The following is a 72,089-nucleotide window of genomic DNA, read 5'->3' on the forward strand; positions in this document are numbered from 1 at the left end:
GTAGAAGAAAAGGTGAAATGAGGGAGAAGCAAGTTAGGAACAGATAGTTAGAGAAAGGCTGAGAGAAAACTAGTTTAGGAGTAAGTATAGAAAGGTAAATATTAGGGTAGTTAGAGAAGGGACATGGTTGAGAGGGGGGGGGAGCGGAGATGTAGGTAGCAGAAAAGAATAACAGGAAAGAAATCAGGTAAATTAACTAGGGCTGGTACACGGGCAGGGCCAATTGTTAAGTAAGTGTTTTTTGAGTATTGTTTTGAATTGGACAGGATTAGTTGAAGTTCTGATAGTCTGTGGGATGGTATTCAAAATTTTTGCTATATGGTAAGAGTAAAGAGAGTCCCCAGCAGTATTATTAGATGGTGACATTAGTAGTAAAGATTTACTAGAGGAAAGTAGCACACAATTATTGTTATAAGGTTGGAAGAAATTTTGGAGGGCAAGGATTTTTCAGGTTGCAGTAGGAGTCTGTGGGCCATGGTGAGCTGGTTGTAAGTTATCTGATGGGGAAGTTTTAACCAGTTAAGTTATTTCAATGCAAAACAGTGGTAGGTTCTGTTTGGGGAATTAGCAGAAAATTTAGCCACTTTATTATAGCATGTTTACATTTTACCAAATATTGTTTTCTTTAGAATGGTAAACAGGGGGAGGCATATAAGACAGAAGGGAGCAGATGGGTTCCGGCAATTTCCTTTGTAGTGTTGTTTAGAAATGGTTTGCTTCTGTATAAAGTTCCTAATTTTATATGTAGTTTTTTACAGTTTGGGATACATGAATATCAAATTTCAAGTTGCGGTCAATTATAACACCTAGGTAGGTATAATGGTATTATTGGAGGAAGTGATATGAAATTAAGGTGGGTGATCTATGGCTTTTGTGGATCAAGTTTGGTTTTGTTTGTGTTAAGAATAAGTTGCGAATTAGTGATTCAGGACTCCATGGCAGAGAAGGTCAGTTGAGTTATATCCTTAACTTGTTTTAGGGTTGGCGCTCCACAGACAAGAGTGGAATCATCAGCATACTGGACTTGAGAAGTGGGATGGGTAACAGTATAGAGTTTATTAGTGGAAATACTAAAGAGAAGGGGTTCTATAATTGAACCCTGGGGAACCCCCATAGTAATAGGCAGTAGTGGAGAGAGAGAGGTCTTTTTGCAAATTAACAGCTTCTTGTCAACCTGATAGCTTTGGAAACATTCAGCAGAGGAGTGGTTAAGTTTTAGGTCAGACAGCACAGTTAATAGTTTCTGATGAAAGATGGTAAGTACAGTTAATAGTTTCTGATGGGAGATAGTAAGCACAGTTAATAGTTTCTGATGGAAGATGTAAGTACAGTTAATAGTTTCTGATGGGAGATGGTAAGTACAGTTAATAGTTTCTGATGGGAGATGGTAAGTACAGTTAACAGTTTCTGATGGGAGATGGTAAGTACAGTTAACAGTTTCTGATGGGAGATGGTAAGTACAGTTAATAATTTTGGATTGGAGATGTAAGTACAGTTAATAGTTTCTGATGGGAGATGTAAGTACAGTTAATAGTTTCTCATGGGAGATGTAAGTACAATTAATACTTTCTGAAGGGAGATGGTAAGCACAGTTAATAGTTTCTGATGGGAGATGGTAAGTACAGCTGATAGTCTCTGATGGGAGATAAGTACAGTTAATAGTTTCTGATGGGAGATGTAAGTACAGTTAATAGTTTTGGATGGGGGATGGTAAGTACAGTTAATAGTTTCTGATGGGAGATGGTAAGTACAGTTAATAGTTTTGGATGGGAGATGGTAAGTACAGTTAATAGTTTCTGATGGAAGATGGGAAGATGGTAAGTACAGTTAATAGTTTCTGATGGAAGATGTAAGTACAGTTAATAGTTTCTGATGGGAGATGTAAGTACAGTTAATAGTTTGTGATGGGAGATGATAAGCACAGTTAATAGTTTCTGATTGGAGATGGTAAGCAAAGTTAATAGTTTCTGATGGGAGATGTAAGTACAGTTAATAGTTTCTGATGGGAGATGTAAGTAGAGTTAATAGTTTCTGATGGGAGATGGCAAGTAGAGTTAATAGTTTATGATGAGAGATGGTAAGCACAGTTAATAGTTTCTGATGGGAGATGGTAAGTACAGTTAATAGTTTCTGATGGGAGATGTAAGTACAGTTAATAGTTTCTGATGGGAGATGTAAGTTCAATTAATAATTTCTGATGGGAGATGGTAAGCACAGTTAATAGTTTATGATGAGAGATGGTAAGTACAGTTAATAGTTTCTGATGGGAGATGGTAAGTACAGTTAATAGTTTCTGATGGGAGATGTAAGTACAGTTAATAGTTTATGATAGGAGATGGCAAGTACAATTAATAGTTTCTGATGGGAGATGGTAAGTACAGTTAATAGTTTCTGATGGGAGATGGTAAGTACAGTTAATAGTTTCTGATGGGAGATGTAAGTATAGTTAATAGTTTCTCATGGGAGATGTAGGTACAATTAATAGTTTCTGATGGGAGATGGTAAGCACAGTTAATAGATTCTGATGGGAGATGAAAAGTACAAATAATAGTTTCTGATAGGAGATGGTAGGCACAGTTAATAGTTTCTGATGGGAGATGTAAGTACAGTTGATAGTCTCTGATGGGAGATGATAAGTACAGTTAATAGTTTCTGATGGGAGATGTAAGTAGAGTTAATAGTTTTGGATGGGAGATGGTAAGCACAGTTAATAGTTTCTGATGGGAGATGGTAAGTACAGTTAATAGTTTCTGATGGGAGATGTAAGTACAGTTAATAGTTTATGATGGGAGATGGCAAGTACAATTAATAGTTTCTGATGGGAGATGGTAAGCACAGTTAATATTTTCTGATGGGAGATGGTAAGTACAGTTAATAGTTTCTGATGGGAGATGTAAGTACAGTTAATAGTTTCTCATGGGAGATGTAAGTACAGTTAATAGTTTCTGATAGGAGATGGTAAGCACAGTTAATAGTTTCTGATGGGAGATGTAAGTACAGTTAATAGTTTCTGATGGGAGATGTAAGTACAGTTAATAGTTTCTGATGGGAGATGTTAAGTACAGTTAATAGTTTCTGACGGGAGATGTAAGTACAGTTAATAGTTTCTGATGGGAGATGGCAAGTACAGTTAATAGTTTATGATGGGAGATGGTAAGTACAGTTAATAGTTTCTGATGGGAGATGGTAAGTACAGTTGATAGTCTCTGATGGGAGATGATAAGTACAGTTAATAGTTTCTGATGGGAGATGTAAGTACAGTTAATAGTTTGGATGGGAGATGGTAAGCACAGTTAATAGTTTCTGATGGGAGATGTAAGTACAGGTTATAGTTTCTGAAGGGAGATGTAAGTACAGTTAATGGTTTCTGATGGAAGATGTAAGTACAGTTGATAGTTTCTGATGGGAAATGGTAAGTATAGTTAATAGTTTCTGATGGGAGATGGTAAGCACAGTTAATAATTTCTGATAGGAGATGGTAAGTACAGTTAATAGTTTCTGATGGGAAATGGTAATGGGAGATGGTAAGTACAGTTGATAGTTTCTGATGGGAGATGGTAAGTACAGTTGATAGTTTCTGATGGAAGATGTAAGTACAGTTAATAGTTTCTGATGGGAGATGGTAAGCACAGTTAATAGTTTATGATGGGAGATGGTAAGTACAGTTAATAGTTTCTGATGGGAGATGGTAAGTACAGTTAATAGTTTCTGATAGGAGATGGTAAGCACAGTTAACAGTTTCTGATGGGAGATGGTAAGTACAGTTAATAGTTTCTGAAGGGAGATGTAAGTACAGTTAATAGTTTCTGAAGGGAGATGTAAGTACAGTTAATAGTTTCTGATGGAAGATGCAAGTACAGTTAATAGTTTATGATGGGAGATGGTAAGTACAGTTGATAGTTTCTGATGGGAGACGGTAAGTGCAGTTAATAGTTTTTGATGGGAGATGGTAAGTACAGTTAACAGTTTCTGATGGAAGGTGGTAAGTACAGTTAATAGTTTTGGATGGGAGATGTAAGTACAGTTAATAGTTTTTGATGGGAGATGGTAAGTACACTTAATAGTTTCTGATGGGAGATGGTAAGTACAGTTAATAGTTTCTGATAGGAGATGGTAAGCACAGTTATTAGTTTCTGATGGGAGATGGTAAGTGCAGTTAATAGATTCTGATGGGAGATGGTAAGTACAGTTAATAGTTTCTGATGGAAGATGGTAAGTACAGTTAATAGTTTCTGATGGGAGATGGTAAGTACAGTTAATAGTTTCTGATGGGAGATGGTAAATACAGTTAATAGTTTATGACGGGAGATGTAAGTACAGTTAATAATTTCTGATGGGAGATAGTTCATAGGTTCATAGATTAGTACTAAGCTAACTGCCCTTGCAAGCCATTTTAAGCCTAGCCAATTATCCCTTGTGAGATTCAAACCCCGCACCTTGTGTTTGTAAGGCAAACACCTTAACCATTAGGCCACCCTCCCAACCCTATTTTAGATAGTAAGCACAGTTAATAGTTTCTGATGGGAGATGGTAAGTAAAGTTAATAGTTTCTGATGGGAGATGTAAGTACAGTTAATGGTTTCTGATGGGAGATGGTAAGTACAGTTAATAGTTTCTGATGGGAGATGTAGGTACAGTTAATAGTTTCTGATGGGAGATGGTAAGTACAGTTAATAGTTTCTGATGGAAGATGTAAGTACAGTTAATAGTTTCTGATGGGAGATGGAAGTACAGTTAATAGTTTCTGAAGGGAGATGGAAGTACAGTTAATAGTTTCTGATGGAAGATGTAAGCACTGTTAATAGTTTCTGATGGGAGATGTAAGTACAGTTAATAGTTTCTGATGGAAGATGTAAGCACAGTTAATAGTTTCTGATGGGAGATATAAGTACAGTTAATAGTTTCTGATGGGAGATGTAAGTACAGTTAATAGTTTCTGATGGGAGATGTAAGTACAGTTAATAGTTTCTGATGGGAGATGGTAAGTACAGTTGATAGTCTCTGATGGGAGATGATAAGTACAGTTAATAGTTTCTGATGGGAGATGTAAGTACAGTTAATAGTTTCTGATGGGAGATGGTAAGTACAGTTAATAGTTTCTGATGGGAGATGGTAAGTACAGTTAATAGTTTCTGATGGGAGATGGTAAGTACAGTTAATAGTTTCAGATGAAAGATGGTAAGTACAGTTAATAGTTTCTGAAGGGAGATATAAGTACAGTTAATAGTTTCCGATGGAAGATGTAAGTAGAGTTAATAGTTTTGGATGGGAGATGTAAGTGCAGTTAATAGTTTCTGATGGGAGATGTAAGTACAGTTAATAGTTTCTGATGGGAGATGTAAGTACAGTTAATAGTTTCTGATGGGAGATGTAAGTACAGTTAATAGTTTCTGATGGGAGATGGTAAGCATAGTTAATAGTTTCTGATGGGAGATGTAAGTACAGTTAATAGTTTCTGATGGGAGATGGTAAGCACAGTTAATAGTTTCTGATGGGAGATGGTAAGCACAGTTAGTAGTTTCTGATGGGAGATGGTAAGTACAGTTAATAGTTTCTGATAGGAGATGGTAAGCACAGTTAATAGTTTCTGATGGGAGATGTAAGTACAGTTAATAGTTTCTGATGGGAGATGGTAAGTACAGTTAATAGTTTCTGATGGGAGATGGTAAGTACAGTTAATAGTTTCTGATGGGAGATGGTAAGTACAGTTAATAGTTTCTGATGGGAGATGGTAAGTACAGTTAATAGTTTCTGATGGGAGATGGTAAGTACAGTTAATAGTTTCTGATGGGAGATGGTAAGTACAGTTAATAGTTTCTGATGGGAGATGGTAAGTACAGTTAATAGTTTCTGATGGGAGATGTAAGTACAGTTAATAGTTTCTGATGGGAGATGTAAGTACAGTTAATAGTTTCTGATGGGAGATGGTAAGTACAGTTAATAGTTTCTGATGGGAGATGGTAAGTACAGTTAATAGTTTTGGATGGGAGATGGTAAGTACAGTTAATAGTTTCTGATGGAAGATGGTAAGTACAGTTAACAGTTTCTGATGGAAGATGGTAAGTACAGTTAATAGTTTCTGAAGGGAGTTGTAAGTACAGTTAATAGTTTCTGATGGGAGATGGCAAGAACAGTTAATAGTTTATGATGGGAGATTGTAAGCACAGTTAATAGTTTCTGATGGGAGATGGTAAGTACAGTTAATAGTTTCTGATGGGAGATGTAAGTACAGTTAATAGTTTCTGATGGGAGATGTAAGTTCAATTAATAGTTTCTGATGGGAGATGGTAAGCACAGTTAATAGTTTCTGATGAGAGATGGTAAGTACAGTTAATAGTTTCTGATGGGAGATGGTAAGTACAGTTAATAGTTTCTGATGGGAGATGTAAGTACAATTAATAGTTTCTGATGGGAGATGGTAAGCACAGTTAATAGTTTCTGATGGGAGATGGCAAGTACAAATAATAGTTTCTGATAGGAGATGGTAAGCACAGTTAATAGTTTCTAATGGGAGATGTAAGTACAGTTGATAGTTTCTGATGGGAGATGTAAGCACAGTTAATAGTTATTGATGGGAGATGGTAAGTACAGTTAATAGTTTCTGAAGGGAGTTGTAAGTACAGTTAATAGTTTCTGATGAGAGATGGCAAGTACAGTTAATAGTTTATGATGGGAGATGGTAAGTACAGTTAATAATTTCTGATGGGAGATGGTAAGTACAGTTAATAGTTTCTGATGGGAGATGTAAGTACAGTTAATAGTTTCTGATGGGAGATGGTAAGCACAGTTAATAGTTTCTGATGGGAGATGGTAAGTACAGTTAATAGTTTCTGATGGGAGATGGTAAGTACAGTTAATAGTTTCTGATGGGAGATGGTAAGTACAGTTAATAGTTTCTGATGGGAGATGTAAGTACAGTTAATAGTTTCTGATGGGAGATGTAAGTACAGTTAATAGTTTCTGATGGGAGATGGTAAGCACAGTTAATAGATTCTGATGGAAGATGGCAAGTACAAATAATAGTTTCTGATAGGAGATGGTAGGCACAGTTAATAGTTTCTGATGGGAGATGTAAGTACAGTTGATAGTCTCTGATGGGAGATGATAAGTACAGTTAATAGTTTCTGATGGGAGATGGTAAGTACAGTTAATAGTTTCTGATGGGATATGTAAGTACAGTTAATAATTTCTCATGGGAGATGTAAGTACAGTTAATAGTTTCTGATGGGAGATGGTAGGTACAGTTAATAATTTCTCGTGGGAGATGTAAGTACAGTTAATAGTTTCTGATGGGAGATGGTAAGTACAGTTAATAGTTTCTGATGGGAGATGTAAGTACAGTTAATAGTTTCTGATGGGAGATGGCAAGTACAGTTAATAGTTTATGATGGGAGATGGTAAGTACAGTTAATAGTTTCTAATGGGAGATGGTAAGTACAGTTAATAGTTTCTGATGGGAGATGTAAGTACAGTTAATAGTTTCTGATGGGAGATATAAGTTCAATTAATAGTCTCTGATGGGAGATGGTAAGTACAGTTAATAGTTTCTGATGGGAGATGGTAAGCACAGTTAATAGTTTCTGATGGGAGATGGTAAGTACAGTTAATAGTTTCTGATGGGAGATGGTAAGTACAGTTAATAGTTTCTGATGGGAGATGATAAGTACAGTTAATAGTTTCTGATGGGAGATGTAAGTACAGTTAATAGTTTCTGATGGGAGATGGTAAGTACAGTTAATAGTTTCTGATGGGAGATGTAAGTACAGTTAATAGTTTCTGATGGGAGATGTAAGTACAGTTAATAGTTTCTGATGGGAGATGTAAGTACAGTTAATAGTTTCTGATGGGAGATGGTAAGTACAGTTAATAGTTTCTGATGGGAGATGGTAAGCACAGTTAATAGTTTCTGATGGGAGATGGTAAGTACAGTTAATAGTTTCTGATGGGAGATGGTAATGGGGGAAGGTAAGTACAGTTGATAGTTTCTGATGGGAGATGGTAAGTACAGTTGATAGTTTCTGATGGAAGATGTAAGTACAGTTAATAGTTTCTGATGGGAGATGGTAAGCACAGTTAATAGTTTCTGATGGGAGATGGTAAGTACAGTTAATAGTTTCTGATGGGAGATGGTAAGTACAGTTAATAGTTTCTGATGGGAGATGGTAAGTACAGTTAATAGTTTCTGATGGGAGATGGTAAGTACAGTTAATAGTTTCTGATGGGAGATGGTAAGTACAGTTAATAGTTTCTGAAGGGAGATGTAAGTACAGTTAATAGTTTCTGAAGGGAGATGTAAGTACAGTTAATAGTTTCTGATGGAAGATACAAGTACAGTTAATAGTTTCTGATGGGAGATGGTAGGTACAGTTAATAATTTATGATGGGAGATGGTAAGTACAGTTGATAGTTTCTGATGGGAGACGGTAAGTGCAGTTAATAGTTTTTGATGGGAGATGGTAAGTACAGTTAACAGTTTCTGATGGAAGGTGGTAAGTACAGTTAATAGTTTTGGATGGGAGATGTAAGTACAGTTAATAGTTTTTGATGGGAGATGGTAAATACACTTAATAGTTTCTGATGGGAGATGGTAAGTACAGTTAATAGTTTCTGATAGGAGATGGTAAGCACAGTTATTAGTTTCTGATGGGAGATGGTAAGTACAGTTAATAGTTTCTGATGGGAGATGGTAAGTACAGTTAATAGTTTCTGATGGGAGATGGTAAGTACAGTTAATAGTTTCTGATGGGAGATGGTAAGTACAGTTAATAGTTTCTGATGGGAGATGGTAAGTACAGTTAATAGTTTCTGATGGGAGATGTAAGTACAGTTAATAGTTTCTGATGGGAGATGGTAAGTACAGTTAATAGTTTCTGATGGGAGATGGTAAGTACAGTTAATAGTTTCTGATGGGAGATGGTAAGTACAGTTAATAGTTTCTGTTAGGAGATGTCAAAGCACAGTTGTGTTTGTAAGGCAAACAGTTAATAGTTTCTGATGGGAGATGGTAAGCACAGTTAATAGTTTCTGATGGGAGATGGTAAGTACAGTTAATAGTTTCTGATGGGAGATGTAAGTACAGTTAATAGTTTCTGATGGGAGATGGTAAGTACAGTTAATAGTTTCTGATGGGAGATGTAAGTACAGTTAATAGTTTCTGATGGGAGATGGTAAGTACAGTTAATAGTTTCTGATGGAAGATGTAAGTACAGTTAATAGTTTCTGATGGGAGATGGTAAGTACAGTTAATAGTTTCTGATGGGAGATGGTAAGTACAGTTAATAGTTTCTGATGGGAGATGTAAGTACAGTTAATAGTTTCTGATGGGAGATGGTAAGTACAGTTAATAGTTTCTGATGGGAGATGGTAAGTACAGTTAATAGTTTCTGATGGGAGATGGTAAGTACAGTTAATAGTTTCTGATGGGAGATGGTAAGTACAGTTAATAGTTTCTGATGGGAGATGGTAAGTACAGTTAATAGTTTCTGATGGGAGATGTAAGTACAGTTAATAGTTTCTGATGGGAGATGGTAAGTACAGTTAATAGTTTCTGATGGGAGATGTAAGTACAGTTAATAGTTTCTGATGGGAGATGGTAAGTACAGTTAATAGTTTCTGATGGGAGATGTAAGTACAGTTAATAGTTTCTGATGGGAGATGGTAAGTACAGTTAATAGTTTCTGATGGGAGATGGTAAGTACAGTTAATAGTTTCTGATGGGAGATGGTAAGTACAGTTAATAGTTTCTGATGGGAGATGTAAGTACAGTTAATAGTTTCTGATGGAAGACGGTAAGTACACTTAATAGTTTCTGATGGGAGATGGTAAGTACAGTTAATAGTTTCTGATAGGAGATGGTAAGGACAGTTATTAGTTTCTGATGGAGATGGTAAGTACAGTTAATAGTTTCTGATGGGAGATGGTACGTACAGTTAATCGTTTCTAATGGGAGATGTAAGTACAGTTAATAGTTTCTGATGGGAGATGGTAAGTACAGTTAATAGTTTCTGATGGAAGATGTAAGTACAGTTAATAGTTTCTGATGGGAGATGGTAAGTACAGTTAATAGTTTCTGATGGGAGATGGTAAGTACAGTTAATAGTTTCTGATGGGAGATGTAAGCACAGTTAATAGTTTCTGATGGGAGATGGTAAGTACAGTTAATAGTTTCTGATGGGAGATGGTAAGTACAGTTAATAGTTTCTGATGGGAGATGGTAAGTACAGTTAATAGTTTCTGATGGGAGATGTAAGTACAGTTAATAGTTTCTGATGGGAGATGGTAAGTACAGTTAATAGTTTCTGATGGGAGATGGTAAGTACAGTTAATAGTTTCTGATGGGAGATGGTAAGTACAGTTAATAGTTTCTGATGGGAGATGTAAGTACAGTTAATAGTTTCTGATGGGAGATGTAAGTACAGTTAATAGTTTCTGATGGGAGATGGTAAGTACAGTTAATAGTTTCTGATGGGAGATGTAAGTACAGTTAATAGTTTCTGATGGGAGATGGTAAGTACAGTTAATAGTTTCTGATGGGAGATGGTAAGTACAGTTAATAGTTTCTGATGGGAGATGGTAAGTACAGTTAATAGTTTCTGATGGGAGATGGTAAGTACAGTTAATAGTTTCTGATGGGAGATGTAAGTACAGTTAATAGTTTCTGATGGGAGATGTAAGTACAGTTAATAGTTTCTGATGGGAGATGTAAGTACAGTTAATAGTTTCTGATGGGAGATGTATGTAAGTACAGTTAATAGTTTCTGATGGGAGATGTAAGTACAGTTAATAGTTTCTGATGGGAGATGTAAGTACAGTTAATAGTTTCTGATGGGAGATGGTAAGTACAGTTAATAGTTTCTGATGGGAGATGGTAAGTACAGTTAATAGTTTCTGATGGGAGATGGTAAGCACAGTTAATAGTTTCTGATGGGAGATGTAAGTACAGTTAATAGTTTCTGATGGGAGATGGTAAGCACAGTTAATAGTTTCTGATGGGAGATGGTAAGTACAGTTAATAGTTTCTGATGGGAGATGGTAAGTACAGTTAATAGTTTCTGATGGGAGATGGTAAGTACAGTTAATAGTTTCTGATGGGAGATGGTAAGTACAGTTAATAGTTTCTGATGGGAGATGGTAAGTACAGTTAATAGTTTCTGATGGGAGATGGTAAGTACAGTTAATAGTTTCTGATGGGAGATGTAAGTACAGTTAATAGTTTCTGATGGGAGATGGTAAGTACAGTTAATAGTTTCTGATGGGAGATGGTAAGTACAGTTAATAGTTTCTGATGGGAGATGGTAAGTACAGTTAATAGTTTCTGATGGGAGATGGTAAGTACAGTTAATAGTTTCTGATGGGAGATGGTAAGTACAGTTAATAGTTTCTGATGGGAGATGGTAAGTACAGTTAATAGTTTCTGATGGGAGATGGTAAGTACAGTTAATAGTTTCTGATGGGAGATGTAAGTACAGTTAATAGTTTCTGATGGGAGATGGTAAGTACAGTTAATAGTTTCTGATGGGAGATGTAAGTACAGTTAATAGTTTCTGATGGGAGATGGTAAGTACAGTTAATAGTTTCTGATGGGAGATGGTAAGTACAGTTAATAGTTTCTGATGGGAGATGTAAGTACAGTTAATAGTTTCTGATGGGAGATGTAAGTACAGTTAATAGTTTCTGATGGGAGATGGTAAGTACAGTTAATAGTTTCTGATGGGAGATGTAAGTACAGTTAATAGTTTCTGATGGGAGATGGTAAGTACAGTTAATAGTTTCTGATGGGAGATGTAAGTACAGTTAATAGTTTCTGATGGGAGATGGTAAGTACAGTTAATAGTTTCTGATGGGAGATGGTAAGTACAGTTAATAGTTTCTGATGGGAGATGGTAAGTACAGTTAATAGTTTCTGATGGGAGATGTAAGTACAGTTAATAGTTTCTGATGGGAGATGTAAGTACAGTTAATAGTTTCTGATGGGAGATGGTAAGTACAGTTAATAGTTTCTGATGGGAGATGGTAAGTACAGTTAATAGTTTCTGATGGGAGATGGTAAGTACAGTTAATAGTTTCTGATGGGAGATGGTAAGTACAGTTAATAGTTTCTGATGGGAGTTCGTAAGTACAGTTAATAGTTTCTGATGGAAGATGGTAAGTACAGTTAATAGTTTCTGAAGGGAGATGGTAAGTACAGTTAATAGTTTCTGATGGGAGATGGTAAGTACAGTTAATAGTTTCTGATGGGAGATGTAAGTACAGTTAATAGTTTCTGATGGGAGATGTAAGTACAGTTAATAGTTTCTGATGGGAGATGGTAAGTACAGTTAATAGTTTCTGATGGGAGATGGTAAGTACAGTTAATAGTTTCTGATGGGAGATGTAAGTACAGTTAATAGTTTCTGATGGGAGATGTAAGTACAGTTAATAGTTTCTGATGGGAGATGGTAAGTACAGTTAATAGTTTCTGATGGGAGATGTAAGTACAGTTAATAGTTTCTGATGGGAGATGTAAGTACAGTTAATAGTTTCTGATGGGAGATGGTAAGTACAGTTAATAGTTTCTGATGGGAGATGTAAGTACAGTTAATAGTTTCTGATGGGAGATGGTAAGTACAGTTAATAGTTTCTGATGGGAGATGGTAAGTACAGTTAATAGTTTCTGATGGGAGATGTAAGTACAGTTAATAGTTTCTGATGGGAGATGGTAAGTACAGTTAATAGTTTCTGATGGGAGATGGTAAGTACAGTTAATAGTTTCTGATGGGAGATGTAAGTACAGTTAATAGTTTCTGATGGGAGATGTAAGTACAGTTAATAGTTTCTGATGGGAGATGGTAAGTACAGTTAATAGTTTCTGATGGGAGATGGTAAGTACAGTTAATAGTTTCTGATGGGAGATGGTAAGTACAGTTAATAGTTTCTGATGGGAGATGGTAAGTACAGTTAATAGTTTCTGATGGGAGATGGTAAGTACAGTTAATAGTTTCTGATGGGAGATGGTAAGTACAGTTAATAGTTTCTGATGGGAGATGGTAAGTACAGTTAATAGTTTCTGATGGGAGATGGTAAGTACAGTTAATAGTTTCTGATGGGAGATGGTAAGTACAGTTAATAGTTTCTGATAGGAGATGGTAAGCACAGTTAATAGTTTCTGATGGGAGTTGGTAAGTACAGTTAACAGTTTCTGATGGAAGATGGTAAGTACAGTTAATAGTTTCTGATAGGAGATGTAAGTACAGTTTATAGTTTTGGATGGGTGATGTAAGTACAGTTAATAGTTTCTGATGGCAGACGGTAAGTACACAATAGTTTCTGATGGGAGATGGTAAGTACAGTTAATAGTTTCTGATGGGAGATGTAAGTACAGTTAATAGTTTCTGATGGGAGATAGTAAGCACAGTTAGTAGTTTATGATGGGAGATGGTAAGTACAGTTGATAGTTTCTGATGGGAGATGGGAAGTGCAGTTAATAGTTTCTGATGGGAGATGGTAAGTACAGTTAACAGTTTCTGATGGAAGATGGTAAGTACAGTTAATAGTTTTGGATGGGAGATGTAAGTACAGTTAATAGTTTCTGATGGCAGACGGTAAGTACACAATAGTTTCTGATGGGAGATGGTAAGTACAGTTAATAGTTTCTGATAGGAGATGGTAAGCACAGTTAATAGTTTCTGATGGAAGATGGTAAGTACAGTTAATAGTTTTGGATAGGAGATGTAAGTACAGTTAATAGTTTCTGATAGCAGACGGTAAGTACACAATAGTTTCTGATGGGAGATGGTAAGTACAGTTAATAGTTTCTGATAGGAGATGTTAAGCACAGTTAATAGTTTCTGATGGGAGATGGTAAGTATAGTTTATAGTTTCTGATGGGAGATGTAAGTACAGTTAATAGTTTCTGATGGGAGATGGTAAGTACAATTAATAGTTTCTGATGGGAGATGGTAAGTGCAGTTAATAGTTTCTGATGGGAGATGTAAGTACAGTTAATAGTTTCTGATGGGAGATGGTAAGTACAGTTAATAGTTTCTGATGGGAGATGGTAAGTACAGTTAATAGTTTCTGATGGGAGATGGCATCAAAATCTTTTGGCAGATCAAGGAAGATGTAAGAAACAAGTTTGCCTTCATTCCTGAATTGATTGATGGCATTAGTAAAACTGAGGAGGGAAGTAGTGGTGTTATGGCTGCTACAGAATCCTTGTTGTGTGCCGACTAGTAGACTATTATGTAACAGGTGATGCAGCAGTTGGGTGTGAATGCATTTTTCTAATATTTTGGCTGGGTAGATAAGATTGCAATTGGTCTATAACTGGAGAGTTCAGTTCAGTTACCTCCTTTGTGCAGTGGTATAATGTGTGAGATGTTCCAGATAACTGGTATGTGGGGTTCTGAGACAGAGTGGTTAATAAGAATGGACATAGATAGGCAATCGCATCAGCTGCGAGTTTTTTTGTTGGCTGCAATGCGTGTAGTTGTAAATTTATTGAGTAGTTTTTATGGTATTAGTTTGAAAAGGAAGGAGAAGGTATTCTTACCTGCATTAGGTGCCAAAGGAATTGTTAATGGTTTAGTGCTGTTACTTTTTAACAGTGATAGTATGGCTTCAGTAATGTATTTGTTAAATTGTGTTGCAGCACCATTTATATTATTTGTGGATGGTGGGGTTGGTGTAGGTGTTTCACCAGTTTGAAAGAGATTTTAATAGCTGACCAGAATTTTTTGAGGGATGTTTTTATGTTTTTGTTGAATGTTAGTATACTAGGCTTTTTTGTCTTGTTTAATATTCTTTTTGACTAAGTTTCTAAGTTGTTCATAGGTTTCATGGTTGGTTTGAGATCTCTTTATATGCCACTGGGCCCAGGCTTTGTCTCTGAGATTAAATAATTGTGTACTTTCTTTAGTTAGCCATGGGGATAATTTGTTTTGCTTCCTATAGTCCTACATGGTGCTAGTTTATTTAGGATGTTAAGAAAAGTGCTGTTGCACTAGTCAACAGCATCATCTAGGGGTAAAGATTTATGTGAATTCCAATTGCAAAGTTTCAGGGTTGAGATAAAGCTTTGAGTATAAAGTTTTTTTTTGTTGTGGACTTGCTGATAGTATTTTTGAGGGGATTAAGCTGTTACCTAAGAAATTAGTTAGGCAGGTGAAAACTGATGCTGTCAGGGAGGCAGCCTGTTTTATGAGCATGTAAAGGTTTATTAGTTAATATCCAGTCTAGAATAGTCTGCCTTTTAGAGGTTTTGTCTACTCTAGCTGCAGTTGGTATGATTTGAGTGAAGCCATGTAGGTTGATGAAGTTAGCTGGGTTTTCTGAGGTGCAAGTAAACCAATCAGTATTGAAGTCACCCATTAATGACAGTTTCATGAGGGAAAGTTAAGGTTTTTCATTGGAGAATGCCTTCAATTGTTGTGGAACTATTTGCCGGAGGAATATATGTACTTATAATGATTAGATGTTTTTTTTCTGTTGATTTTCATTTGCTAAAAGATATCTCAGCATTTTTGAACTGTGGGATGTTTTGTTCTTGATGTTCTAGTACGAGATTGTTTTGAAAAATAATGACTATTCTACCTCCATGTTTGTTTTTATGTCTAGCCTCTGTATGTTGTAGCCTGAGGGAATAAGATCATTATCTTTTATTTCAGGCTTCATCCATGTTTCAGTTAGCAGTGCAATGTCAGGTGAGTAGTGTGAGAGACTGGAGTGTAATTTGTGAATTTTGTTAGCTACACTTCTGAGGTTCATGTTGAATAGAAATAGGTTAGATCCCTTCTTGTCTACATTAAAGTCAGTCTGGGGCTGTACTGTGCTGTAGGATGGAAGGTTTCTACAGACTGGTTTTACGGCCAGGTTTAGGGTGAATATTACCGCTGAGCTGAAGTCGAGAAGCTATATATACATATATATATATATATGAGTAGGTTTAGGAATTTTGTTGAGTTTATTATATTTAATAGTGATGCGAGTTGTAGTTTGAAGAGAACAGTACCGTTATGGTGTTATCACAAAGCTGAGTTTTGGTTGCGGAGAAAAAGGGAATGGAGATGTATGAGAGGAGAAAGTAATGAAATGCAGACTATGATAAGAGGTTATATGTGCAACCAGTGAGAGAACTATATGTGAGAGTATATAAAAGACACAGACTTTTTATTATTGGGATGCTGGGAAGTTAGCATTATATTTGGAGTTTTAAGTTAATGCTAATACTTTACCATTGGTCGTATAAATGAGCTTGCAAGTGATGTGCTTTTGTAAACAGTTGTAATAGAATGAACCTAATGTTAATGGTCTCTATTACTTATGTATGGTTTATTGTACTGCAGACTATGTACTTCTATATGTAAATGACTGTGGCAGGGTCTCACACTACCCTTCAAGTGTGTTTCATTGAACTGCTAGCATTATAAATATAATTTCAGAGTGGTATTGAGTTCAGTGTATATGTTTTGCATGTATGGTTTGTAATAACTTGTACTCTGTACACACACATATCACAGAAACTTGTCAATGATCCACGTATAAACACTAGACTTCCATGCAGTGATTTGAATATAAACAGAGAGGAATGCATGAGTAGCCCTCGAGTGACTGACATCTGTCACTCTTCAATACACCTTAATGAGGCATACATAGATTTCATTCCCAAAACAACAATTACTGTGAATTATGTAATGTATGACTTATTGATGCAGTTTGTTGTGATTTGTGATCAACACATTTGTGTTGTCTGTCTATCTGACCTCATTGCCCGTTTCCTAAAATATATGTGAACTACAACCACGTGCTGTCTGACACTTAAGACTTCTCCAGTAGTTTCACAGGTAAGTACTAAGGTTATCTGCCCTTGCAGGACATTTTAAGCCTAGCCAGTTTGTCTTTCTGTGCTCAAAATAACCTATCCAACATGGTTATAGATTGCTCTTACCCATTCCATGGTCAATAATTATATATTATCCCTAATGAGAATAACTGGGATCATACCATTGGTAATTTGAGGGGACCCACACATGGGTTAAAGCATTTAGGAGTAACGTCTTTTCATTAGTAGTACAGGGGACAGTCTTGGGATAAATTTTCTGTTTCTCATTCATAGATCCAGGTTGTGTTTGAATATGGACAATGCTGAACTTTGTTTTGTGTGGATATTGTACATGTTCCAGAGCAGCAGTATCCTCTGCAAGATAGACCTGTCCATCCAAACCATTATGGTGATGTTACAGGAGTGGTTTATCTCCCTAGGCAGAGTATATCTGATGCCATTTAACTTGCTGATATGTAGTAAATCCATTAGTAATGGGTTAGAGGATGCCGTGTATGCCACAGGTCATCTCTTAGCAGTCTATAGGATACAGAGTATAGTGACAGGGCTTTGACTCAATCCATGTAAGACATTGTTTAGACCTTGGATCCTTTCAGTAAGTTATCTCCTTGGGCATTCCAGTGGCATTATATGCAATGACTGGCCTAATGAGGGTCATGTAAAGTAAAACGATGACCTCCCTAGATCTAGACACAATCCCTTTGTTTATAAGTAGTGCAACATAGAAAGGCTTTCTTACAACCATGGACACATGTCATTCTTTTTAACTTTGTAAAAGTCTTTCACCCTACTGGTATAAAAGCCTTACATTTTTGTGAGACTGTGCTAATTGATTCTGTTCCCTGTGCCTGCCTAGGACACCTGTGACTACAAGACATAGATTACTTTTAAAACCATCTAGAATTACAAAGCTGATATAAGCATTTTTTTGCACTTGCTCTAATTATAAAAGAGCTATTTAACACTTCTGTGCTGCATTTATTGATTTGCTTGAATTTGTCACTGTTTTCCATCCTGCACTTGTTAAAGAGATGCCATCTGTTTGTTACTGTACTGCTCTCATGTTGTTTTAATAGTATTCTGATATTTCCTAACCTCCTCTAATACAGCAAAAGCTGTTCTGAGTTTGCCAAAATATTTGTAAGTTTTACAGTTTTTCTCTGTTTGTAGATGTTCTCCTATGGGTTTGCATACTTTTTTGTATTTGTGAACATTTCTCAGGGATTGTGAACTTGATTATAAGGATTCCTGATACTGAAGGAGTTCTGCCTTTTGTTGTAAAGTATTAGTTACTGCACTTGAGCTAAAGACCAGTTTGTTCTATATTTAGAGATTATTTTTTGCATTCTGGTGAAAGAAAAAGTTTGAGTCAAGCCATCTAAGTTGTGAACTGCTGGCAGAAGACTTATTGTGTGTTTATCTGATTGGCCTGAGGGCTTAACTGTGTAAAAGTCTTTCATCCCACTGGTATAAATGACTTGTATTTGTGCAATGCACAAATGTGGTTACCAGTGTCTTGTATATAAGCAAACCTTTTTAGTTTAAACTTCTCTATAGGAAACGGTTTCCATAGTCTCCCACTGTTCACACCTGCTTGAAGAGCTGCCAGTATGTGCAGAGGGCAGCACCACTACAGGGCATCTAATAGTATACTACTAAACACTCTCACTTAGACATTTAAGTGACTCTCCACTATTCATTCCCCTCTACTAAGGATCTTATATAACGGTAGGCACTTCCATGTCATCTAGTTTCTGGTCTGGTAGATATCGGCATAAATCAAAGTATATCAGACATTACATTTGAAAAAGATGTAATCATTGCTAGGTGCAATCATTTTGTGATTTACAATTATAGCAGCCTAGAAGTTACTAATGAATATTTTTCCTTATTTGAAAAGGGATTTACCTTTGTTATTTCAGCTGTTCACAATTTAACAAATACTCTTATTGAACTTAAGTCATTTAATTGCAGGATGGTTCTGTTAAGAACTTTAATAAGGGACATGTATTGAGAAAAAAAAAAAAGAGTTGAGCTATGCCCATGATGAATCCTACAGTGCAGGTTTTCTCTAATGTTTCTGAACAAGAATTCTATAAACATGTTGCCTTGGGGAGTATGAAAACAAGTAATTATAATTTGAATAACTGTGAATACCATTTATTGCTGCACTTGAAAAAAAAAAACTATTCTATTAGAATCATGAAACCCAATAAAGGAGGGGGAGTAGTCCTTTTTGAAAATTTGAGTTATACCAGTGAAATGATAAATATACTTTATGACAGTGGTACGTATACAGTTTACTATCAAAATTTCAGTCGGCAATCACTCAAACATGGATGGTCAAAAGGCTGTTTTCCAGTTTATGTAATGCCGAACCAAATATATTTGACTCCACAACAGTGAATGCTAGTGTGCATTCGCTGTTGTGAGGTTGATGTTCTGCTTGGAGATTGCACAACAGTGGGAATTCAGAAATGTACCTTTTCCCTCACTGCTGTGAGATCTTGGAGTTCGTATATATAGTTAGCAGGGGGTAAGGGGGTTCAGGGGGGCTTGCTAACCTGCAAAACATTAGCTGGAAGTCACTGAAAGGAAAAGTAAGTTGGGTAAGGATGATAATGTCGAATAGCGACATGTCAACATTACCGCTTTCATTATTTTGCACAGACAATGTTTCTGTTTTCACTTCTTTTTTTCGAGTAAGTTATTACTTGACCAACTGAGTTTTGGAATTTTTGATAGTAAACCAGTTATACTGTGGCCTCAAGGAATGAGCAATGAAAATAAAGACCTGAGTTATAAATCCTGATCCAACAAAACAAAAAAACAATATAGTAAAAAAGTAATCAGGAACTAAGAGCCGTATAAAAGTCTTTTAATACTGCTAGTAATAACACTTTCATGTACAAAACGCTTCTTGAGGCAATAAACCACAAATAATTCACTGCTTAAATACACCTTATAAGTCATGTGACCACAAACAATTAAACAATTAAAAGCCGTTATACAATTCAAATAATATATGCCTTCACTCAGAATACTTTTCAAAAATAAATCTGTCTTACTCTATTGTTTAAAAATGTAAGTACTAGCTTAATACTAACAACTTCATTTAAACCTGGTGGATAGTGTGACTTAAAATGCACAATCCGTTTATTCTCTTCATTTTCAGTATGTATCCATACGTCTCCACCATGAAATTGGGAAGAAACAACACTCAAAATCATAAACTTAAACGTGACTGTTACCTGTATTCTGTACATGCCTAAACAAAGCATTATTTTCTACCCCTCTTCTTATTTCTGATAAGTGACTACATATTCTGTCTTTAAGACACTGGTTTGTTTTTTCCTACATAATATGCTGAACACTTCAAGTACTTTGCTAAGTAAACCAAATTCCTAATGTCAGAAGTGCCATACACCCTAAGGACAAAACAATAGTTATGTAAAGGATGAATAATAGACTTATCAGTATATATACATTTACAAACACTACATCTACCAGACTGATGAGTACCTACTTTGATGGTGTGTGGTATAGAGGGTTTTATCTCCTCTTTATAACAAAACTTGTTTTTTAAATTACAAGATCTCTTATAACCAGAAGTACGGCCATACTCATACAAATTCTTAAGTCCACATACATGCGATAATACTGACCAGTGTTTTCTAACAATATGTTTAATCTTTGCTGTAATACGATCATAAGTGAACATAGCATGACAACTAAAATCACTCCTATTAACCCTTCATTCTCTATTATTCCTATTTAACATATTCAGGCTGTGTTCAAAATTTACTTCTCTAGAAAATATAGGTTGCAGTACAGATTCCCTACTCTGCAATGCCAACTCTCTCTCTCTTTAATAACGGTATTATACTTATAACTCCTATTAGAAAAATCATGAACTGTAGTATCCATCTGTTCACTCACATTAACATCTTCTGTATTCAATAACAATATCCTACCCATTTGATTCCTAACTATATTGTTAAAGATAAATGATGGATGCATACTTTGTCTTAACAAATATGTACATTTTTAACACCCTTAGCATATAACTTGGCCCGTATTCCACCTTTAACATCTTTTATAAGTGTTACATCTAAAAATCTGTCTATAATTAATATACTTCTTAAAAGTTAAGAAGCTATTAGTAGTCTGTAAATAGGTAATAAAATCATTTAGATCAACTAAAGAACCTTCCAATCACAACAATAAATCATCAAGAAAATGCATTGTTTAAATATTTATTATGAGTACTAGACAAAATATATTTATTCTCCCAAAAATTCATAACAATATTTGCACAGGTGTTGGCCATGGGAATACCCATGGCCACACCTTTAACTTGTTTAAAATACTGCTCTTGAAAAAGAAAAAACATTGTTAGATAATACAATCTCTAGCAAAATAACAGACCAGGTGTATATTAAAATATATTAAACTTGGTTGAGATAAAATGTACTCTCTAACCATATTAATACCTTTTTCATTTGGTATTGATGTAAAGAGAGAGAGCGTCAACATCCAAAGTAAGAAAATAACAACTAATAATTTCATTTGAAGCTTTCCAAATAGACAGTTGTTCCAAAAATCCCTTGTGTCCTTAACTATTGTAGTACATGTATGTAAAACAAGCTTCAGCTCTTTTTCTAAAAACTTAGATATTGGCTCAGTAACCCAACCCCTAGCAGAAACTATAAGTTGTAGGGGTGGGTTACTGAGGGATTTATGGATTTTGGGAATGCCATATATAAAAGGAACAGTCACATAATTATTAATCAAAAAATTGAAAATATTTTCAGAAAGCATACCACTAGGTAAAATACTTTGTAAAGTAGAGTTAACATTAGCAGCAATTTGCATAACAGTATTCCTCGTAATCGTCATATAATCATTGGTGCATAACATATTAGACATAGTATTAATATAATATGAAGTATTTAATACAATAACTCTTCCTCCCTTATCAGCTGGTTTTATTACAATGCTTTGATTAGATGCTGTAGAACATATAGCCTGATACTCATCCTTATTTAAATTAGAAAATCAACCACTTTGTTTATGTGTATATAATTCATAAAATATCGTTCTCAACAAGTTTCCCAAAAACAGTCACAAAGTTATTACTAATAGGAACATAAATACTACTTTTTTAGTGTATCTGATAGCTTTAGCTCAGTTAAAATGTGATATATCAAGAGTGGAAGCAGGAATAAATGACAAACCTTTATTTAGCACAGAAAATTCTGCCTCCGAAAGTATATAGTCAGATAAAATAAAAACAATACCATTGTTCATATTATCCATCTTTAACACTTTACCTGACTGTGTGTAAAAAGTCGGAGTGATAGAACATCTTTGTTCTGATTGCTCTTGTTGCTGTAAGTCCATTTCCTCATTGGTGGTAAAGGTAGTGGGTTTTTTGAAGCTGAGGAAAATCCAATGGATCCAAGGCAGATACCAGATCGGCATCTACCATAGCTTGTAATGGAAACTGTGCATTGGAATTAGCAGGAGCAGCTGACTCAGCCACAGTCTTCTGAGATTGAATGGTTTCCATTATACAAAAAATGGATCAGAATCTTGAGGATGATTTGCTCCAACACCATTTTGATATTGATAGCTATACTTAAAAAAAAAAAAAAATCCTAATCCCTCTATACCAACTACATTTGGGATACCTAAATACACAAGAATATAACTCAGCCTCCTTTGAGCCCTATAGTCTAAGCAGGCAGTTTCAAAACATATCCCTTTGCTGTGAAGATTGATGGGCTGTTAAGCATATTCAGGAGTTAAACACACACATGGTCAGGGAGTTATGGTACTTTTTGGTCAAATTAAAGCCTGCTCTATGGGACAAGGATTTAATTTTTGTTACTATAGATGTTATAAATAATTTTATTGTATACTCCAGGACACGGCTTTGTAATTATTTCATGAGGCCTTATTAAATTTTGATGTATTAATCTCCAGAGATGTATGATTGGTAACTGAATTTATGGAGATAGTCTTGGGTAAAAACTTTATATGGTTTGAAGGGGAGATTTTTAAGCTGAACAAAGGTGTAGCAATTGGGGCTGCCTGTGTCCTCATCTTTGCCAATTTAGTTATTCTCTCCTTGGAAAACAAATTTGTTTTTTTCATCTCCTGTTTTTCAATACATAAAACTATATTTGACATTTTTGGATGATATCGTCATCCTATGGACAGGGGACAATGTTTTAATTTCTGGATTTATTCAATTCATCAATCAAACTACTTCATTTCTGAAGTTCCCCTATCAGACTGATAATAGATACATTATCTTGACGCTACCATCATTACAGCTGTGAGTGTTTTTTCCTCTAATATATACACAAATCCCACTTTTTCAAATAGCTACTTGCACTTTAAAAGTTCCCATCCCTTTTCACAAAAGAGAAGTTTGGGCAAAGGGCAGTTTGTTAATTTGGCCCATATGATATCTGAAAAGCCAATATTTGATGCTGAAAGGATCAAACTTCAGAATATGTTTTTGGAGAGGGAATATCCTTGCTGTTTGGTACGTGCAATTAGTGATGAAATTTAAAAAGGATGGGGTGTAAAATATGTCCACCTTCTTGGACTGGGTTTGAGTAAGTTTAAACACCATCAGGAAGAAGACCCAAATCCTGATGATGGATCAGAAGATGTTGTTAATGTAACTGATGCATGTTCTCCTAGCCCTAATACAGTAGGTACATTTTGAGAAATGCTCTTACAGTAGAACTTTTACTGTACAGTTTGATGAAGGTTCGGGTGTCATAAAAAGGATATTGAACAATCATTAGTGCATTCTGACAAGTGATGATAACTTGAAAAATATTGTGGGGAGTAGACCAAATTGTATTTTTAGAGAGCCAATAATATAAAAAATATAGTTGAGAATATTTGTGGCCCCAGTTTCGATGTGGCAACACATCAAAGCATAAAAACAATGCAGCTCCCGTAGTCAATGTAAGTACATTTTAGAAAGTGGGGCCATTGTTTTGGGCAATATTTTAAAAACTAGGATATATCTACATGGAGGTAATTGTTCTAGCAAAGGTTTGATTTTTTTAACATTATGGTCCACATGTTCCTCTTTTTATGTGGGAAAGATGGAATGACAATTAAGAAAATGTATATATGAACACTATTATGAAATATCTAGGTGTTAATAAATAATAATATAAATAATGACTAATAATAATAATAATGATTAATAATATAAAAAATACTTTGTCTAGACATTCTGCCAGATGCACTGACTTTAAACATTTTCATTTGGTTATTTTAGAAAGAAATTTTAGTAATTCTGGGGGGTGGTGCTTGGAAAGAGAAAATGTATTTAAGAGAGCTGGTGTGGCAACTTAAACTGTATGCCAGCCACCCCTGATTTAAATGACTGTACTTCTATAACTCCCATTTTAAAGCAGAAAGCACAAAAGCTGCAGTGCTTGTTTATATGTTTTCTATACAAATTTATATATTTGTTAGAAATTAATAATTGTTATGGTATAATGAATTAAAGTAGGATGGTTTAGAAATTTATGTTCTTATTTATCAAGTTAAGAATGTGGGATTGCGTTATAAAAAAAGGTTGAGTTTTACTTGAGAATGTATTCTCATGAAGCCCCAAGTATTTACTGATGGACGAAAAGCTATTTCTTAACTTTTGTAGCTTAAATTATTAATAAAATCAGTGCCTCCATTTATTATTCCCATTGTGGAAAGAGGTCAGCCCATCTTGGTGGAGTATTTGTGGTTCGTTCGTAACGATTTCTGGGAATATGTCAAAAGTTGATGTAATGCTTAACTAATACGGAAACACCACTGCATTTTCTATCATCCTTGAATGTATGGTAGGCATGAACCCCTGCTATGGAAGGAATGCTATCTTTGCACTGAAACCATGTCTTAGTAACTACTAACATGCATGTGTTCAAATTGCAGGAGGTCCTATAGATCAAGCAATTTGTTGGTAAGACTTCTGGCATTGAGAAAAGCCACCTTGATATAGTCCAGCTTAGGACTGGAAATGCTGAAACTGATATCTGCTATTTTGAGATGTACACTGAAAATACTCTGCCTAAAAAGGGGGACAATGGGGGCTGCAAAGGCTTTAGCCAGTAGGTGGAAACCATAAAACAATTAGGCAAGTTGGACTGTCAATCATCTCTTCCCCTGCAGACATATTGGACAGTCCAGAATGACAGTAACTACAAAGCCAATTGTTAAAGCCATCATCTTTTCTTTGTATATACAGGCACCTCGCTGAAGATTCAAGTAGTTATTCAGTTAAAGAGATAGATGGACAAGTGTTCTTGTTCTAACATTAGAACAAGAACACTTGTCCATCTACCTGCTTAACTGAATAAACTACTTGAAACTTCAACAAGGTGTCTTTATTCCTTCCACAGGGAGGGCATCAGAGAGAGAGAGAGAGAAAGAGAGAGAGAAATTCTCCTAGATTTGCTAGCTAAAGTGATTTTATATGGAGTAATCATTTGTAATCTATTTCTTGTTTGTTGTGTCACCCTCTAGATCAGAGATGGGATACCAGACCTGACTCAAGCTTTCTGGATTATCTTTATTTTCTTTGAATATAGATATTGTTCTGTGCAAAGGAAAGATACCACTCAGGACCAGATTCTTGCCTTCACTGGGACACATGCTTGATGAGATCCAACATGTCTTTCTGCATGTCCCTCTGGGTTATGCACTTCAAGTTATTCACACCCATGGGGATGACAACTAGGTCATAATCATACCTGTCTAGTGAGAGGAGCTTTAGAAACCTTGTGCTGTCATAGATGCTGGTGCCATAAAAACAGATTACTGTAGCCCTGTCTTTGTTCAGTCTTATGAGTGTGAAGTTAGTGTGTCTCACCGTAAAGCCACCGATTACTAAGTCATCTCCGTTTTCCTTGTGGAATTTGACATAGTAAATAGTATGTGGTCTATCTTCTGGTGACACTTTGACACATGACATCATGGTACTGTTGTGGTGGTGATGTCATCTGAGATCTAGACCTCTTAATCCCAGGAGGCATTGGTAGCAAGTTGTTTACAGCCTCAACTCAGGTCAGTTTAGTGAGTGATTTACATAGGCTAGTCACATAGGCTCGTAGACATTCTGGCTCACCAGGAATGTCTACGAGCTACTGAGGGAAAGAAACACAGCTTTCCAAGCAAATGACAAAGAAAGGTTAAAGGTGGTCAGGTCAAATCTGAAAAAGGCATCAGAGAGGCAAAGAGGGAGTATGTGAGGAAAATTCAGATCTGCTTCTAAGACATGAGGGACACAAGAAGCCTATGGAAGGGGATACAGCAGCTCACGGACTATAATACAAAAACACCCCGATGTGATGACAGCCTGGAATTCCTGAATGAACTGAACTCCTTCTTTGGCAGATATGAAGAGAAGAATACTACCGTACCTTCCAAAACAAACACTGACAAAGAGGAGATAGTGTTCACCTTAAACTCTGAGGGGGTGGGACTTCAGCTTAAGAAGGTGAATCCTAGGAAAGTTGCTGGACCAGATAACATACCTGGCAAGGTGTTGAAGGAGTGTGTTGATCAGGTATGTCTGGTACTGACAGACAACTTCAACTCATCCCTTGCTATAGAGAAAGTTTCCTCACATTTCAAGGAAACAAGTATTGTCCCACTTCTGAAGAAACCCAACCCTACCTGCCTCAATGACTTCAGACCGGTTGCCTTAACCTCAATCATCATGAAGTGCTTTGAGAGGATTGTGAAGAAACATCTGTGAGTCTGCCTAAGTCCTTCTATCCTCTCCAGTTTGCATACCAGGCAAATTGATCGATTGCAAATACGATATAGGTCAGACTATACCTTGCACTAAAACACCTGGAAGGGAGGAGCAACTATGTAAGGCTGCTATAACATCGACTTCAGTTCTGCGTTCAACACTGTGATACCAATGCAACTGGTGGATAAGTTCATGAAACTCAGGATAAACAAGCACCTATGTAACTGGACTTTTGACTTTCTGATTGGTAGACTCCAATGGGCATATGCTGGAAACAACACTGACCCAGCTCTGTTAGAAATGCTACAGCTAAAGAAATCCCAATCTCTCCACACCACATGCTCCAGAGACCTCTGCCTCATTACCACAATCAACAGAACATGCTGGAGGGACAGGCTCATAACCCAGAGACTGCCCATACTATGAAATAGACTACCCATACATGTCAAACAGAACACCTCACTGGCCCTCTTCAAGCGAAACTTGATGAGTGGATGAAAAATAGAAAATTCACCCTGGGGATCATTCCAGTGGCTCTACTCGACAGAGGCCCTGGGAACTAGTGTCAGGTGGCACAGTGCCAGGGTAATCCTATGGGCTAGGCCTGTAAAGGCTCCAGCGCCATTAGCCTAGTACACACCTATGAACCTACAAACACCTCTCAATGCATAATCCTGAATACTGGTGCTCCTCAAGATTGTGTGCTCAGCCCCTTGCTCTTCACCATCCTCATCAATGACTGTACTGAAAAACATAACTCAAACCACATTATAAAATACACTAATGGTATCACAGTTGTGGGTCCTATTACTGGTGAGGATGAACATAACTACAGGATTGAGGTGAACACTTCGATTGCCTGGTGTGATAGGAACAATCTGGATCTGAATATATATAAGACCAAGGAAATGATTATGGACTTCAGGAGAAGACAACAGTTCACCAACCACTCACTATCAAAGGGGAAGTAGTAGAGAAAGTCAAAGCAACCAATCTCCTGGGCCTTCACATCTCAGATGACCTCTCCTGGACTGTTAACTCCAACCATATAGTCAAGAAAGCTCAACAGAGGCTTCACCTCTTGAAAAAGCTCAAAAAGGCCAGGCTCCCACCGTCTGCTCCTACCACTTTTTATAGGGGAGCTACCGAGAGCATCCTTACTAGCAACTTCATAGCATGGTTCAGCAACTGCACAGTTCCTGAGAAGAAGAAATTACAGAGAGTGGTGAAGGTGGCTGAGTCACATCTCACATCTAAGGTTAACAAGTGCAATACAGTAACTAAACAGCTGGCATTCACTAGTCTCTATTTATTCTCTGTCTTAAAGGTGAAGGGGTTTGGTGGTGGGTATTTATTATTTATCATTGGATAATGAGTATTGAGTGTGTTTATGTAATGTGAACTACCTCTTGCATGCCATACGTGTAGTTATTTTCTTTCTTAAGTTATTGTTTGGCACCGCTGTATCTATGTTATTTGCACTGTATTTCTCTCGGGAGCTGACATTTGTAATTTCTTTTAGGCTGCAATTGTGTGGTCCTAAATGACAATAAAGTTTCTTTGAACCTTTATGGGATGAGAGAGATGCCTCCAGATTGTGCAGATCTGTGCGCCTATTACAGTCTAATGTTTTCATACAGAAGTTTGTTGCCAGTGAGCATGTTGCAGGGCATAAACTGCCTGGGAGTACCAGGCACTTTAAGGCTGGCAACAAAAGGGTTACACACAAGTTTTCTTTCCATTTTGTTCAGGTGGGTCTTGGATTTAGTTAGGTTTAAGTTCTCAAGATATACTGTTTATGGCCAGCTAGGTGCGGGGTATAGAATAATAACTGCTAAGTGAAGGCAGAACTTACTCTGAGCAGATAACAGTGGTTTAGCACAGACAGACACACACACACACACACATACATGCAAACATACACTATGTGACACTAATACAGCTGGTACAGCAACTGCTACAGCAATAAGGAGTCTGCCCAAATGATAACACTGCAGTAACATGGAGGCGAACAGCGCACAGCTAAGAATAGTGTGGTGCAAATGTGTGCAACCTACAGGCAATACCATGGTAATGAAATACTCGATTAGGAACTGATAGCAGCGTCACAAAACTGTGCACCACTTTCAGAAATAAAGCAAGGTTGAAATGTTCAATGAGCAAATTGGCCAATGGCAAAACACCAAATGAGTTTGGTCAGTAGACTACTTAAAAGCACTAGCCATTTATTGTACACCTTCATCTACAGCAACATATAATGGAATGTCATGATGCACAAACGAGAATAATATATAATAATAATAAAAAAAAAAAAAATTGAAACAGTCATTCACAATACAACTTTCTTCTAGGCCAGTGGAGACTTTAACTTCCAGAACTGCAGCAAATGATCTTGTCTGACAAAATAATCACAAGCGATGTTCCAAGAAGGCTTTTGATTAACAATATGCAGTGAAATTGTCACAAAAAATATTGCATCTGATGTTAAATAACATTTAAAGTAATTAAAACACAATTCCGTGATGTCTGACGTGACTGAATAAGGAATCAAAGCCAGTAAAAACAGGACTAATTTAGTTCCTGCAAAACCTCAAATGCAATAGCTTATAGTACGGTTTATGCTTAAATCGTTGATAAGGACGTGTTGATGAAAGAAGCGTAAGCAGTTGTGTTGACAAAGTATAAATAATTTTTCATGCTATAAATAAACTTCCTCTTCTCTTTTTGATAAGTGCCAAAAGGAATTTTGCCTGTATCTGAGGCACTACTAATCCTGGTAGATCGGGCCTTGGTTTAACACTCAGGAGTGCAGCACCCCAGCTTACGCTACACTGTAATGTCAGCACTGGAAAATTTCACCCAGATATCCAGTATGGTTCTTCAACATGCAGATTGTTGCACATCAACAGATATGGTGGTGTGCCCTGGTCAATCGTTTCCTTAAAATGTGCAGTGGCATGTCCTGTGTAGTGCTGTTATGTACATTACTAGACTGGTACACAGTTTGTTGGTGCTCATCCAGTCCCCACATTTAAGATACCCCAGGCATGACAGGCTGCTGCCCCACCTGATACATGACACCAAAAACACCTCAATTTTCTTCAGCAACTTCTATGTTAACTGTCCACCCCCCTGTGGTGGACCTGTCTTTTTGGAACGTTCCATGTCTTGTCCTTTGCATGGAATAAAATATCAGTAACCCATTTTGTACCTGTTGATGAGTTCTATTATGGCTGCTGAGAGCATTCACATCCTGCACCACTGCCTACCGAATCACAGAGCCATAGCTGACTCCACTAACACTTGGTGCAGTTCTCTAGTCTGGTGCCCCTCAAATTTGAGGCGAAAAAAAGCAGGGAGTTCTAAACTCAGGAGCCAGCCAGGTAAGAAAAAAAAGGATGACTTCTGCTTTTGAAACTGTAGAATGCCAATTGCTATGTCTTACACTATACACAAAGTGACTACTGCAATCTTGAACAGAAAAGCAGCATCATAATTCATTTATGTACCTGCATTCAGAAATGTGGATACAGAAATGAATATGGGTACTGCACTGTCCATTGACTGGTATCTCTCAATCACATCCCCTAACACCTCAAACCTGGGGCAGTTGCCCCCTTTATCCCCACTCTAGCTACACTACTGCCAAATCTGGTCCTGATAATGCTTGTGTTTGGCATTCTTGATCAAGAGGTGCATGATGTGTGTGTGTGTGTGTGTGTGTGTGTGTGTGTGTGTGTGTGTGTGTGTGTGTGTGTGTGTGTGTGTGTTTCATTCTCATAACATCAATTTCACTGTCATTAACGGTCACCACAGGGTTTGTTGATTTTACTGAGTTACTTTACTATGCAGGACTCCCACCTTAATTCTGTGAAATAGTAAGACTATGGAATCTGTCCTGCAGTTTCTCTATTTCACAGTTGCGTAGTAGCAAGCGTTCAATGCAAAATGATGCGGATACTGTATACTGTGCTAGTAAGCACTGTCAAACATAGCAGGTATGCTAATGAGCCCAGGTAGCATCATTTTGATCTGCTGCCAGAACACAATGCATTGTTACAACATGGAAGTGCTAGCAATGTGAACAGGAAGCATGTAACTTGTGTGCTCATGCATTCAGCATGGGTTTACCCCAGTGCTGTAGTGCCATGGTGCAGCTCTATCTTGTGTGACATGTGATACAGAAACATGCATCAATGCACACGGGGCTACTATTTTGCCTCTCTAGATAACCTGAGTGAGTGACCGTGGCTACTTCAAACAATGGGGAATGCAACATTCCATTGTGGAATGCCACAGACAATGAGATTCTCCTGTTTCTCCCACATAGAAATTTCAAGGAACACCTGTTGAGCTATGATGATGGGTGGCTGAGGAAGGTGGATGCTTGGCATGAGTTTTCTTGGACTGTGGGCATTGTTCCTTGTGGTGGACAGTGATAGTATGGGAAGAGTGACCTAATATGCTGCTGTCCCATCCTACATCAAGAGAGGGAGGCAGAGGTTCAGGAGATGGAGTCTGACATGTACTGTAAGTACCTTTTTCAGCACTACCTTTTTGCTTCAGTACCATTCTCTTCCAGTTTATCAACTGCTGTAAATGTATACATACGTGGAGTGGAGGCTGAATATGTCTGAATGGTGCAGAAGGAAAAAATGTCTTTCTTGACAGTAGAGTATGCATGATATCTGTGCCAGTCCATGGTATAACTGTAATTCTGTTTGTAATTTATGCATGTAAAAAGTTTTCCCACTCTTCATAGGGCTGGAAAATTAGGTCACCACCCACACAAGTTCTCAATTCCCGAAAAACTATATTAACCCTTAGGGGTACATTTTCAATGTGATAGTTCCCTGGAGTAGATGACTTCCCAAAAGATATGATAATGCATTTTTTGGCCTTTAGTTTCAGTCCATGATTTTTTTCACTAGTTATTTATTTGGGAGAAACTTTCCTGCAGGATGGCTAAGTCATTTAGGGAATCAAAGACTGCAGATGTAGTCATCCAGAGCCATTTAGTAATGGATTTTACTTCAGAGAAGAAGATGGCAAAAAAAAAGAGGCCCAAGTACAGGACCAGGGGGACTCCACTGGTGACTTCCTCTGTTTTCAGTTCCTTTGTGTTCTATCTGTGAGCCAGCTGGCAATCCAGTGAATGACATAGGGGTTTTATTCCAAGTTTATTTACCTTTTTTTACTATGTCTGAGTGGGGGCTATGTCAAAAGCTTTGGCCAGATTGAGTTATGTGATGTGTACAATTTTACCTTCATCCATTGCTTTGGTGGCATTTTCAAAAAGTACAGCAGGTTGAGTGAGCATGCGCTGTCCTCGATGAATCCAAAATGAGATGGGTCCAGTGTTTGGAGATTCCCTATGTCCTTACTGATTAGTTACACAATACATTTTCTATGTCTTTGTATAGGAGGTTGGTCAGACTTATGGGTTAGTAATTACCTCAGTCTGTGGAAGGTCTTCCCTTTTCCAGACGAATGACAGTAGTGGTCCTTCATTTGCTTGGTACAAAACCTGTATCAAGGCTGAGGTTGAAAAGTGTTGTTAGTGATAGTGGTGGCTAAATCGTGCTTCATGCTACTTAAAGTACATCAAGGGATATTGTCAGGTGCCATCGAAGCAGTATTTTAGCTTTTGATAGCAATTTTAGGACTGGCAAGCTAGTTTCAGAAATATCTTGAGGAACAGACTGAGGGAAGAGAAGGCTAAAATATGAGCTTAATTTATCAGCCAGTAGTTTCAGTATATCTTCATACCCACTGAAAGTAACACTGTTCCCAATCAGCTCAGTGCATTGCTATGTTGTGCTTTTGAGATTATGAACATAACTAAAAAATACTTTGTGATTGTCTTTAGCTTGGGTAGCTCTTTTTGCCTCAGACTTTGTTTTCATGGATTTTATTATGTTCCAGAGTTCCTTGTTTATTTCAGTGATGAGGGTCCTATCAATCTGGAAATAAATCTTCTTAATTTTGATAAAAATTCTCTTCCTTTTATTATAAAGCTTGTTGATATTATGATTCCACCATGTGGGTTTCTTTCTCGGTTTGCCCTGCACTTGTTCCTACACAGTATAGCTGCATCTTTACAGTTGTTTACATGTTGTAGTGCGGTTGTGCATATCTGTGTGCATTCAGTGGATGTTAACTGGGTTTGGTGGGAATTTGAAGCTTGCCAATGTATCACTTAGGAGTAGGAAGTTTGTCTTAGAAAAATTTCTAAAGGTACCTTGGATGGAAGGGATCTCTGATTTCAATATTATTTTGACTGAGAGAGCTTTCTGGTCAGATCTAGCAAGTGACAAAAACACACAAGGGATAGGGTAAGGTGCACCCCTTATTAGAAGGACAAGTTCCAAGATGTTGATTCAGCCGGGGGGGGGGGGTACTTTAAATAATTGTACCAGAGAATTTGTATTGTGAAAGTCCAGGAATCTCTGTGCTTGTGCAGTAGTGGTGGAGTAGGTTTCTCAGTCTGTAGTTGGATAGATTAGATCGCTAGGAAGATGGTGCAGAGAATATGGTTCTGGGATTAATACTGAAGACATTGGTGCTGGAGTGATTATGTGTATTGTGATGGCCTTAGTGAGGTGTGGTGTGTGGTGTAGTGCTGATGATATTGGTGTTTGAGTGATTATGTGTATTGTGATGGCCTTAGTGAGGTGTGGTGTGTGGCGTAGTGCTGATGATATTGGTGCTTGAGTGATTATGTGTATTGTAATGGCTTATTGAGGTGTGGTGTGTGGTGTAGTGCTGATGATGTTGGTGTTTGAGTGATTATGTGTATTGTGATGGCCTTATTGAGGTGTGGTGTGTGGTGTAGTGCTGATGATGTTGGTGCTTGAGTGATTATGTGTATTGTAATGGCTTATTGAGGTTTGGTGTGTGGTGTAGTGCTGATGATATTGGTGCTTGAGTGATTATGTGTATTGTAATGGCTTATTGAGGTTTGGTGTGTGGTGTAGTGCTGATGATATTGGTGCTTGAGTGATTATGTGTATTGTGATGGCCTTAGTGAGGTTTGGTGTGTGGTGTAGTGCTAATGATATTGGTGCTTGAGTGATTATGTGTATTGTAATGGCTTATTGAGGTGTGGTGTGTGGTGTAGTGCTGATGATGTTGGTGTTTGAGTGATTATGTGTATTGTGATGGCCTTAGTGAGGTGTGGTGTGTGGCGTAGTGCTGATGATATTGGTGTTTGAGTGATTATGTGTATTGTGATGGCCTTAGTGAGGTGTGGTGTGTGGCGTAGTGCTGATGATATTGGTGCTTGAGTGATTATGTGTATTGTGATGGCCTTAGTGAGGTGTGGTGTGTGGCGTAGTGCTGATGATATTGGTGCTTGAGTGATTATGTGTATTGTAATGGCTTATTGAGGTGTGGTGTGTGGTGTAGTGCTGATGATGTTGGTGTTTGAGTGATTATGTGTATTGTGATGGCCTTATTGAGGTGTGGTGTGTGGTGTAGTGCTGATGATGTTGGTGCTTGAGTGATTATGTGTATTGTAATGGCTTATTGAGGTTTGGTGTGTGGTGTAGTGCTGATGATATTGGTGCTTGAGTGATTATGTGTATTGTAATGGCTTATTGAGGTTTGGTGTGTGGTGTAGTGCTGATGATATTGGTGCTTGAGTGATTATGTGTATTGTGATGGCCTTAGTGAGGTTTGGTGTGTGGTGTAGTGCTAATGATATTGGTGCTTGAGTGATTATGTGTGTAATGGCTTATTGAGGTGTGTGTGGTGTAGTGCTGATGATGTTGGTGTTTGAGTGATTATGTGTATTGTGATGGCCTTAGTGAGGTGTGGTGTGTGGTGTAGTGCTGATGATGTTGGTGTTTGAGTGATTATGTGTATTGTAATGGCCTTAGTGAGGTGTGTGTGGTGTAGTGCTGATGATGTTGGTGTTTGAGTGATTATGTGTATTGTGATGGCTTATTGAGGTTTGGTGTGTGGTGTAGTGCTGATGATGTTGGTGTTTGAGTGATTATGTGTATTGTAATGGCTTATTGAGGTTTGGTGTGTGGTGTAGTGCTGATGATGTTGGTGTTTGAGTGATTATGTGTATTGTGATGGCCTTAGTGAGGTGTGGTGTGTGGCGTAGTGCTGATGATATTGGTGCTTGAGTGATTATGTGTATTGTAATGGCTTATTGAGGTGTGGTGTGTGGTGTAGTGCTGATGATATTGGTGTTTGAGTGATTATGTGTATTGTGATGGCCTTAGTGAGGTGTGGTGTGTGGTGTAGTGCTGATGATATTGGTGCTTGAGTGATTATGTGTATTGTAATGGCCTTATTGAGGTTTGGTGTGTGGTGTAGTGCTGATGATATTGGTGTTTGAGTGATTATGTGTATTGTGATGGCCTTAGTGAGGTGTGGTGTGTGGTGTAGTGCTGAAGACATTGGTGCTTGAGTGATTATGTGTATTGTGATGGCCTTAGTGAGGTGTGTGTGGTGTAGTGCTGATGATATTGGTGCTTGAGTGATTATGTGTATTGTGATGGCCTTAGTGAGGTGTGGTGTGTGGTGTAGTGCTGATGATATTGGTGCTTGAGTGATTATGTGTATTGTAATGGCTTATTGAGGTGTGGTGTGTGTTGTAGTGCTGATGATGTTGGTGTTTGAGTGATTATGTGTATTGTGATGGCCTTATTGAGGTGTGGTGTGTGGTGTAGTGCTGATGATGTTGGTGCTTGAGTGATTATGTGTATTGTAATGGCTTATTGAGGTTTGGTGTGTGGTGTAGTGCTGATGATATTGGTGCTTGAGTGATTATGTGTATTGTAATGGCTTACTGAGGTTTGGTGTGTGGTGTAGTGCTGATGATATTGGTGCTTGAGTGATTATGTGTATTGTGATGGCCTTAGTGAGGTTTGGTGTGTGGTGTAGTGCTAATGATATTGGTGCTTGAGTGATTATGTGTATTGTAATGGCTTATTGAGGTGTGGTGTGTGGTGTAGTGCTGATGATGTTGGTGTTTGAGTGATTATGTGTATTGTGATGGCCTTAGTGAGGTGTGGTGTGTGGTGTAGTGCTGATGATGTTGGTGTTTGAGTGATTATGTGTATTGTAATGGCCTTAGTGAGGTGTGGTGTGTGGTGTAGTGCTGATGATGTTGGTGTTTGAGTGATTATGTGTATTGTGATGGCTTATTGAGGTTTGGTGTGTGGTGTAGTGCTGATGATGTTGGTGTTTGAGTGATTATGTGTATTGTAATGGCTTATTGAGGTTTGGTGTGTGGTGTAGTGCTGATGATGTTGGTGTTTGAGTGATTATGTGTATTGTGATGGCCTTAGTGAGGTGTGGTGTGTGGCGTAGTGCTGATGATATTGGTGCTTGAGTGATTATGTGTATTGTAATGGCTTATTGAGGTGTGGTGTGTGGTGTAGTGCTGATGATATTGGTGTTTGAGTGATTATGTGTATTGTGATGGCCTTAGTGAGGTGTGGTGTGTGGTGTAGTGCTGATGATATTGGTGCTTGAGTGATTATGTGTATTGTAATGGCCTTATTGAGGTTTGGTGTGTGGTGTAGTGCTGATGATATTGGTGTTTGAGTGATTATGTGTATTGTGATGGCCTTAGTGAGGTGTGGTGTGTGGTGTAGTGCTGAAGACATTGGTGCTTGAGTGATTATGTGTATTGTGATGGCCTTAGTGAGGTGTGGTGTGTGGTGTAGTGCTGATGATATTGGTGCTTGAGTGATTATGTGTATTGTGATGGCCTTAGTGAGGTGTGGTGTGTGGTGTAGTGCTGATGATATTGGTGCTTGAGTGATTATGTGTATTGTGATGGCCTTAGTGAGGTGTGGTGTGTGGTGTAGTGCTGATGATATTGGTGCTTGAGTGATTATGTGTATTGTGATGGCCTTAGTGAGGTGTGGTGTGTGGTGTAGTGCTGAAGACATTGGTGCTTGAGTGATTATGTGTATTGTAATGGCTTATTGAGGTGTGGTGTGTGGTGTAGTGCTGATGATATTGGTGTTTGAGTGATTATGTGTATTGTGATGGCCTTAGTGAGGTGTGGTGTGTGGTGTAGTGCTGATGATATTGGTGTTTGAGTGATTATGTGTATTGTGATGGCCTTAGTGAGGTGTGGTGTGTGGTGTAGTGCTGATGATATTGGTGTTTGAGTGATTATGTGTATTGTGATGGCCTTAGTGAGGTGTGGTGTGTGGTGTAGTGCTGATGATATTGGTGTTTGAGTGATTATGTGTATTGTGATGGCCTTATTGAGGTGTGGTGTGTGGTGTAGTGCTGATGATGTTGGTGCTTGAGTGATTATGTGTATTGTAATGGCTTATTGAGGTTTGGTGTGTGGTGTAGTGCTGATGATATTGGTGCTTGAGTGATTATGTGTATTGTAATGGCTTATTGAGGTTTGGTGTGTGGTGTAGTGCTGATGATATTGGTGCTTGAGTGATTATGTGTATTGTAATGGCCTTAGTGAGGTGTGGTGTGTGGTGTAGTGCTGATGATATTGGTGCTTGAGTGATTATGTGTATTGTGATGGCCTTAGTGAGGTGTGGTGTGTGGTGTAGTGCTGATGATATTGGTGTTTGAGTGATTATGTGTATTGTGATGGCCTTATTGAGGTGTGGTGTGTGGTGTAGTGCTGATGATGTTGGTGCTTGAGTGATTATGTGTATTGTAATGGCTTATTGAGGTTTGGTGTGTGGTGTAGTGCTGATGATATTGGTGCTTGAGTGATTATGTGTATTGTAATGGCTTATTGAGGTTTGGTGTGTGGTGTAGTGCTGATGATATTGGTGCTTGAGTGATTATGTGTATTGTAATGGCTTATTGAGGTTTGGTGTGTGGTGTAGTGCTGATGATATTGGTGCTTGAGTGATTATGTGTATTGTGATGGCCTTAGTGAGGTGTGGTGTGTGGTGTAGTGCTGATGATATTGGTGCTTGAGTGATTATGTGTATTGTAATGGCTTATTGAGGTTTGGTGTGTGGTGTAGTGCTGATGATATTGGTGCTTGAGTGATTATGTGTATTGTAATGGCTTATTGAGGTTTGGTGTGTGGTGTAGTGCTGATGATGTTGGTGCTTGAGTGATTATGTGTATTGTAATGGCTTATTGAGGTTTGGTGTGTGGTGTAGTGCTGATGATATTGGTGTTTGAGTGATTATGTGTATTGTGATGGCCTTAGTGAGGTGTGGTGTGTGGTGTAGTGCTGATGATATTGGTGTTTGAGTGTCTTGAGTTTAATGTGTGTGAGCTTTTTTCCTCCAGTGACCTTAAATATGTACATCTGTTACAAACTGTGTTTTGTTGTTTGAGTACTGGATGATCATCAGACAGCATGACACAATTCTTACACTTTCTCAAGACACTCATCTCAATCAGGCTCGCTACAGAAGTTGTCTTTTTGCAGGTACAATTATGGAAGAGGATAGGTGAAGCCTAATTCAGTTTGCTAAGGCTGATACCTCTGACCCTGGGTTAGCAGAGACCACTAGGTCTGCCTCTCCAGAGGAGGAAAATCATCCCTTTATTGAAATTGACCTAGAAGGTTTACTGACAGCCTCTGTGTCTGCTTCTCAGGAGAAGAGTGAAGGCTCATCTCCTGCTCTCTTAACTTCAGATTCAAAGACTGTTTGCTGTTGAGGGTTCTGGTAAATCAGTGTCCAGCTCAGAAATATGGAGACCCTTCTGACATGGGTATTCAATTTACATAACCAAAAGGCATCACTCATCAAGCTATGAGATCAACAACTGGTACACAGTATAAGAAACTTGGATGGTTGATGACGGATTATTTCCCTCTGGATCAGCCTGGCATCCAGTTATGACAGGACTGCACTCTATTCCCAGACTGGCTTGTTTCCCCCTTTATGTGTCATTCCTTATAAACTTCTAGCTCATTTTTGAACCTTGCCCATCATCCCTTTACCACCCTCTGTATATCTGTGTCCAGACACCATCCTCCTCACCTGTTGTGCATCTACCACTCCTGGCTGTCTATCTATCTGTTTTATGGTTGCCTATCTGGCTATGGTACCTTCCTTTCTTTCTCTATTCTATCCACAGCCAACCCTCACTGCCTTGCCCACCTACCGTGCTTTTTGGAATTCTTCTCACCTTATGGTTACCCTTGTTTAGACTGTTTTCCCCTTTCCTACTTTTATTTGTAAGTCATGACCTTCCCGATTTTGTATGATGACTAGGGTGGACACTTTGCTGGGCACAGTCACATTGGACACCCAGCTAGCTATTACGTTGTCTACCTGTAATAGATGCACTGCAAATTGCAGACATGTGGTGCAACACTGCATGCATGAGTGGACATCCCTTCAGCTGTCATAGTCTGTTTTAGCAGCGACATCCATCACTTCAGCCATGTGTTGTACTGTAATACTCCTCTTGACACAGACCAGCTTAGCACTGCTAATACTAATAACCCATCATTATAGAGTACAATGCCCCTTTTGGTATGTACCTCACAAGACATCTACAACAACTGGAAAGGCCACAGAAATACCACACAAAGAGGATTACTGTCCTCAAACAGATGCCCTACGCAGACTGTCTCAAAAAACTCAGCTTTACTCTGTCGCATAAAGCCTACTCAGAGGCGATCTCTGCCTAACATACAAAGCTATGTCAAACCCAGAGTTGTTGGACATGCTCCACTTAAAGAAATCCCAATCCCTCCGAGCTACATGCTCTAGGGACCTAAACCTTGTCACCACAATAAACAGAACATGCTGGAGGGATAGATTCCTGTCCCAGAGATTTCCCATACTCTGGAACAGACTACCTATCTATGTCAAACAAAGCTCCTCATTAGCACTCTTCAAGAAAAATCTTGATGACTGGATGGGAAATAGGAAATTCACCCCAGGGATCACTTCTGTTGCTCTGCTTGGCAGGGGCACAGGAAAATCATTTTCTTGGGTGGCGAAAGACAGGGTAGCTTTTTGGCTAGGCTTATATAGGCCCTAGGGCCAATAGCCTAGCACCTACCTATGAACATATAAACACTACAGCTCTTTTTATTTTACATTGCTTTGCTCCATATGCCAGCACTGTGAGATGCTGTGTAACCATTTGCCTGAATGTGTATGAACCTCTGCCTTAGTATATATAATTAGCAGGGGTATCTAGGTTAGTGAATCCCTCCTTGACAGTAAGCAAGGAGGCATTCTCCCATACAGAAGCTGTTTAATTTTGTAAATGGTTTATTTTACAATTCACTGTTTTGGAGGCAGAGCTCAATTTATTTTTTGATAGGGAGCCAATTTTCTATCTATTTTTTATTTGCTTTTTCTTTCTGGGATGGCAGTTTGAGTTTGTCCACAATTGTGTCATCTCACCTTTTGTATTCTTTCATAATATGGTTTGACTCTGTGTTACCCAACTCAGCTAGAATAAGATGCATTCTTACGTCACCATGGCTTGACTCTCCTGTTTTGCTTATTGAGAAATGCACTGCTGAATGTTTATTTCTTTCTAGGTGACTAAATACCTGAGATAATCTATTTATTCTTATTACAAGTAAACCTTTGCTAAGATTTTACATTTGGTCTTTTCTGGCAGAAGCTGTCTTTGGCAACACCTGACTAAGGTACTGAGTATGATTGCTCCTAGGTATAACATAAGTACGGTTACAGTAGATAAATTCCCCATCGGTATTGCAACACATTTCTTCTATTACCTTTTTTTATTTTCATCTACTTCAGTCAAGTTTCTATAATGCATCAGTTACCATTTCTTGCCTTCACAGTGCACCAGAGGGAGGGTATAGCCAGACATATGCCAAACATGCCATTGTGCACACCTTTGTAGGAGGATTTATTTCTTGCAATGAGATGTTTTATACTTTAAAATGAAAGCTGTGAAATTTGTTTACATGGCTTTTTTTTCTTTTAGAATGCTAGTCTGATTAAGCTTAGCATTTCTGGAGGCTTGTTCAGTACAGAAATGGAACACAGTCTAGAAACGTGAACTATCGAGAGCATTACATAGTGGGGGGGGTGACCTTCTGAATATTGGCATACAATTCAAAATCATGTACATTTTCAGCTGCTAAAGTATCTCCAAGATAACAATATACTGTATCTCACCATGGTTTTTGCCCTTCAGTTATTTTACAATTCACTGGTTTGGAGGCAGATCTCAGCTTATTTTTTTGATAGGGAGCCAGTTTTCTATCCAAAGCTCTTCTCTCCATCAACAACACAATAAAGTATACATTCTTCTGTAATAACTGAACTTTATTTTGTTAATTGTTTATTAAATTGAGCTTTTCTCCCTGGGTCTTCAATAAAAAGGAGGTTTCTGTATGTGAAGATGAAATATCCCAGTAAATGAATGCAGAATAAAATAAACTTTTTCTGTCTGTCCTCTTTCTGTAGTGGCCTTTTGGTTTTCTTTCATAATCTAAGCTTCTATGCTTTCATCAGAAGACAAAATAGGTTAGTCACACCTAAAACAATCTTACCAAATAATCTGTCATCATTTAGTAATGCCCTTCATATTCTATTGCACCTGTCTATTAACTCTTTCATATAAAGGAGCTCTGGAGGTTTGAACTCTTAACTCCCAGTGACAGCAACCTGTATATGGCAAAACCAGCTTACAGGTTCACATTTCAAACAAATGTTCATATCTCTGGAACCACAAACAAATCTTAAAAGTGGTAGTGTTAATTAAATTTTATGTATTCGACTGGATTTTCTAAGTCGTAGTAAAATATAGTAAATATTAATTGTGTAATATTTTGTAGACAACTTACAATATGCCAGTAAACGCTCAAGCTATACCTATACTGTCACCAGCGTTTTTGTCATCCATTTGTGAGCTTTTACATCAGGCTAATCAGTCTCTCTCTCTCTCTCTCTCTATATATATATATATATATATATATATATATATATATATAAAATAGTATATGAATAATAATTAATAGCTCTTAAATGGCACTACTCAGAGGTAAAATAGTGCAGGTGTGTTGTAAATCACTTACGCTTCAAGATAAAATATTCCAATAGCTTGTATGTATCATGATTTTGAAATTATTAATGGAAAGATGAACAGGCTTTACTAGACACCTACAGGCATCAATAGGATGCAACTCCAGAAGCACCTGGGGGCATTACATAAGGGATAATGCCTGACAGGTGTCTTATGAGGCCCAACACCACAGGCAGAGGGCCTCTACAACCCTGGAAGGACATTAATTACACATTAACACACACCCTGCCAGGCATTACTGTACTTAGAAACTGGAATTTGTTAAATTGTTGTGTTTTACTTACTTATGTTTTATATATATATATATATATATATATATATATATACATATATATATACATTTATATGTATGTATATATATATATATATATATATATATATATATATATATATATATATTTTTTTTTTTTTTTTTTTTAATGTAAAATAGTACCTCTGCCTAATATTTCAAACTTTCTTTAGTATATGCTAATGGTGTTGGAGGAAGAATTCTACATAAAAAAATATTAAGAAATAATAAAGTATTTAAAAATAAATAAATAAAACACAGTTTTGCAGAGAGCCCATTCTCTCTCTTTCTCTCATACACAGTATCCTCTGCTTTCATACATGCATTCACTCACACAAGATCGCTCTCACTCTCTCTCTCTCTTTCTCTCATACACGGTATCCTCTGCTCCCATGCACACGTTCCCTCGCACAAGGATAACTCTCAACTTCTTGGCACAAAAAATCTGGCCAAAGCCAAAAATAATGGGGGGACAAAGACCCAAAAATAGGAACAAATTTTAAATCTTGCTAGTATAAATTTAGAAAGTTGCAAGAATAAAAGCTTTTGTATTACGTGCATTTTCTGAAAGATCTAAATCCTAAAACTCAAATGCCTGTCATTATTTAGTGAATTCACTCCCCATTGACTTGCTACAAGACTTCAGAAGATCACAAATTTTTTGAGGAACAGACACAAAATATGAGGCAAAACTCTAGCCATTCTGTAAAAATTTGGACAGTTGAGAGGTATCACTTTCTCTCTCTCTCTCACACACACACACACGCAGTTTCCTCTGCTTTAATACACACATTCACTCACACAATAGCATATACACACACAAACTTTTTTCTGTTTTTTTTTTACACTTAATAAACTGCAAAAGTGTTGCTCAGCAAGAGTAAAGTAATGGTGGCCATTATTTTTTTTCCTGTCCGAACTCCACGGTAGCTTGTTATGCTGCCATGAAACAGTGGACTTGTTTGTCAGCGGGCATTAATTGTACATTAATACCCTGCTGGAGAATGTTCATTCTCCAATCGGTGCTGATGTATAGTTTGCCCTTTCTCTAATAGTCTGTAATGAGTTAACCTAATGAAAGTTCTTAACTGAAATTGGAATATAACTCTGTTAAATATAATGATTTCTAGGATCTATCTCTTCTGTTGTTTTTTTCTTTATATACTAATTTTTGTATCTTGTATGTGATAGTTAACATCTGTTGTTTTGTATTGTATTGTACTGTATTGTATTGTGTTCTATTCTATGGCATTTTATAAGATTTGTTAGCTGTGGAGATTTTTTTCCCCAGGACTGAAAAAGTGCCTATTATGGGACTTTCCTAGTAAACAATTGACAGTAAATAAGAAAATAAGTAAATAAATAAAAGTTGAGACCACACCCCTAATTCACAATACCTTCATACCCTCATGCATCTCAGTTATCACAGAATTACAAAACCAATGACTCTCAATCCTGAAACAACAAAAATAAATTGTAAATACACAACAATTATAGTGAATATTAAAACTTGCTGTTACACCATAAAAAGCATTTTCTAGGGAGATGTCTGTACCTGAAAACATGCAGGGCTGTACTCACCCCTGTTATTAATATAAATACTAACTCTGAGACTACTGTACCTCATAAAAGAGTGAATACTCAGAGATGCTGCTATCTTGGAATTCTTATATATTTCTGTATTCACACTTGCTGTCTTGCTATTCTGAGGCTCCATTGTATGACCCTCCGAATTAATGTGGACACCCATTACCTCTGTTTTTTTCATCTGCTGCCTGTTGAAATGTTGGGTCCTTCAATGCTGAATCCTGACACACCTGAAATTGACAGAAAATCCAGCAGATGAGTATATATCAAGCTTACCTCTTCTTCTTTAAACTTGTTTTTATAGCAGGCTCCCCTGCACTACCGGATGTAGAGGGGCAATCCTTCCAGACCCCTGAACATATATATGAATTCTGAGATCGCCATAATTCAGAGAAAAGGGAATATTATAAGAAATGACAGTCTCAGACTTAGTATATGTAAGTCTGGATTTACGGTCATTCAGTCTGTACATTTTGGAACTTGGAATTGTGAGTCCCGATATTTTAAATGGTTACCATTATGATCCCATCCCTTGTGTAGACATTTCCTTCCCTGACAGTTCGATCTCATTGTTGACCCTGCAGAATATTTATTTATTTATTTTTATTTTACATTTGTTAACCGGGCTAGTCTAGCTGGAGAAAATTCCATTTTCAGTAGAGGCCCGGGGAGAAAAGCTCCACAAAAATTAGTACATAGAGACAAAAATATTAGTATGCATGTTAATGAAACAATAATAACAAACTGAAAAATTTAAGATTGTTACTACAAGTGTTAATTTCTATCATACATATTTACAAGAAAATAAGAAGCTATATGTCTTAAGATTAAAGGTGCATGAATTAATTACTTCCCCTCACAGTTACAGTCTAGGGAAAAAAGATGTTAAATTTTATACAGAAAAACAGAGATACATGTAAGGTATGGATACAGGGAGAGTAGGTAAAAAAAAAGAGTGTAAAGAATAAGGGGAAAAGGATAAAATAAATAAAATGGAGTTAGATTATGAAATGTATTAAGTTAGGACAGTAATAGGCAATGAAGCAAATTAGAAGACAGTGTGGGAGGAAGGGAAGAATGCCAAGTGGAGAAGTAGAGTCAGAGAAGAGGTAGTTATAGTAAAGTTAAAGTATTGGGAATCAGAATATAAACACAGGTATATTTACATTCCTGTCATGGTTGTCTGTGTTCCATGTTTTTAATTCCTGCTTTTGCAGAAACTGCACCGGTAGACTTTATGTGGGTCTATATTATGTGATCGAAAGACGTGTTCATCGAACATGTCTTTATCGACACATAAACAGCAAACACACTAATCTCCAAATGGCCACTTCAGTGAATTTTTTCCCAGAGGAAAAAAATGCTAGGCTGTCATCGGGGATTTGCCCTTTTCCCCACTGAAGTGCAGTCTTGGATTTGGTATATTTAGTTAGAGGGTGTGTGGGGGCACAGCCCCTCACATCGGGGGGTGAAACCCCCCACTTTGTAGAGTTTGAAAGTTTGTTTTGTTTTTCTTTGGCTGAGTGATTTTTCTCCTGGATAAAAATTTGCTGAAGTAGCCATTTGGAGATTAGTGTGTTCGCTGTTTATGTGTCGATGAAGATGCGTTCGATGAACATGTCTTTTGATCACATAATATAGACCCACATTATTCCATTTTTTTACTTCCTTTGCCCCTTTTTGTACAACCTGCCTCCTTGTTGACTTTCTGAAGGTTGCACTAACTTTGTTGTGTTCAATTTACTGATTTTCTTATTTCTAAGGAAGTGTCATGTGCCCTTGGTTGACATCCAATATATTCCACTAGCTAGTACAATTGCTTGTTAATAAAGCTTTAAACTCATAATTCTGCAGCTTGGTTTGGCTCATGGATAGCTGTAGATAATAATACTAAAAGCGGAGTTCTTCTTCACATGATGTACCATAACCAAACTGTGAGATATCTGCCATTTGTAGTATCAGTAACTTAATATTATACAATCAGTCTGCTAAACCACATCAATGTGGCACACTATGAACACACCTGCAATTCTACTTTGTGTCTCTAAACTGCATTTGGCTGAAATAATTGTTTACTGCTGAAATTTTAATTTATAGATAGATAAAGCACGTCAGAGAGAAAAGCAAATCTATAGCCTTGTTTACTGTGTTAGGTGTGCAACATAAGCAATGTGATGTTACATCTTCACCATATCATTCAGATCTTCACTCATTAAAGTACAAACTCTGAGCTACAGTAAGAGCAGGAACCACTGTTAAAAGGATGATTTGCAGAGTTTCATAATTCAGAGTTTCTGGTCTCCAGGAAGGAATGCCAATGAGGAGTGTAGGAGCATACATGTTATTTTTTGCTTTTTTTCAGTTATGAGGCCATCCATCCACAACCCCCTTTTTCCAATTTTGGCACATGGGATTGGGGTGTCACATCAACAGTGGCTATCATCTAGAGTCTGTTTTCACACTACTGAGTGACTAGCCCTGCCATGATTGTTCTTCTGTATCACAGACACACACCAATGGCCCATTTAGATTATCTAAACTGCCTATTGCATGCTTTGTTTGGAGTCTGGGAGGATACCTGAACACTGGAGAAAACCCATGCAAGCACAGTGAGGTCATGCAGATTCCACATAAAAGATACCATGACTGAGAATTGAACCAGAGAACCTCTTGCTGTAAGGGGAAAACTATACCTGCTGCACCACTATGCAATTATGGGTGCACATCTGTTATACTGTTTCAGGTGTAGACTGGGATCAGGAAAACTTTTCTCTTTGCTGTGGTTTTTACTGATTCCATAGTTGTGCAACTACAGAGTTAGTATATTTAATTACAAGGGTATGAAATGAAATGGCCCACGTGGGGAATGGGGGGGGGGGGGTTCTTGCCTCCCTGGTTTTGTTTTTTCATTTGTTTGCGCAGCTGGTGGTCTTGTTGCATTTTATTGTTACAGGTGATTTGGATTTGCTCTAGGAGGATAAGATGATCATGCCTTCATTATTTCATCATAGATCAATTTAACCCTATACTGCACCTTCTGGTATAAAGCATCAAGTCTTACCATCACCTCTGCCACAAGCAGCTAGGATGATGGCAAATATCAAAAATATAGATAGTTTATATATTACCTTTTGCCACTTTCTTAAGATCCTCCTGTTCTAAAGCAAATGAAAAGATCCAACTGTGACCATCTCTGAAACTGCAATTAGTTTTGTTAAAATAACAGAAATAAAAATGTAAGTGGTTTCATTGCACAGGATCATAGGAGGTTATTAGGCTAATGGCCCCAGGCCCCTACAAGCCTAGCCAAGTTTAACCTGTGTTCCCAAGGGGTGTCTGGTTCAAGCAGACACTAAAATCAGCACCTATTGCTCTTGTCCAAGAGGAACATAGGTGGAACCCCCGGAGTGAATTTGCAGTTACCCATCCAATCATCCAAATTATAGTTAAATAGGGCCAATGAGGGGCTTTGTTTAACATGAATAGGAAGCTTGTTCCAAAGGTGGGGTAACCTCCGCGAGACAAATATGTCTCTCCAGCAAGTTTTGTTGATGTCACATACCAGGTTAAACCCTTTTAGTGTGTGACTCGTGTTCTATTTGACTTGCGAATGTGCAGTATTTCCATTAAAGCTGGGTGAAAGATTGCTCTGTATGCAAGACACAGGTCACCTCTAGCAGTCTGTATGGCACATAGTAAAGTGACAATGGTTTTAGTATGTCCGTATAAGACAGATCTTGAAGACACAGAATTTTCCTTGAAATGAACTTTTGTGGTCTCTCCCGTTGCTGCAGGTGTTGGGAAAGGAATATACCAAAGGCAGCATTATACTCTATTATTGGCCTTGTGAGGGAAGAGTACATGGGGGGGTTATAACCTCTTTTTTTCCTGGAGGCAATGCCCTTACTTATGAGATGAGCAATATAAAATGCCCTTCTTACCACTGTGGAGATATGGTGATAGAAGTTAAGGTTGCTGTTGACCTGTGTGCCCAGATCTCTCACCGCTGACTGTGTGCTTAGGGTATTGCTACTTGTGTGGTAGTTTGCAGGAACATGATCCTTGCTGAAGGGGATGATAATGCATTTTTTGCATTATGTTTAAGACCATGACTTTGACACCTGTCAGTCTGCATAAGACCTTCTTGCAGGATGTTGACATTGCTAGGGGATTCAATGATCACTCCCAGTTTGCAATCATCAGCAAATTTGTCAGCCACAGTCCTTTAGTTTTAGCCTGTACTTTAGAGAAATAGATTATGAACAATAGAGGTCCCAGAACAAATCCCTGTGGAACACCTCTGGTTATTGGTCTGCTGGAGGAGGTGGAGTCCCTTATTTTGAATGTATGAGTTCTACCAGTGAGCCAGTTTGTAACCCACCTGACAATATATGGGTTGATAACCAGCTGGGTGATTTTATCAATGATGCCTGAGTGGAGGATTGTGTCAAAGGCCTTGACTAAGTTTAGGTCAGCTGTATGCAGAGGTTTGCCCTCTTCTAGGGCTTTGGTGACTATCTTGAAGAAGTCCACCAAGTTTAACAGGCATGATCACCCCTCAACAAAGCCAAACTGGACGTGGTCGAATGTTTGGAGATTTCCTTTATTTTTGTTAATAAGGTCCATCATGACTCATTCCATGGCCTTGCAGATAAGGCTGGTCAGGCTAATGGGTCTATAGTTCCCGTAGTCCGTGGATGCACCCCCTTTGTGCAAAGGGATGATGGCAGCTATTTTCCATTCTGCTGGGATGAAGCCAGTGCTTAGGCTGTGATTGAAAAGCATGCCCAATGATGATGCTAATTCCTGTTTGAACCCATGTAGACCACAGCCCAGGATGTTGTCTGGTCCCATAGAGGCTGTGTTTTTAGTCTTGGAGAGGGTGTTTAAGACCTGTTCCTCAGGGATACTAGGTGGAGGACAGGTGTTAGGGCTGCTTTGGGGGTATATATGGCAGGGACAGAGGAGTGAAGTTTTTACCGAACCTGTCAGCTAGCAGGTTTGCTGTATCCACAAGTTCTGTATATGTAGTACCATTAACTACAAGTTCAGCACAAATCTGGGCCTTAACTTGGAGGTTACAGATATAACTAAACAATGCTTTGTGATAATCCTTAGTTATGGAAGCTAATTTGGATTTGTAGTTAGCTTTGGAGGACTTCACTAGGAGTCTTATTTGCTTGCTTAAGTTGAGGAGGGAGTGTTTCCAGTTTTGAGATTATTCCTTCCTACTCTTAGACAGCAATTTTTTTCTCCTATTGTATAGCCGTATGGCAGTTGTCTACCATGCAGGCTTGTTTTTCCTTGAAGATCTTGCTTTGGTTATATCAGGTAAGGCAGATTAAATACAATTGCACAGATACTTGTATAAAGCATTCATGTATAACTCAGCATAGGTGTCTGTTCCATCAGTCGAGGGAGGGGATATAAAGTTATTTATACTGCCACATAAGAGGTTGTAATTGGCCTTGTAGAAGTTTTTTAGTCTAGTTGTTGCTAGGGAGGTCCTTACCTAAACAACCGGTCACAATCTCCCTAACCCCCCACTCCCTGTCACATGTGGTGCCCCACAAGGTTCAATCCTTGGCCCCATTATCTTCAGCATATTTACAAATAATCTCCACCTAGCTACCACTAAAGCCAACATTGTCCAGTATGCAGATGACACTACCCTAATCTGCTCAGCAACAAATATCCAATTACTTCAAAGTAAAGCCCAAGAATCCTTCACTGAGGTAGAGAACTGGCTAAACAACTACCAACTAATACTAAACCCCAAAAAAAACACAGCTAATACTATTCCACCCAACCAAACACTGCAATGCCACCTTTACCATTATGTCTACCAATGGCACCCTCATCACTCCAGTAACTGAGGCTAATCTCTTAGGCATCACTATTGATCATCAACTTAAATACAACAAGCACATATCCCAAACTATCTCTAAAGTCCATAAAAAACTAGGTTGCCTATATTGTTGCAAACTATTCCTAACCCCTGAGACTAGAACAACAATAGCCAGAACTCATCTCTTATCAACACTACTTTACGCCTCTCCAGTTCTCACCAATATTAACAAAACCAACCTGAACAAACTCTCTACATGCTACAATAAAATAGCTAGGTTCGCTGCCAAAAATAGATCACATTCCCACCATTACCTATCCCTAACTAAACTGCACTGGTTAGAATTTCCAAACCTCCTATACTACCACCAACTGATCATAGCCCATCAAATTCTCTTCCATCCGGGGAGGTGCCCTGCCCTTGCCGACATGCTAAACTTTCACAACCCTAAAAGGAAGCTACGTTCATGTATCAAAAACCTGATTGAAGTTAATACATACAATAACAGTTTTGGGGAGGCCTTATTCTCCCATGATGTTGCCAAAGCATGGAACGCCCTCCTACTTGAACTCAGGCTACAAAGCCACACAGGCACCTTCAAAGGCCTTCTTAAATTACACCTCGATACTAACCCTCTCATCACTGCAAAGACCCCCCCTTGAAAACCCACTTTTCCATATGTAAGTGACCCGTTGAAGCCTTTAATGCATACACTACACTCTCACCAGAAATGCACTTTTTGCATATATTGTAAATAATGGTACTACTCCTGAGTATCTCATTGTTCTACATAATTGTTTTTTGTACTTCATTGTTTCTCTTATCTTGTATGCCAGTTTTATTATTATCTAAAGCATGTACGTACACTGTTATTTCTTTGGAGATTTTTCTCCCCAGGACTCCACAGAAAAAGGAAACATGATGTCCAGTTGGACTTATCCTGGTAAAATAAATGTTAAATAAATAAATAATTGGTGGTCAGATCTCACCAAGGATGGCCACACACACTTGGGGTAGTGCAGCAGTCCCCCATGTTGGTGAGCACCAGATCCTGGATGTCTGAACCCCTTGTGGGTGTGTCAGCCATCTGGTTCAGGGCAATGTAGTTCATGAAGTCCAGGAACCTTTGGGCAAGTGAGTTAGAACACATATAATTTACCCAATCAATGGATGGGTAATTAAAGTAATCCAAACCAGGGTGTTTGGGTGTATCTTGATTGACTCAAGTAGATTCAAGTAGGCTGAGTGGATGTCCTGATTCATGGAGGGGGTCCTATAGCTGGCAATGACCTGAAGATGGGGTCATACCTACAGTCAATTGCACCTGAAGTAGTTCAAGGGAATCACGCTGTTTAACCAATCTAGAGGTGTAGTTATCTTTAATGAATATTGATACATCACCTCATTTAGTTCTCATGCCTTCAGTTTGTGGTCTGAACATGTGAAAGGAAATGTAACCTGGTATAACTGGGATGTTCTCCACAGCCTTGAACCAAGTCTCAGTGACTGCACAAATGTCAGCATCTTCCAAGGTGAGGACTGCTTCCAGTGAGTGCAGTTTCTGGTTTAGACTCGTAGTGTTTAGCAGTGTAACCTTGATGTTGTTTTTAGAGGGTATTTTTATGTCAGGAACTTTGTTCTTCTGATATTGCCTAAAAAAGGCACTATGGGGGTGGCGAGACCCTTAACCAGTAACCAAAATACAGTAAAAGCAGCTGAATAAAATGCAAAATTTTTTTTCTTAAGTTAAGTGGGAAGGGAGAAAACAGAAAATAATTGAAAGTTAAGAAACTAAGGTGGTGGGCCTTCCCAAATGATCTCTCTGTACTGAGTAGAATGAGCTGATGAGATGGGAATGGGAGGAGTGCTGAAAATCAGACTTATAGCAGGGGCGGACAACACAAAAGCCACCAAGTTTAAGAATACAACAACAGTTGGACAGGTGGGTAGGTGGGAAGAATACAGTGCAGACAGAGATAAGCAATATTCAGGCCAAGTACAGCAAGCAAACCAGACACTCAAGCTAAATAGAGATATTTCTAGCTAAATGCCGAATGTTATTTCTAGCTAAATGCGGAATGTTATTTCTAGCTAAATGCGGAATGTTATTTCTCAGCTTCTCCCACTAATTAGCTGATGTTATTCACTGTTTGCAAAGGTATTCTTTGCTAACTTTTCTAACTGACCCTAGCCAAGACCTCTTAAAATTCCAACACAACAGAAAACTTGAAATAAAACAAATGGAATACAAGAATAAGATACAAAACAGAAGTAACCAAACCTTAAATGAAAATTTTTAATTCAATATAAAATGCAGACAGAGGTCAGCAACATTTAGGCAGATTACAGGTTTTGTGATGGAACAAAAGTGCTAAATGGCATTATTTCTGTGATCTCTCTCCCATCTTTGCTTACCCTGGCTGGGTTTATTACTTTAATCCTTCCAGTGGTATACTGTGAAAGTCTTCGTTTCTATTCCTCATGCACTTTCTGCTTTTTTTCCCGTGCTGTATTTGTTATCCTTCTGTTAGCCTCCTTGTACTTTCGCTCAACCACCTCCCACTCCTCCCACTCCTTCCTTTCACCTGTTATATACCAGTTATTTGCCCTGATTCCCATCATAACATTTCTGTGTCACCACAGTAACCTTCAGCTTTTCTGCCATTTTGACACTTCATCACACTTCTGCTCAGAGCCACAAGCACGTCATTACTGATGTAGTCACATAGGCTGTTTACACCTTCAGTTTTCTACCATTCTCATAGATAACCCTTTATTTTCTCCTAAAACTCAGCATAACCAACTATCCTAGCATCCCACACCATCGTCCTTATCTTTGTATTATTACTGGTCTCATTATAAACTGCAAAGTGACATGACTAATGTTGGCTAACAAGAGTCTATATTATAAAGTTGAAGCTTTAGGTAATTGAATACCTAAAGCTTGACACCTAAACAGTGAAAGCTGTAAACATTGAATGGCCACTTCCATTAATTCTTTCATAGGGAAAGAATTTGCTTGGCTGGGGGGAAAAAAAACAATTTCAAACCTTAATCGAGTGGGGGGCTGTGCCCCTCCCTCCCTCCCTAACTAAATATACCAATTATGAGATCACTCTACACTGGAGAAAAGGGCAGATTCCTGATAACGGCCAAGCAAATTCTTTCCCTACGAAAGAATTTGTGGAAGTGGCCATTCGATATTTACACCTTTCTCTGTTTAGGTGTCAATCTTTAGGTATTTGATAACCTAAAGTTTCGATCACCCAATATAGATCCGGTGACAAAGCTGTCACCTGGACATCGTTGACCCACTCTGCCTTGGATAGACCAATGACATCAGTGCCTTTGTAGCTCAGGGGTTAGAGCGTTGGTCTAGTAAACTAGGGGTCATGAGTTTAAATCTCATCATGGCATCTGCTTGTTCTCTCTCTTTTTTTTTTTTTTTGAAGGGTTTGGGGTGGAATAACGGTTAAGATATCTACCTTACAGACACAAGATACAAAGTTTGATTCTCACCTTTGGAAAATATGGCTAGACTTAAAAAGGCCCCTGGGGTTATTAGCTTAATGATCACCTATGAATCTACACATGTCCAACGTTGTATCTTTTCACAGCCAGGCACCACTGTATCAGCCACATGAATCTCCTCATCCTACATGACCTCATTTAATTTCCATTTTCACTCTACCCTATAACTAAGAATGTCTCATTCATCCCCTGGGGGACACTGATCCACATGAGTATTACCTCATTTCTCATACCCACTCCTTTTTTGCGAGTCCACAGGATCCACACAATACTGTCCTCCTTTTCCAGCACATAACTAACCCATTCATTTCTCCATTGAAGCATTAGTCCTCCAGTGCACTTGTGAAGGCAAGGGTCAGATGTTAGGGACCAAGTCTTGCAGACTGTCATATCTCTACCCCCTGTTCAACTTCCTGTTTTTACAACTGCTGCTTCCTGAGAGATGCATGTGCATTGCCATACATGAGTAACCTCTAATAAAAGTGACTCACTGCTATTCAGTGTGACAATGCTGGGTTCCTTGTTATGGGGGGTATACTTGCACTCCTGAAGGTGTCACTAAAACATTCAGCCAACCTGTGTCCCTCCCCCCAGAAAGGTGGTGCTGTGGTTGTTTACTCACTCCCATCCTCAGCTGCCCAATCCCCCTAACACCCATGCGGCTATTTGAACAGAGATTGTCAGATTTTTATCTCTCTGCTCCATGGGCCAGGCTTCCTACTCATTCTGCTATTTGATTCTCCTGTCTCTAATCATCCAGTTTTAGTGTCTCTGGGGTACGATACAATGTCATGATCCAGCAGCATGTTCTTTGTATTCTACCTTTGCAGGGCACTTAACACACTTTCTGACCCTGTTGCTTTTTGCTTATTATTGATTTAGTATTTTATCCTTGTCTGATATCACAACTGATGTCATTCTTAACATGAATTGCTGCTACTTCATTCCCTTTTGCTACTTCTGAACAGCCTACTTTTCAATGGCTTATGTTTCTGCAGTATCAGTAATGTCCATCCTTACCTCGTGCATCTTTGCTTGCGGCTCCCACAACTATCCTAGCATTACAAAGTAAAATTATGCAGCAATGCTCTCAAACATGCATTTTATCACTTGTTATTTTCTGCATATCTGTTTTTACCTAATATCTACTGCCAGTTTACTTAACTCCCTACTATGCTTCTGCAACACTCCCTCCCCTTCTGTCTTAGTTTAGTGGTGTAACCACTGAGATGTACTTTTTCATCCCAGAATTAAGCACCCCACTTCCTTTTGAGCTAAGATGGAATCTGCCCCACGTACAGAGCTGGTCTGTCTACAAGGTCTCCACCATCCCTTGTTTGCTGCAGCAGTTATATCACTATATCAATTCCTAATCCACTCTTCTTCATTGCATTGACTGCTGGTGTAGGTAATACTTCTGAGAATGCTATCTCCAAATCCCTTTCATTGCATCTCTCTGCCTCCCTTCAGCCGCTATTTGGTACCACCTAAGCTGTTTTCTTTAATACGTATTTGACCACCACTACCACTTAAAGATCAGCTAAGACACCTTTTCCTGCTTTTTACTCATGCTAATCCCCAAATCAGGTTTCTCTGAAATATGGTTTCTCATTTCTTGCAAGACTTTTAACCCCCTTTGTGACAAAGTATCCAATCTCCAAAAGCATTGTCTTTGTCTACCATCTTGTTCATGTCATGGCCGAACCACCACTCAACCCATCTGTAGCTCGTCTCCCTCTGTTTCCACCTTCACCACTCCAACTTTTCTCTCTGCATGTGTTTCATGCTTCCTTTTGTGTGATGTATAATTTTTGTCCTCATTCCTACAGCGTCCTCTGTCTCACACACCAACGCATATGTAACTGCACTATCTCATCCCCATTTCTCACAAAATTTCATAATTGTTTCTCCAATTTCCCTATATTCCCACCTTTCCTTCTCATGTCTCCCCACCACCTCTTTCTCACTATTTCCTCTACTCTATCGCATTATCTTCCATTCTGTAACACAGTTATACTATTTTAATGTCAGATTATCATTATATTAATAGCTTGCGTCTTTACCATTCTTATAATTTTATATATTAGACTATTATTCTATGTTATTTGTATTCTTAATGTTTTTCATTACAACTCTTTGTATTTGTCCATTATTATAAGCTGTCTCTCTTTTAATGTAGTCTTTTTTTAGAACTGTTTGTATGAGGACAGTATTGTATGCTTTTATTTATTTTATTTATTTATCTTATATTTGTTGGTCAGGAAAGTCCAACTGGACAGAAGTTAACCACTTTCAGCAGAGGCCCAGGGAGAAAAGTTCCACAACAATACTTATTACAATATCAGAGAGAGAGAGAGAGACATAAATATTACAAAAATAATAACGATAGTTGCATATTTAAAGGAATATAAAAGCATAGCAAACCAACAATTCTAATCTGTTTGCAAAATCACAAACAGAGAAATCAAGCAATTATAAATCCACTGTACAGACAAAGCAGAAGTTTCAGATTTCAGACATCCGTACACATTGTAGTTGAAGTAAAGCAGATGATTGCTGAAAAGAAGAAAGATAAAAAGGTAATCTGTTTGAGGAGGCAGTGCTAACAATATTGTAAAATTCAAGGAAGTTCAGGAAGACGGTTGGTAGATATGTTGTTTTACCTGGTTTGAGAATGAACATAACAAATGGGGTTTAGATATTGTTTGAGCAGGGTTTTCAATCTTGGTAGGTTGTTTTTTTGGCTTTTAGATTATCAGGAATACTATTCCACTCGTTGGGGATGTTATTGAAATATAATGAGTCTCTAGTAGTATTACTGGACTTGGTACTGATACGAACGGACTTCCTACTTGATCTCTGGCTGGTGATGCTGGATGCGGAAGTGTCCATTTTAGGGCTGGCCAGTTTTCAGGCTTTTTTATTAGGCTTTGTGTTTTAAGTAACTCAGTATATGTTAAATGATCAGATAGTTCATTTAGAGGTTTTAAGGCTGAGCAATACTGAGACCTAGAAAGAAGGTTAGCAGAGAATTTAGCAGCCTTGCTGTAATTAGTCTACTTTTACTTTTTCTGTTGAATGTAGTTTGGTGAGTATAAGAGATGCATAATGGACGGACACTAACAGATAGCTTGCAGCAATATCTTTTCTATTATTGTGAATGACGTATGATTTAGTAGTGAAGAGAGAATCACATTTTTCATGATATTGTTCTAATTACCTGGGATATGTGGTTATCAAATTTTATTTTATTTTGTATTATAACTGGATAATTTGGGTTGAGGTGCAAATTCAAGTTTAGTATTGTTTGCTGAGGAAATAAGAAAGTATATGAATTGGTCTGTGCATTGATTTGATGTGAAGAACATTTGCTTTGCATTACATAACACGAAGGAGTTATCTAACCAATTTTCAATGGCAGATAAAAATTCCTGTGTACTTTCTTGCAGTTTGGGTAGGATTAGGTTTGTACAGATTAGGGTCAAGCCATCTGCCTATTGCACTAAGGTAGCTGGAGAAGTAGCAGGAGGATGTTAACGACTGTATTGATTGGAAGAATGCCTAAGATAGATCCCTGTAGGACACTTACAGGAAAGGAGAAGAAGGTTTCCTGCTCTTTTACTACTGGATATCTGTTGGACAGGTATTTGTAAAACCAAGTGATGGCTGAATGAGGCAACGAAGGGATGAGAGTTCCCTAAGTAGTTTTTAATGAGACATGGTATCATAGATAAATCCATAAATATCAATGACACCAGGTTACCTACATTATGGTTGTAATCAACATTCTTGCCAAAGTTAAAAAGGGTGGTTATCATCCTATGTTTAGGTCGGAATCCATATGTTGAGTATTTAATAGTAAATTGTTTTCTATAAGGCATTTGGTCAGTTACGAATAAATATGTTTTAATAGTATTTCTGATATCAGAGATAGAATAGTCAGTGGTCTATAGCTGGAGAATACAGTATTGTTTCCTTTTTATGAAAAAGCATTTTTCCAAGGAGTGTGAAAATAGCTTTCCTTGATAGAAAAGTTTAAATAAAGAATGCTAATGCATCTGCTGCTATTTTAAGACACTCTGCTAGAAGGTTTTCATCAGCTAAAGTTGTAGCATTTTAATTCTGTTGTTTGGAGTTTTTCTTCCTGGACTTCCACTGAAAAAGGGATTTTCTTGCCCAGTCAGACTATGTCGGTCAACAATAATAAATAAACAGATAAGTAATAAAGTGTATCCATATACAGTATCTGAGTTTGACTAATATTCTAACTGCTATATTAGCATTTCAGATGCTACCAACTCTTGATTTAGCTTGTGATATTTATTTATTATTCTGTTGGTCCATGATTTTATGTCACTGCTCTTTTATCGGAGATGGAATAGTGACTATTTTTAAATTCAAGAAAGTAGATCAGAAGTATAGCTAAATGGTATTGCATGCTATAAGGATTAATAAATTGGAAGTATTCCTAGTCATAAAATATTGATTTATATTTTATTTTATTAATGTGAGTGTGGATAAATGATAATAAACCAAAGGCATCCTAATAGTGGAGTCTTAGAGAAAGAAAGCTTCACAGTTTTAATTGAGGGTGTTTGTTTAGAGTAACCTGTCAAAATGACTTTGGGAGGTGTCAGACAAATACATGTGAGAGATGCAACTATATAGCCAAACTGGAGGCTGAACTCTCTCAACTCAGGGCTGGCATGACCAGACAGGAGGAGATGGTAACCACACACACAACAAACCCAGTCCCACATAGACCTACCACAACTGCAAACCAAACACATAAAAACACAAAGACATACTCGGAGACTCTAATAAAAAACTTACCAAAACAACAGAGGCTCCCAAAGCAGACATCCAAAAATCCACCACCTCAAAGCAAAACACATGCAACACATACTTCAATAAATCAGTGTGTCAACCAATCACAGCCCTCAAGGCCAAACACCATGCCTGATACACTAGTAATAGGTGATTCTATAGTCAGACACACTGATGTCCTGCTTACCAGGCTGAACAAGGAGAGGGTGACTGTGAGCTGCCTATCGGGAGCTAGGATCCTCCACATAACACACGCACTCAGGTCACTCCAAAGCAAGTACAAATATGACTCCGTCATTGTCCATGCTGGCGTGAATAACCTGAGACGTACTTCCCTGGACTACATGAAAAGAGACATAGAGGAGCTCTCTGATTATGTAGCCCAGGCTGGTATGACCCTGACCCTGAGCAGCATCTTGCCCTCACCAAGAATGATGCCACAATACAAAGACAAGATGATCAGCTTTAATAATTGGCTCAAGTACTGGTGTCATTCTAAGGGGATCCAATGTCTGTCTGCCTGGGATGACATGTTGGACAAGCCACGCTGCTTCGCAAGGGACGGCTTGCACCTGTCACCACTGGGCGTCCGGATATTGGCTAAGGCTCTTGCCACCCCCATAGTGCCTTTTTTAGGCAAGGCTCAAATGACAAACCCACCTCCTTAGAAAACAAAAATGGAAAAAAACTAAGGGTAATGCTGCTCAATGCCAGAAGTCTAAATCTCAAGATGCAGGCACTCGATGCACTCCTCAGTATGGAGAACATCAACGTCTGTGCAGTAACTGAAACCTGGTTCAAGGCTCCTGAGAGCACCCCAGCACTACCAGGCTATACCTCGTATCATGCTTTTTGGCCCCAAAACCTGGGCCGAACCACAAAGGGAGGGGGAGTGTCCATATTCATCAAGGACACCCACACCTCCAGGTTAGTAGCAACACATGAAGCATCAGAGACCATACAGGTGCAACTAACCATAGGCAAAACTGCTATACAACTGGTAGCATGTTACAGACCACCCTCCCAATCTCAGGAACCCCACTCAGCTTTCCTGAAGACATTGGAGGATATGAATGTATCACAAAATACCATCATACTGGGAGACTTCAACTACCCAAACATAGATTGGGTACATTATTCTAACCCTAACACCCTAGCCCAAAGGTTCCTGGAATTCATAAATTCAAATGCACTGGAACAACTAGTCACCTCTCTCACTAGGGGAGATAATATACTAGACCTGATCATCACAAACATGGGGACAAACTGCTCCACACCGGAGGTATACCCCTCACTAGTGAGATCTGACCACAAACTAATCACCCTGGATATACATATCCCACCTCCACCCCCAGTACAAAAGACCACAGTGAAAAACTTCTCTTCTTAAGACTGAGATGGTTTCCTTTAAGCCCACTGGGCCAGTGGATACCACATCCCACAATGCCGAATCCTTCACAAATGCTTTCTATGGACATCTCCAAGAATGCATGGATCATGCAATCCCAAATAAATCCAAGTCCCTCTCCACCAAAGGCAAGTGTTCTGTCTGGTGGACCTCAGCCATTAACAAATTGTATAACAAAAGAAGGAAGCTACTGCATGACAGAGCAAAATCCCATAATGGGAAGACATCTCTGATCAACATTAGCAGAAAACTACGTTCTCTCATAAAAACATCCAAGGCCAACTTTGAGAGAAAAATCGCTAAGGACACTAAAGATAACCACAAAGCCTTCTTCAGCTATGTTAGAAACCTGGGCAGAAACCCTCAGATATGCTCAGAGTTAGTTCACAACAACAAAAATACACTGAACCCACAGATATTGCCAACATTCTGGCTGACAGGTTCAGTGCAGATTTCTCGCCGCCCTCACCCCCAAAAGAAGAAATACTTATCCCAGCTGAATGTAATCTCCGTGTCATCTCAGATGTCCAAGTGAGAACCACCCTCAACAAAGCTAAAAACACAGCATCAATGGGACCTGACGGTATCCCGGGTTGCGTGCTACGTGAACTCCAAGAGGAGCTAAACCCGCACATAAAAATGCTATTTAACCTTAGCCTTACTACAGGATATGTACCTGAACACTGGCGTACAGCAAAAGTGGTCCCACTCCACAAAGGGGGTACCTCTACAGACCCTGGGAACTACCGCCCCATAAGCTTAACCAGCCTGGTCTGCAAAGCTATGGAAAGAATCATTATGGAACTCATAAACAGAGACATAGGGGACCTACAGACACTTGACCCCACCCAGTTCAGCTTTGTAAAGGGCAGATCCTGCCTTTTGAACCTGGTTGACTTTTTCAAAACAGTCACTAGAGCCATTGATGAGGGCAAAGCAGTCCATACAGCCTACCTGGACTTGGCTAAGGCCTTCGACACAATACCCCACTCAGGCATCATAGATAAGCTCAACAGCTTAAATGTAAACCCTTATGTCACTAGATGGGTTGCAAACTGTCTAAAGGACAGAACCCATAAAGTTAAAATCACTGGAGCAATGTCAGACTCAAAGCCAGTCACAAGTGGTGTCCCACAGGGATCTGTCCTGGGACCCCTCTTGTTCGGCATTTATTTCTCAGATGTTAAAGCAAACATGGGAGGGTTGTGGCTGACAAAGTTTGCAGATGACTGCAAACTAGGCGCCATAGTCGATACACCAGCGGACACATACATCCTACAAAAAGGCCTCACAGAAACGGACAACTGGTGCTGGAGTCACGGCCTTAAACTAAATGCCAAAAAATGTATAGTCATCCCCTTTGGGGAAAAACAAAGTACCCACAAATTATCACATAGACAGCAACCCACTGAGTACAGAAAAAGTAATCAGAGACCTAGGGACCCAAGTCGACAGCAACCTCTCATTTGACACCCACGTTGCCAAAGTGGTTAGAAAAACATTCTACCTTGCACACCTCATCATGAAGGGATCCATGGATGTCATAGTACCCCTATACTCCTCCCTCATCAGACCCATGATTGAGTACAATGCCCCATTTGGTATGTACCTCACCCGGCATTTGCAACAGCTGGAGAGACCACAAAAGTACCTCACCAAGAGGATCAAGGGTCTCCAACATATGTCTTATTCTGCCAGACTAAAAAAACTTCAGCTCTATTCAGTAGCATACCGCCTGCTCAGAGGTGATCTCTGCCTGACGTACAAGGCCATGTCCAATCAGGATCTGATGGACATGCTCCACCTCAAAAAATCCAAATCCATCAGGACCACGAGAGCTAAAGACTTAAACCTCGGCACAAGTATGAATAGGACATGCTGGAGGGATAGATTCATAACCCAGAGGCGTCCCATGCTTTGGAACAAGATCCCAGTTCATGTTAGGCAGAGCCCCTCACTGACTCTCTTCAAGAGAAATCTTGATGAGTGGATAGGAGATCGTAAGTTTACCCCAGGGGTCACATCTGTGTCACTGCTAGACAGGGGCACAGTAAACTAATTATATTATATAAGGGGACCTTCATTGTGTCACTACTAGACAGAGGCACAGTATTCTAAATTTATTCTGTGAATTTTTGTACCATTTCATGGGGTGGCGAAAGCCACATCACTATGGCTAGGCTTACAAATGCCCCAGGGCAGATAGCCTAGTACTAAACTATGAAACTATGAAACTATGAAATTAGGATGCCTGACTCTGCAAACTTTCTTTCTTGTTTTACTGAATAATAAACAAATAGTACAATAAACAAATTGTGACATAGTGTCTTTATTGTTTTTCCAAAATACTGGTTCATATTTATGTAAAGTAAATAGATAGTGATGCAGGTATTTCAGGTTTATCATAATAGTGTACTTTGAAGTTACAATTTGTATGCAAGCTGCACATGCAGAAAATATATTTTTAATACCAGTTATTTGTGTGTAGAGCAGCATACTCACAACACTAGTTGTGTATTTTGTCAACACTGTTGAGCAGGAAAGTGTATCAATAACCTTACAGTGTAAAGATGGCTAAATATCTTGGATAATTACTTCATTCACTTTTGGAATTATGCAACAGTTACATAATTTTCCGTAATGGAATTCTGGCTATCTTGCATTTATATTTGTTTATTTATAATTTTATTTGAATTTCAGTTACCAGGGTAGAGCACTGAGATTACAGAATAACCAGTTACATGCTCAGCCCAGGTTACATGCAAACCACCAACAGCAAAAACTGCAAACTAAAACAATCAGAGGGGAAACAATGAAACAATGATCACATGTAAATATTAACATAAGGCATAAATGCACAAACAAAGTTGTCCTGGACCCACGGGTAACTGGACGCAGGGGGTGGGGGGTGGGGAAGAGCTAGGCTAGGGATTAAGGGATTGGCTATTCACTAGTGTCATAGCAATGTAGGTAGTGAAAGGGGATTTGAGTAGTTAAGGAAGTGAGGTAAGGAAGGGTGGGACTCAGGATGGGTTTAAGTGTAGAGAGCGAACGGAAGTAGTCACATTTGGCGTGAGTTGGTGCAGTAACAGCTAGCTTACGTCCATATGACCTGTAGGTATTGTGGATGCAGGTAGGCCTTGGATGGTGGGGAGAGAAAAGATTAGTTTAACTGAGTTAGTTGCCTCCTCTCCCTTTGGTGTTTTTGTTAGAAATTCGTAAGGTGGGGATGGAGTTTGGGAATATAGGTTGGGCTTGCTGGCATGAAAGGTTACTGAGAGGAGAGTGTGTGTGTGGGTGAATGGTTGGTGGGTGCTGTCTGTATGAGTGCGGTGCTTGGCTTACCTGGGTATTGGTGTGATTCTCTGGGGATCCAGTAAGCAGGGTGTTGTGGTAGGTGCTTCTTGGTGTCTTGTGGTGTCTCCTGTTGTTTTGCGGTTGTTGAGGTGCTTGTTGGTGGTCCAGGGGTGGCTCCAGTTGGGTGGTAGGGCTGGTCACGTTGGGTTAGACCTTTGCCATGTGGTCGGGTGTAGCCATGCGGGTAGGCTAGGCTTGTCATTCCTCCTTCCCGGTTGGGTCATATAGTCAGATAGTAGCATGTGGGTCAGCCTGGTTTAATTAAAAAAAAAAAAGAAACAGTGTCCCCTGCTGGTCGCAGTAGGTTGTGGGGGGAGTCCAGCACTGTAATCCGGTCTGGTATGTCATGTTCGATATCCCTCTAGTTCTCCCTGGTGGGTTTGTGGGCTTCTGTGACCTTTCTCCATTCTCCGGTGTGTTCCCTGGTGGTCACGGTCAGCTGTAGGGGTCCAGCACTGTAATCCCATCTAGGTCGTCGAGTTCGGTGTATTCCTAGTGCTCCCTGGTGGGTTTGCAGGCTTTTGTGGCTTTCTTCGATCTTCGGCCTGTTCCCTGATGGTCATGGTAGGCTGTGGGGGGGATCCAGCATTGTAATCCGGTCCTGGCTTGGTGTCTGTGGTATTCGCGGGTGCTCCCTGGTGGGTTTATGGGCTTCTTTGACTTTCTCTGGTCTCTGCTTTTTCCCTGGTGGTCGTGGTTGGCTGTGGGTGGTCCAGAGTCATATTCTGGGTCCTGCCTCAGTGTCTGTCATATCCTTGGGTGCTCCCTGGTGGGTTTGTGGGCTTCTGCATCTTTCCTCCGGTCCCCCGATGTCTTTCCTTGGTTTATGCTCACGTGAGTGTTTTCCGGCATCTGCTCCTTTCATGGGGTTGTCCTCGCTGGCTTCCTTCTATGTTGGTGTGGTGGGGATTCCCTTTCACTTTCCCTGGTGGTTTCTCAGTTGCTCCTTTCATGTTTGGCTGTTCGGGTGCTGGTTTGCTAATGCACACTGAGGATTTCAGCCGTTACCTCTCATGGGATAAGGATTTGCAGTCCAGAAGAAAGAGGTAAGGGTTGCAGGCTTCTGGGGGTGGAATGGTGCTGGTATCTGTGTGGCTTGAATGTAGGTGGGTAGAGGATAGGAGGGTTTTTTTTTACTATCTATACATATATTTTTATATATATATATATATATATATATATATATATATATATATATATATATATATATATATATATATATATATATATATATATATATATATATATATATATATATACACACACACACATATACACTCCTGGTGGTGATAGGGCAGGGGATGGTAGCTGTAGGGACGTGTGTGGCTGAATGGGTGCGCAGCGGAAGGGTGAAGAGTGTGCTAGGCAGGGGACATTTTATTTGCGAAGTATGAGTCGGAAGGGTGAAGAGTGTGCTAGGCAGGGGATATTTTATTTGCGAAGTATGAGTCGGAAGGGTGAAGAGTGTGTTAGGCAGGGGACATTTTATTTGCGAAGTATGAGTGCATTAGCTACTGATAAGACTATGTGACCAGCAGGTAAGCTATGCAAGGGGTGGTTCTAGGCTGCAGAGTATAGGTAAGTAGGGGAGTTGGTAGAGAGTGGGGGGCATAGGGCAAGAAAACATTATAGGGGTTGTCCCCGCACATTTCGGGGACGATGAAAGAAAAAATCTGGAAAGGTGAGTAAGTGGATGTGTTTGAGCTGCTAGATATGGAAGGGGTCCAGAGGTTAGTGGAAGCAGAGTCAGACACTAGCAAGGACTTGTTGGCTGCATTAGCAGCACAGGGTAGGAAAAGGACAGGTAAGCTTAGGCCCAGGACTTGGGACAACTGGGTGGTTGGCTTTATTTATTACATGGCAGTGCAGCTGGAGAAGGATGGAGCATTAGCATTGCCCCTTTTGGGGTATTTTCCCACCATTTAGGAGGCACAACGTTTGAGGCCGGGGAACACATGGTTGTGGTATGATGAGCAGTTTCGTAAACGGAAAGCAGTTGACCAGTCTCTCTGGTGGGAGGTGCGTCATCCTGATATATGGCTGGCTACAATGATGGACAGCTTTGGTGGGTTTAATAGGAGGATGAGTATGGGTGAGGCAGGTGGGGTGTGTTGGTCATTTAACAAGGGTACTTGTTCATGAGTTGGGTGCAAGTTTGCACACACTTGCTCAAGATGTGGAGATAATCATCCTGCAGTTTACTGTGGACAGCAGGGTTTTGGTGCATGGAACAACACGGGTATGAGCCGAGAGGGAGATTTTCTTTCCTTTCAAGGATTACAGACAGCTCAAGGTAGGGGCAATTTCCGTGTGCCCAGAGGAATGGGGTCCTTTAGAGGCAATAGGGGAGGGGTGCCTTTCCCCATTAAGGTGGAGGTATTGGAGGATATGCTTTGCCAGTGTGCTGATTTTGTTCTTAAGACTGAGGTCATTCAAGGGTTTCAACGGGGATTTCCTATTAAGTCCATGGTGGGGTTGGGGGGGAGTTGTAAGAACCTCCATTCAGTGCAGGGGAAAGAGGACGATTTGGAGGAGTTGGTAGGTAAGGAGTGTAAGGCAGGGCATTTGTGGGGTCCATTTGATATGCCACCTTTTGTTAGCTACAAGGTGTCGCCATTGGGTTTAGTGCCGAAGAAATGGCCACGAGAGTTTAGACTGATTCACCATCTTTCATTTTCAGAAGTGGAGGTCAGTGAATGATTTTACTGGGGATGAAGAAGTTAGGGTGCGTTATGCCTCTTTGGACGATGCAGTGCAGGTGATCAGGGAATTTCAAGGTTGACATTGAATCAGTTTTCCGTTTGTCCATTAGGAGGGAGGATTGGCCATTGTTGGGAATGACGGTAAGTGGTAAGTACTATTTTGACATGGCCATGCCAATGGGTTGTTCCGTGGCATGTGCGATGTTTGAGCAATTTAGTACCATTTTACACTGGATTTGGAATCAGAGGGTGGGAACGCAGAAGGCAGTGCATTATTTGGATGATTTCTTGTTAGTCGGGGAAGGTAGGGTGGGGGCTCAACAGGGGTTGCAGGAATTTACCAGTATGTGTGAGAAGCTGGGTGTACCATTGGCACAACACAAGATGGAAGGTGCAGCAAGAGCGTTGGAGTTCCTGGGGTTAATGGTAGATGTGGAATGGAGATTGTTTCATCTACCTCAGGATAAGATAGAAAGGCTGCAGTCAGCTATATGTGGGTGTTGGACAAGAATAAGATTCAGGTTGGTTCAGTCATGGAACTGTTGGGTCTTCTGAACTTTGCCTGTCGAGTGGTACACCTAGGTCAGATGTTTTTCAGGGCATTAGCTTATATGCTAAAAGGGGTAGGAGCAAACATCACTGGGTTAGGGTGATCAAACTAGTGCAGGAGGATTTGAAGTTGTGGGATGGTTTTGTGCAACGATTTAATGGGATTTCCTTTTGGCAATTGGACTAGGTGGGTCAGGAAGAACTTCAGTTGTTTATGGACGCAGCGGGCGGTATCGGCATGGGGGCTTACTTTGGGGGAAGATGGTTTGCAGCGCAATGGCCTCCAGATTGGGATGAGGAATGGAGGTGTGATGTCACTTTTTTAGAACTGATACCGATATGGGCAGCTTCAGTGGTGTGGAAGGAGCAGTGGAGGAACAAGCGGGTAGTTTTTCATTCTGATAATATGGCTGTGGTGAAGGTGTTACAAAAGAAGACAGCTAGGGCAGAGTTGCTGTTGAGGATATTGAGAAAGATGGTATTGCAGAGCCTGTTAATAGATTTTTCTTTTACAGCGGTATATGTGCCTGGTGTTAAGAATGATATTGCCGATAGTTTGTCCCGCTTTCAGTTTTGCAGGTTTCGAGGGTTGGCTCTGGGGGTGGTCGAGGTGCTGGAACCATTGCAAGAGGAGGTGTGGAATCATGGGACAGGATAGTCAGGCATCTGGTGCAGCATTCCTGGGCTTCTTCTATGAAGAAGGCATATGGTAGGGCTCTTTTTGATTTTAATCATTCTGTTTTGTGATTGCCGGAAAAGGTAAGGGTATGGTCAGAGAAATTATTGTTAAGATATGTGGCTAGAGCTTGGGAGAAAGGTAAGGCTTTGTAGACAGTTAAAGTGGATCTAGTGACTATTAGCAATTTTGCTAAGTTGGGGGAGTTGCAAGATTTTACAAAGTCCTGGACATTAGGATGTATGTTGAGATGGTGGGGGAGGGTGATGGTGGAGCGTGGGGATACATGGTTGCCAATTACAAGAGGAATATTGAAGAGTTTGTTGCAGGGTTTAGGATTATTACATTGTGGGTCACTGGATTATTTTATGTGGGGCACGCTATGCACGTGGCTATATTTTGGCACCTTCAGGGTATCGGAATTGTTAGGTTCCTTATGTTGGAAGGATGTTATAGTGACTGAGAGGGAGATCAACACTGTAATACAGAAAAGCAAAATGGATCAGTTGGGTAGGGGATGTATGGTAGTGCTCAAAGCAGACAGGAACCTTCGTCTTTGCCCAGTAACTTGGATTACAGAATTTAGGAGTAGGAGGATGGGGTGTTCAGAGGGGTTGGTGTTTTGTTCAAAGGATGGCAGGGTAGTTTCCAGTAGTAGGTTTATTATTTTAAATAGGAGGATTTTGGGTTGCATGGGATTTCCGGCTGAGAAGTTTGCAGCTCATTCTTTTAGAATTAGGAGGGCTTCAGATTTGGCTAGACAGGGTAGTTCATTTGAGGTTATTAAGAGGGTGGACAGGTGGTCCTCAAATGCCTTTTTATCTTATATTAGATAGTACTGTTTGTGATTATTAAAAATGTTCTTTTTCTTTTAGGGAAGCGAATACTCATTTTGGGCCATTCGTATATCCACTGGGCTGAGAAGTGTGCCTTAATCAGGGAGGATGGAAGTAATTTGGGTTTATCTTATTTAGGATGTTCTGTGTTTTGACATGGGGTTAGGGGTACACATTGGGATAGGGTGATGTTTGAATTTCAGAAGGCTAAATAGTGGACAGGGTTTCCTGATATAATAACAATTCATTTGGGAGGTAATGACTTGGGTATTTTGACCAAGAAGTGTTTAGCGGGGATTATTTTGCAGGATTTGTGAAGACTACAGGATAGGTACCCGGCTATGCAAATTGTGTGGTCAGAGTTGATTCCTCGATTATTTTGGAGGGAGGTGTGCAGTTATAAAGCCATTGTAAGGGCCAGGAGGTTTGTTAACCATACATTGGAGGGGCAGCTAAGAAAATCGGGGATACATATCATTCAACATGGAGACTTTGGGCAAGGTGAGGTAGGTTGGTATCATACGGATGGAGTTCATCTGAATAAAATTGGTTTGGATTTGTTTAATTTGCATCTCAAGCTCCTTTTACAAGAGATGCTGCAGGTTAAGGTTTAGGAGGGGGAACAGCCTGGGATCAGGCTGGTGGCGAAGAAGAGGGACAGGATTGTCCTCTTCTGTTCCCCCTCTAAGGATGTGGTTTGATTGGCCAATGGTTTTATGGTGGAAGGTGAGCAGGTACACTGCCTATTACTTGGGGGGGGGGTGAGCAGGTGCGCTGCCCTGGTGGAGGAAGTTTCAGGGTGAGCAAGTACTCTGCCATGAGGTGTTCGATCAGGGTCTGTTGTTACCCTGCCCTGAGGATCGTTGTGGCTGAAGACAATTGATATTGTTTATATATTTGAAGTTCATGTTATGATAATATATATAATAAAGGTCGTCAAATGGCTTTGTGTGTCTAGAGTGGTTTGTTCAAAGGGGAGCCTGGACAAATGCAGTTTAGCACAAAGTTATCCTGGACCCACGAGTAAGTGGAGGGAGGGGGTGGGGGTGGGGAAGAGCTAGGCTAGGGATTAAGGGATTGGCTATTCACTAGTGTCATAGCAATGTAGGTAGTGAAAGGGGATTGGAGTAGTTAAGGAAGTGAGGTAAGAAAAGGTGGGACTCAGGATGGGTTTAAGTGTAGAGAGCTAATGGAAGTAGTCACATTTGGCGTGAGTTGGTCCCTCGCACCCTCCCCTTTTTGGTGGAGGAAGATTTGGTTGATTGGAGTGGAGAAGAGGGACAGGATTGTCCTCTTCTGTTCCCCCTCTAAGGATATGGTTTGATTGGCCAATGGTTTTGTGGTGAAAGGTGAGCAGGTACGCTGCCTATTATTTGTGTGTGTGTGGGGGGTGAGCAGGTACGCTGCTCCAGTGGAGGAAGTTTCAGGGTGAGCAGGTACGCTGCCATGAGGTGTTCGAGCAGGGTGCATTGTTACGCTGCCCTAAGGATCGTTGTAGCTGAAGACAATTGATATGGTTTATATGTTTGAAGTTCATGTTATGATAATATATATAATAAAGGTCGTCAAATGGCTTTGTGTTTCCAGAGTGGATGGTTCAAAGGGGGGCCAGGACAATCATAATTTCCAGTGAAGAGCCAAAGCAACAAATATGTTAAGATGCAGAGGAATAGCATAGAGAAGTAGTTTCAGTATATTGTGTAACATGTCCTGCATTACATTGTTTACATTTTGTTTATTTTTCTAGAAACTGTTTGCAATTTTAATAAGATGAGGTGTGAGAGGCTATCATAGTTTGGGAGCAAATACAGAGAAGCTACCTCATGAACATTTATTGAAAGGGATTGGAGTGACAGGCCAGCTCTAGTCTTGCATCTGATTACAGGTTGCAGTGGTTTGCTGACACATATTGTGAGTAGAAATGGGATGTCTTGGTGGATTATTTCAAAGAGTAATATGTGACTTGTACTGGGTAGTCATTTTGAGTTCCACAGTGTGACACAGTGATGTTCATGCTGAGGGGAGCTGCCAATGAATCAACCTATTTTATTGGATAAGGTCTACAAAGTTGGTGTGTTTTTGCCTGAGATGGTGAGGCTACTCATAAACCATAATCAACTTTTTCAAGCAGAATGCCTTTGTCTATAGCTGCCCTGGCTGCTGGAGAGAAGAGGTGACAGAGTTAATGAGACCAGAATAGGAGGTAGTTGATTTTGGATCTGGGTTTTTGAATGTGTCCTTGAAAGCTAAGTTAGTGAGTGAGCCAAATGCCCAGGTATCTAAAAGAAATGGTTGTTTCAATAAGGTTGTTGCACTAGCCCATAATATTAAGAGCAATGGTGACCTGTGCAAGTCTTTTCTTTGCACCATAGTGCATATTATATGAGAGGGTGAACAGTTACTGTTTGGAACTTTAATTTCAGAATGTCTGTTGTGGTCAACTTGGAAAACATGAGTTACAGGGTTTGATATGTATATGACATTATCATAAGTGTATAAAAGGAGTTGTAATTAAGTTATTTATGAGTTTGATGTAGAAATAGCAGTGATGATTCAGTATAAAAGTAATAGGAGGCCTTCACACAGATTTAAATGGAGATCAGATGTAGAATGGGTAGGTCAAAAGGTAATCTATTTGTAAAAATGCAATCTGAGAATAAAAAATGAAGAATAGTAGATATGCAAGTACTAACACTTGTGGAGCACCTGAGGTAGGTCTGTCAAAGAGAGAAGGGCTGATCTTTACTGTAAATGATTTGCTAGGAAAAAAGTCTTTGAACTACTGAGTGGTTTCTGAGCTAATGTTGGTGTCTAAAGGTGGGATAGTAAAATCAAGTGGTCTATCAAATCAAACACTTGTATTAGGTCAATGAAAATACCCGTTAGGTTGCGTTTATCCAGGTTTGTTAACATGTCAGCAGTTAGGATCTCGAGTGCTGTCATTGTACTGTAACTCCCTGCCCCAAAACTGTGCTGTCTGTTGGAGGGAAAGTGATGGTTTTGTAAATAAGCAGTAATTTGCTTACAAAGCAGTTATTACAGAATTTTGCCTAGAGTTGGGAGTGCAGTGACAAGCCAGAAGTGACTAATGAATGTTGGTTTGGGTACCTTAAGAACTGGTCTGACAAAGACTGATTTCCAGATTGAGGGCATGGTGTTGGTTTGGGAGGCAGAGATTACATATGTATGTGGTAGAATGGTAACTACGTATTCTCTGTGGTGATACAGAAGCCATGGGTATAGGTTACCAGGACCAGTAGAGAAGTCAAGTGTGATTTGTTGAAGTATTGGTATAATTTGCCTAACCATAATTCTAGCGAAGAAGAATGATGGGAGGAGACTTCTTTAAGAAAATAGATAGTGAAAGGTTACCAGTTTGGTATGGGATTTGTTCTTGTGTGGGGAGTTCCATAGGAGATGCTGTCCTAATAATATTATTTCCCTCTTACCAGACTTTTTGGAGGAGAATCTAACTGAGAGGTTTGTTTTAGTTTAAGATATTTCGTTTTGTACCTATACATTATGGTGGTAAACCCACCTACTATAATTTAAATAATTTAACTGCTAGTGTTAACTATGAAAGTGCACTTTAGTACTCAAGAAGTCTCAACAATTTACCTTTTGTTACTAGCTTATATTAGATATTATATAATTGTTGACTGTTTTCTTCTGAGCTTTGATATTTTTATGATACCAGATGGACTAATATTCTTTTTTTTTTTTTTTTTTTTTTTTTTTAGGGACTAATATTCTTGATCTGTTTTTTAACCAATAACCCTTCTGTTATTGACAACCTAATAGTCACGGTACCTATTGGACTTTCAGATCACTGCTCACTAAAGTTTCAGTTAAAAATATATACTCCTGTATTAAGAGTTCATAAAAATACAGTTATAAAAGAACCTATTATAAGAATTAAATACAATCAAAACACTATTGAATCACACATTTTGGATGCAACACTTCACTTGAGTTACTTGTTAATAGGTTTGAGTTCACAGTTACTTATAAACATAATTACAGGAAAAATATATTTACTCTGTGGTGGCATTTGGATCTTCATAAACTGTATTAAAAACCATAGAAACATACAGTTTACAAGAAACACTCAACAGCAAACAAGATAATTTTTAATCACATCTGTAGGGTACTATTCACTGTCAGTTCAGCACAAATCTGGGCTTTTGCTTTAAGGTTTCTGATGTAGCTAAAGAATGCTTTATGTTTATCCTTATCTAGGGATGCTAATCTAAATTTGTAGTTAGCTTTAAAAGACTTTACAAGATGTCGTATTTGCTTGTTCAAGCAGAGAAGGGTGTTTTCCTAGTTCCGAGATCATTCCTTCTTGCTCTTAGACAGCGATTTCTTTCTCTTAATATATAACCTGTTTATGGCGGATGTCCACCAGGCAAGCTTGTTTTTTTCTTGAGGATCTTGCTTTGGTGCTATCAGGAATGGCTGAGTCAATAAAATACACACACACACGTTTCTGTACATACATGCAAGATGTGTGCTACACACATACTTCATACATATCTAAATTAATTTTCTTAAGTGTTAGTGTAGATTTACACATGTATTAACTGTCTTCTTTGGTGTAGTGCGATATCAAAGTTGATATATTTAATTAGCAGGGGGTGTGGGGGTTGCAGGGGGGCTTGCTTAACATAGAAAAGTAGATAGTTGTTTGTTTGTATTATGTAGTAGTGTAGAGTAGGTAGGTTTGGTTTTGCTTGTTGAATTTCAATATTTTGGGTGTCGATGTTATGAAGATTTGAGGTATAGGAGTTAAGGCATTGTGGTCTCAAGATTCTGAATTTTATGATTTTGGTATTTCAAAATTGGAAAGTAGATCCAGAATATATATATATAT

The sequence above is a fragment of the Protopterus annectens genome, chromosome 16.part0 (assembly GCF_019279795.1).
Source record: "Protopterus annectens isolate FY-2018-M chromosome 16.part0, PAN1.0, whole genome shotgun sequence".
In the NCBI taxonomy this organism is placed as follows: domain Eukaryota; kingdom Metazoa; phylum Chordata; order Ceratodontiformes; family Protopteridae; genus Protopterus; species Protopterus annectens.